At 39.6% G+C, this 72,089-nt stretch overlaps 2 protein-coding genes across 3 annotated transcripts in view; one reads left to right on the forward strand and one right to left on the reverse strand.

Annotated features, from left to right (window-relative positions):
* Positions 1-10,379, reverse strand: part of prkaa2 (protein kinase, AMP-activated, alpha 2 catalytic subunit) — a 20,781-nt gene extending 10,402 nt beyond the window's left edge. Inside the window, exons 1-5 of the mRNA XM_039692936.2 lie at positions 10,172-10,379; positions 5,638-5,779; positions 3,145-3,238; positions 1,227-1,371; positions 773-860 (exon numbers count right to left, since the gene is read on the reverse strand). Of these exons, the coding sequence (XP_039548870.1) occupies positions 773-860; positions 1,227-1,371; positions 3,145-3,238; positions 5,638-5,779; positions 10,172-10,265 (563 nt within the window). The 5' untranslated portion in view covers positions 10,266-10,379. The remainder of the gene's footprint in view (positions 1-772; positions 861-1,226; positions 1,372-3,144; positions 3,239-5,637; positions 5,780-10,171) is intronic.
* Positions 10,380-13,546: 3,167 nt separating this feature from the next.
* plpp3 (phospholipid phosphatase 3) lies at positions 13,547-53,646 on the forward strand. 2 transcript variants are annotated; one of them, XM_039692588.2, is made up of 6 exons: positions 13,547-14,081; positions 33,478-33,632; positions 35,976-36,256; positions 36,710-36,767; positions 42,735-42,911; positions 51,762-53,646. In XM_039692588.2, the coding sequence occupies exons 1-6, from the start codon at positions 13,946-13,948 to the stop codon at positions 51,888-51,890; spliced, it is 936 nt and encodes a 311-aa protein (XP_039548522.2). In that variant the 5' UTR covers positions 13,547-13,945; the 3' UTR covers positions 51,891-53,646. The 2 variants fall into 2 exon arrangements, with proteins under 2 accessions (XP_039548522.2, XP_039548521.1); XM_039692587.2 differs by lacking the exon at positions 33,478-33,632 and adding an exon at positions 34,014-34,171.
* The last annotated feature ends 18,443 nt before the right edge of the window (positions 53,647-72,089 follow it).

The raw sequence follows: 72,089 nt of genomic DNA on the forward strand, positions 1-72,089 counted from the left end.
TTCGGTTACGACACGCCTCATAATCAAATCCCACTGGAGTAGTTTGGTACTCCAAACTACTCCAAAGTGAGGTACTCCTCACCTCAGAGATTGGAGGTCCTTGCCCACCTGTTTTCTCGCTCCTGGACTTCAGGTGCATAAACATACATACATTTCAGAGAAGTTCCTCCTTCTCACATCAGACTGCAAATGATAAAACCATATGACATTCCTTTGCAATGTCCACTGAAAATCAAAGAAAATCAAAAATTTCCACAACCACGCGTTTGTTCAGTAGGCGGAGAGTAGGACTCTTGTGGTTGTTCGAACACATTCGACCACATGAGCATCTACACTACGAAAGCAATCCAATCGAATGCGTTTTCGACTACCTCTAGAAGTGGTTGAAAGTGGACAAGCTCAAAACGTTTTAGACCCGTTTACACCTGTATTTAGCGTCGTCCACTTCTGATCCGATCGACCAAAGCACATCTTACTACTAGGTGTAAGCAGGGCCTCAGAATGAATGAGAAATATTTCAGAAACAAGCAGAACAAGACGACAATCGGCATTACATAAAAAATGGATGCAGTCCTTATATAATATTTATGTGCAGTGTATCGGTGCAGTCCATACCGCGAAACAAACAGCTAGCCATAGTTTGTTGGACAGCTGGCCTTGCAAGCCAGACCTTTTACTATCGATACATATAATACAGTGTAGCGCATATTGTTCAAGAACTGTACATTCCTTACGTAATCTGGTTGTCATCTGACTACATGACACCTCTCACCTTCCTGAAATGACCTCTGGTGCAGCGTAGTTTGGTGATCCACAGCTTGTTCTCAGGAACTCTCCGTCTGACATCATGTTTGACAGACCTGAGCCACACAAATAACCGTACTTAACAGACGATTTGATTGGTCAAGTGAAACAAAATGCATTTCAGGGCAGATCTAAATACAGTGGGATCCAACTGTATAAATGATTAGAAAATTAGAAAATAAAGCATTTTCACTAGTGCTCTTAGACCACATTTGGACCCCACTGTATATGTGGTGTAGCCGCAGGGAGGATTTATGTGTATTTCTCGTTGCCTCTTCCCTGTCTCCGATCTTCTGTGGATAATCAAACAGCATGCCTGGTATAAACCACACGACTGGACATGCAGCAAAACTGCAGCTGGTTGCTTGGCAACTATTCCTCACTGTCTGCACAACATTAGCTTTCCGTGTGTGTGTGTGTACCAAAGTCAGCGATCTTGGCATTCATGTTGCCATCCAGCAGTACATTTTCTGGCTTGAGGTCTCTGTGCACCACCATGTGTCTGTGGCAGTAATCTACAGCTGAGATGATCTGCTGGAAAAGACGTCTCGCCTCGGTGTCCTCCACCTGCACGTGATAGACGTAAAGAGAGATTACTACATACAACATTATTTATAATAAAAACAAGTATTTGTACTCTTTGGGTTAAAGCTGTCTGCATTGTATTTGATACCCAGTTTGGTAACACTTTACTTTAAGGGGTGTGCATAAGACTAACATGACACCTTCATAACCATGACATGACATATGTTATGAATATGAAGGAAGGTTTTTTGCATGTTTATGACAGCTGTCATTATGTGTCATTTACTCAGTTATGACATTTTTTTAATGCAAATATGACATTGTTTGAGATGTCTTTGTTATGACACCTTGACATAAACCAATACATCATAACCTGTCAGTGTCTTTGTCATGACAACTTAATATTACTAAGACAACACAACCTGTCAAAAACATGACATAGCAGATTAATTATCAAACTTAGGAAACCACCTAGCTTTATTGGTTAACATTACATTAAACTGTCGGGTGGTTGGTTTTGACATTGGCTGTCATTAAGCCATTATAACAATGGCCTCATGACAGCCAATGTCAAAGCCAACCACATGACAGTTTAACTTAATTTTATGTCAAGATCTCATAACAAAGACATCTTAAAAAAAGTCATATTTGCATTTAAAATGTAATTATTGAGGGAAAGACCCTTAATGACAGCTGTCATTAACATGCATAAACCTTACTTCATAATCAAGATATATGTCATGTCATGGTTATGAAGATGTCATGTCAGTCTTATGCACACCCCTTCAAGTAAAGTGTTACATTCAAGTCTAAATCATTACTACTATCCAGATCAAACACTTGTTTTCTTGCTAGGAACATTTTTTTTATTTGTGTAAAGTCAAGAATAACTTTTGTATTGTTAATAATATTTCAAAATGAATATTATGAATTTAAGCAATTTCCTCAATCATTATTTCATTTCTATGATACAGTATATGATACTATACAGTATGATAGATATATTACTTTTAATCATTTAATGCATTTATTTGTATTATGCCCCCAATATAATTAATTTAAATTATTTAAGAAATTAAATTAATTAAAAATGGAAATATTTTACTAAAATATATTTAGAGTGGGACTTTATATTTGTTAAATACGCTGGACGGACGGACAGACAGATAGATAAATATAGATAGTTCAATCCTATCAATAGGGAATATGATTTAAAACTGAATTAATCTTATATCCAACAACATTGTCAAAGTCATTCCAAAACTTGTTCAAGTGTTGACGAATTAAGGCACTAAAAATAAAACGGATCCAATTTCACCATAGTCAGCTGTGTGTTCAAACTAAACATGTCCTGCAACATGAACCGTCAGGCAATGCCATTGTAGGCAACCAAGAAAACACAAAGACTGAGCCCTGTATATATGCATGAACTCCCTGACCCTTCCCACAAACACTTCACTAGATCAGGTGCTGTTTGGATAAGCTAGATCCCCATAACCCCAACAGGTCTGGGAGACTCAAAGGTTAATCCGAGCTCAAATCCAGACCAGAGCCACAAAAGCAAGTTAAGAGTCCTGAGGCTCATAAAGTAGTTTCCAGTTATTAGGTAGGTGACTAACACAAAACATAATTGTGTTGTCCATAATTGTGTGTTATGTTGTGCAGGACTCTATTAATTATAATGTTCAGTCACTTTACAAATTTGGTATGGCATGCAACTTTGGAGAACCATTGAGAGAGCCAACAGCCTTTCCCATGATTCTAAGATCCTGTTAGCCAGCAGCTGACTTTAAGAGCTCTTCAGATGATTCTTACCCTTCCATGCTTACAGATATAGTCAAAGAGTTCCCCTCCGGACACATATTCCATCACCATGAAGAAGTCGGTGGGAGTGCTGATCACCTGATACCTGCAACAGACCAGAGAAAAGAACCACAGGAACTCAACGAGAGGCTTTAATGTAAGTGCTTTCAACATACAGCAAAACAGAGCTCAACAATAAGGATGGCCGAAGGCCCAGGGGATACTGTCTTTATCATGTGCGTACGTTGTTATACCCCGCAAATAGAAACATTTGGATTTCTCTCATATGTGAAACAATATTATTGCAACTACAGCTGATTTGTAATTGCAAGTCAACTATAATTGCATCAACTAAAATAAGATATTTGCCAAAAACTCCTTGCCATTTTTTTCCCAGCAAAAGTGAGTTTATACATTTTATAGTTGTCATGAAGTAGTTATATAATTTCCAACTATAATTGAAAACCATATCAATTATTTGTTAATGTAAAATGTAATTTAATTTAATATTTCATTTTAATTTTGATTTCTTGCTGTCAAAACAAATATGTTCCTTTACATATATTTGACATTTTAAGTTAGAATTTATATAAATTGTTTTTTTTTATTGAGTTGTATTTCTTTCTGACACATAACAAATATGTTGCGCTATATATATATATATATATATATATATATATATATATATATACAACCAGCAGTAGAGAAGGACAAGGCCTGCTGTATTCCTCAGAGGGGCTTAATATAGAATACTGAAAAAGTCTGGGACACCTAATGTGATTTTCAAATAAACATAATGTATCTTTACAGAATCCAATCATTGAAAAAAAAATGATAAAAGGAGAGAACAAAGCATGTTCTCAAAACAGAGCAAATACCCAGAGAAGCACACACAAAAAAAAAAAAAAAAAAAAAAAAAAAACACAGCAGGGGCTTAACATGGTACATGTGCCGAGAATACAATAACACAGCTATTGCATTATGATGAGAAAAGGGGAATAAGTGAGAGTGGAAAAGAAGAAAGTGTGAGATCGGGACGTGAGAGGATAAGAAGATTATGCTGTGTTTTGTCTCCTTAACTTCTGATCAGAACAACCCTGAAATGTGCCATTGAACTGTGAGTGGCAGAACAAGAAACGCACCGCATAAAATGCAGATACGCCGGTACATTTCCTCCCAATTAAAATAATGTATCTGTCAACTTATTCTAATTACCTGAACCCTAACACATAACCTTAACCCAATGCTAACAGTTTACTAATAATCTAAGACTGATAGCTGACATGTAGTTGTAAAGTTGCTTATAGTTGGTAATGTCTAAAGTGGAGCATTGAAATTAAGTGTAACCATGTAATCTATTAAATGGAATCTAGAAATCAAGAAAAGTGTCTGTACAATGTGTTATTTGAATAGAGTTTGTTTTGAAAAACCTGATCTGAGATCAGTATAAAAACCATATGTATATAAACTGGTTTACTGAGCTTAAGATCCCTAAGTGATAAACCATTAAAATTGACAAGATCTGACGTAACTTTGTGACTTGGGCTTTGGGACTTTGGCAGGTTGATACAACTACTGGTTTAAAGTTTCAAAGCTTTAAAATGCAGTTTTTGCAAGTGCACATCACTACTTTTGTGCTGAGATGCAATTATAATGTTAGGAACATTATTGGATGTATATATATTTTATATAAGAACATATATTTAACTTTGTATAGCCATTTTCCACCCTAGCTGTCTTTAAGAGGCATATTTCATTACCAGTGGGCTTTATATATATATATATATATATATATATATATTTGTGTATGTGTATATATACAGTATATGTATGTGTATATATAATATATATATATATATATATATATATATATCTGTGTGTTTAATAAAAAAATTAATATATAGCACTAGAAACCTAAGGATTTCAGAACTAGCTTAACAGCTTAGTTTTAATAAATGTTTGTCTTGAATTGGGGAGCTTATAGGCTTTTCTGGAGAGCATAATTGCTATCCCAGCTTCCAGCGCACACCAAACTAGACCAGCATGGAAATGTAAGCAGATCGAAGGTGTTTTTTTTTTTCAGTTGGACTCATTAAAATCAATTATCCGTACATGTCTAACCACATAGGAAAAACATCTGTTCCGTCACCTTTAATCAAATAATTTGTATTTGAAGTGTTTGCCCACAAAAAATATTCCACATCCTTGTCATTAGTAATGTTAAATCTCACAAAAACTGACAAAGTCAGCATGTATAATGATCCTTGTAATACTCCTAAAGTTTTAAGTGCTCCATATTAAAGTCTCCTGAAATTGCAGTTCAAAGACATAAAGCTTCTTAAAATCTTTAAGAAGCTTAAGCCGTCAGTTAACCCAGAGTAAAAATGATTTTTCTTCCAATCAAGGTTGATAATCTGCCAGTGCACTGCACAGGCATATACTCAATGGAATTTGTTGATGTTGATTGCGTTTTTTTTGTTTTTGTTTTATGTGTGATTCACTCACAGCTTGATGATGTGTGGATGTCTGAAGAGCTTAAGGTTCTGAATCTCTCGTTTGATTTTCCCCACAACATCGAGACTGCGGATCTTCTGTCTGTTGAGGATCTTCACAGCAACTTTGTGTCCTGTTAGCTGGTGCTCTCCAACTGTTGGCCAAACACACACACACACACACACACATCAATGAAGACTCAGCTGAAATACCATCACCAGCAGTTAGGTTATTGTAAACACCACTGATGAAAGATAAGTTTTATTCCAACGAAAGCAAGCAACAGCGCTGCGGGCCGGCGACCTCCAACACAAACCTTCTAAGAAAACAAAGAAAGAGAGGAGACTTTCATTTCAGGTCTGAGCCCTCAATATAAACAAACAAAACCTGATCTACTCTGAGTTTAGACTTTCAAATACTGGCCTTAAGACAATTGCTTATCTAGAATTAGATACTGCTCATTTTTGAGCAAAGTTTACGAAAACGAATACCCACATTGTGTTTGGTTTGATATATTATCAGTCTTGCACATTATAGTAATAACAAGTAAGATTACATATTGCTCGCCCCCAACCTGAACGCACACACATTGAAGTACAGTATACGGTAACACTTTACTTGAAGGGGTGTGCATAAGGCTGACATGACACCTTCATAACCATGACATGACATATGTCTTGAATATGAAGTAAGGTTTATGCATATTTATGACAACTGTCATTAATTGTCTTTCACTCAATAATGGCATTTTGAATGCAAATATGACATTGTTTGTTATGACATCTTGACATAAACCATGTCATGTTTATCACAGGTTGTGTTTTCTTCAAGTTGTCATGACAAAGACCCTGACTGTTATGATGTATTGGTTTATGTCAACGTGTCATAAGAAAGACATCTCAAACAATGTCATATTTGCATTAAAAATGTCAGCAAAGAGTTGTCGCAAACATGCATAAAACTTCCTTCATATTCATAACATATGTCATGTCATGATTATGAAGGTGTCATGTTAGTCTTATGCACACCCCTTCAAGTAAAGTGTTACCATTTCGGTTATTTTTGCATATTCTGAACCTTAAAATAATTTGATTGGTGTAACCTAATCTATTCAGGTTTATTCAGCATTTTTGACTTTATATTTTTAGGTTAGTATTTAGTGTGCATATTGACACTACATTCACTGCCTGAGTTACATAAAGAAATAATGAAAAATTGCTGCAAAAGCAAAGCCTCTATTAATGTCTACTAACAGTTGGAGGGTCACTTGACAACAAAATGTGCTTCCGCTGTGGATATTTACGTCCAATGACATCTTGGGTGTGCAGGACGGAGGACGTTTAAAGGGCTTTATTCATATCAGCAGCACCCTCAAGCAGCTACAGTCTTTGCAGACAAGGAATAAACCATTTCAGTGTTTTCAGTATTATGGTGGATTATGTGTTAGCTTGCATGTGTTTCCCTGAAAAGTTGCATGAGTGTGCAGTCATGGGATCTCATGTGGAGCCTTATAAGGCTGTTAGATTTTCTGCCTTGATAAAGATCTTTAGACTCTCCTCAAGGTCATTTGCTTGACTGGTCATTAGTTTTTTTGTGAAGGCCTCAAGCCTCAAACCTCAAAAAGCGACCTGCCAACCTAGACAGCAAAAACCCTTGGTAGATGTTGTAATTTCATCATCTGACTGCAAGGAGCATCTTTCTCCATAGAGTGCATTATCCCCTTTTTAAGGCCCTGTTTACACAAGAACGCTCGCGGAAGAAAACGTAAAAGTATTTTATCGGATGTGCCTTTCGTTTACACAGCGACGGCGTTTTGGGGGCTTAAAAACGCAAAAAAGTGAAACCACCCTCCAGAGTGGAAATCTTAAAAACGCTCCACTGCCGCGTTCCCGTGTAAATGGTAAAAACAGAAAAGTCTGCTTGACAGTGAAGGTTGTCCGCAGGCACGCGGACTTGGTGTTGTTGTAGTATGCACTCCTAGCCACCTGAAGTGCATACTACATTGAATTTCACACACTTTTGCGTCATCATATGCACGCGGATATCCCACCCAAAACGCTCGTCTGAACGCAGAATAAAAAGTGACAACGCAACGCCACTTTTGCGTTTTCTCTTCAGAATCGTTTCCGTGTAAACATAGCCTAAGCCTCAAAAACGCCGTCGCCGTGTAAACAAAAAGCCACATCCGATAAAATATTTTTACGTTTTCACCCGCGAGCGTTCTCGTGTAAACAGGGCCTTAGGAGCCTATCCTAATTAAACTCACTTGAATCACCTAATCAAGGTTTTCGAGATTGCTAAAGGCAATTCAGGCAATCCAGGCAAATAGCTGGTTGTTTGGAGCTGAACTTTGCCAGACATCATCAGCCCTCCAGGAGCAGGACTGAACACCGCTGAGCTAGAGGTAAAATTTTGTCGTCATTTAATCACCCTCAACACAAAGGAAGATATTTCGAAGAATGTCGGTAACCAAACAGTTGATGGACCCCACTATGGAAGTCAAAGGGAACTTAATTTCTTCAAAATGTGTACATCAGAAGAAGGAAATTCATACAGGTTTGAAACAATTTGAAGTAAATGATGACAGAATTTTCATTTTTAAGTGAACTAGTGCTATTCTTTTAGTAGAGCTACAGGATTCTGGATAAATTGAGAATAACGATTTTTCGTAGAGGGGTACTTGATTTCGTCCATTGTGAATGGATTCGACCATTTTGCAAGATGTAAACAACACTGGTCCAGAAACACTTCCTGTTTCAGTTTGTAACTGTTTTCTTTATTTCACATGTAAAGAAAACATCTTAAAGATGTTTGTTTAACTTTTTGATTCAGTTTTATATGTTCTGTTGGTTGAATTTTATCCCAGCTTTTATGTAGTGTTAAAAAACTGAAACAGGAAGTGCTTCTAGACCAGTGTTGTTTACATCTTGCAAAATGTCATGTGAGTGACATGTTGTCCCGCCCTCGCACAAGTGAACATCATCATAGATGTCAGAGATGTCACTAGAGGGAGGGGGATTGTTATTTTGATTAAAGATTAAGGCCTTGTCCACACGAACATGGGTATTTTTGTAACCGTGACTTTTTACGCGGTTCGGCCGTTTGTCCACATGGAAAAGCAGTATCATGTCACTGAAACCGAACATTTTTGAAAACTCCTGCCAGGATGAGGATTTTCAGAAACACTGGTTACAGTTGTCGTGTAGACAGTAAAACCCGTAGTTTTTGCCTTGCGACGTCAGATTGTGCGCCATTATCCGCCTACCGGAACATGTTATGACTTTTGTTAGGCTTTTGATTGACCTACGTTGCTTTACAGTTAGGGTTATATCGCCACCTACTGCTGTGGCATGCTCTTGACAGTGCTTGATAGCGTGTTTTTGCGTTTTCATGTGGATGGGATTTTTTTTAAACGCAGGAGGAAAAACTCCGGTTGTAAAAACACCTGTGCCCGTGTGGACAAGACCTAAGGGGGCACAGGAATTTTTAAAGAAATCTTCTTTTTTTGTTGTTGTTGTTGCTTCAAAATCAAAGTTTGTAATGTTGTGATTCACCCTGTAGCTTGTTGGTTTAGTTTCCTTTTGGGAAAATGAATGGGGAAAATAGTTCCCCTGGAAAAGTGGGCGGTACTATTGAACCCTATGGTAAGGACAGGCTAAATCTTGTACGCAGCTAAGAAATGGTCATAAGATAAATGGAAATGCTTGTGTGTAGCCAAAAATGCTGTCTAGAAACATTTTTTTTTGTTTCTTTGTTTTTTATGAAATGATGCACTGCCAAATAAGTTCGTTTATTAAGGATTTGTGTGCACCGACAGACATTAATAATTGAGAGCATTTCTTTTAATGCAACATAGACCGTGTAATATAATAAGATTTGACTTTAATAAATGTGGAGCAAAGCTCAAACACAGGGCTACCCGTGCGAAAGGTCATTCCCAAAATGAGCGGCATTCCCACTCGCGCTTAGAATAGAAAATTACTGCAAGGTCAAAGCAGCTCTGCAGGTGAAATATACCAACTACGACATTTGCTCCCGTGCTACTTTTACAGTGATCATCAGAATACACTTTTGAGACAAACGTTTTAAAGATTCAATAATTTGGGAGCTGGAAATGCAAATAACATGTTTAACAGCGCAGCTCAATGCCTGACAGTCGCGATTCAGGGAGGATGACAGAGCATTAAAATATTTAAAATGCCAAATATTAAGAAGGCGTAAGTAGCCTATGTGAACCCTAAACATTTCTGAAATGCCAGATAGTTGCCCAGATTGTGTGATACTAAACATTTACGCAAACACGACTGCAAGAGCACCGTCTTCTGTGGTGCTGAAAGAATTTCCATCTCTGCGCCGTATTCACCAACAACATACGCACTCTCTGCGCCTGGAGGACGTTAGCGGAGGATCTTACTACGCATTTCATGCTACGTTAATTGCGCACATCGTCCGCCGGCAAGTTCAGCACTAACAACCCCGAAAACATATGTGCGTACTCGCATTCAATGCAACGTCCGAGCACGTATAGTAAATGAATATACTTAACTCTTCACTTTTCCAAATGTTCCGACTCCCAGCGTGTCTCCGAGGATGTAGTGTCCTATCTTTACCCTGCCTTCGTGTTTCTGTTTTTCAGCCATTTTACTATGTGAGGTCCTCGGGCTGCCTTACAGTAGGCGGGATTGAACATAGTAGGTAGACTGAGCCAGACTGAGCTTCACTGAACCCCCCTAAGAGCTGATCTGAATTCAGCTTTAGGAGAAACTGTAAACTCTAACGTAGGCTACACAGACAGCTCTCGGGTCAGCTGATAAGGCGGTGAAGGGGGCGGTCGAGACTGTGTTTAGGTAAAGTATTGCCCTCACTGACTATTGAGCATGATACACCTCACAAAACTCTAACATAACTAGAATCCATTTCGTTTGAATTTACATATTGATATTTTACTCACTATATAGAATCACCAAATACAATTCTTCATAAAAAAATACATTTGGGGATAAAAGGAATGTAAAAATAGCCTACACATATTTTAAGGAAATGTGGGAATTCAAGGGTTCAAGTTCATCATTATCTATCTATCTATCTATCTATCTATCTATCTATCTATCTATCTATCTATCTATCTATCTATCTATCTATCTATCTATCTATCTATCTATCTATCTATCTATCTATCTATCTATCTATCTATCTATCTATCTATCTATCTATCTATCTATCTATCTATCTATCTATCTATCTATCTATCTATCTATCTATAAATGAACCCAAATTCTGCCAGGACTTAGCCTATATATTTATAAATTACCTTATTTTATACAGCAACGTTTCACATCTGTGTATTTAGGCTATTTATCAACAAATGATTATGAAAACTGAAAACATTTCTAAAATCAAGCAAAATCCTAGTCAGTCTTGATTCTGAACTTTTAAAATACAGTTTTTTTATTCGCTTTGGTACTATTTTCACAAGTAAGGTGTATATTTTCAAAACTCTTAGTACAAAAATCCAAACTGATCACACTTGTAACGCAGCAAGTCATTCTTTCAAAACCTGATGTAATGATTTCAGTCAGTTGCACATGTTTTCAGTCCACATAATCATTATTTCAAACACAAGATTATTGTAATATGTAATGAGAACATTTGGTTTAATCACTGAAACACAGCAATATGATCTTCTTTCAGTTTAGTACTTTTAACAATCAGTTCATCCAACAGCAAACAATGCAAGATACATGTTTCAAATCGGCCTTAGAAGTGCTGAAATGAATATGCTACCAGTACTATAAAAGACAGATTACACAGTTTTACTGTAACATTAGGCAATACTTACAGTACCCAACATTTACATAATCTATAATTTCCAAATATCCATCATATATGTAATCAAGTGAAGGATCAATGAAGACATCCTCTACAATCATTTAGGCAAATTACTGTATAGTTTTTATTTTTTCAGATATAATTGTAACATATGTATACTTTCTGTAATCAAATGTAACTAAATGAGAACAAAACATAACATTTAGTGCACACATTACAGTAAATTACTGTAATTTGGATCAATCCTGTCCTGAGCATTTGACCATAGATTCTCGTCCACATCACAATGAATGTTACAGTATAGTGGCCAATTGTGGTTACCACTATATGTGAAATCAGTTAGCTATTACGAGTATTCATCAGGTGTGGTTACATGTCATTTAAATATTCATACAAACACACATTTTATTTCTGTAGTTCTTAAAATCCATATACTGTATATTGCTGAAATGAAAATCTATAGGTTTACCAAATGATTAATTGATTAACCATTAAGATCTGTTGGATTAAATAATAGACACAAGTATTAAACTGAACAAAAAGAGATCCAAATCAAAAGTTTGATAGCAAGAGCTTTATGAAAGGCAGTTACTGTGAATGAAACAATAATGTAGATGACACGCTTATTTTGTGTTGTGAAAAGGATACTTTGCGGTTGTGTGAATTGTACTAACACAGTTGAAAACATGATGAAATGTTTGAAAAAAGTGCACTTTTGATGATCTGTTGTGATATTAGCACTAAGAGTTTTGAAAATGTACACCTTACTTGTGAAAATAGAACCAAAGCGAATAAAAATAACTGTAATAATAATATACAGTAAACACAATAACAATCATAATACTTTTAATAGCGTTTTAATAATTAATAGTAAGTACTGCACTCAAATTTAGTAAATATGTCTCTTTGTGTATCTAATGTGATTTATTTACGTATTAGTCAATGTGCACATCATGTAGTTCATGCAGTCAAAATCACCATGCAGAATTAAATTGATTTAACGGAGTAAATTTCCTAATTTAGTAAAAAGTTTCCTAATTTACCTCCGTGATTTTTATGGATGGCTCTCGTGTAAAGTCCACCATTAGGCCCTACACAACTGCAAAAGGTCATTACTTTTATTATTAATTGCCCCGAGATTAGCCTATAAAAAAAGTGGTAATTTTTGTCGCTAGTCTAGTATGTGTGTTATGTGTGTGTTTTCAAGTGTGTTACATGTGTTTCCCCGCTAGATGGCAATGCTTCATCACTGCTGAGTTGGAGTTGCCAAGACCTGATTTGTTTATAGTGTAGAATTATTATTATTTATTTATTTATTTATTTTTTGATCAGAAAGATGTTAGAAAATAATTATATTACAACAATATAAGAGGTTACAAGTAACTTACAACATAAATGACGTAGTTTGACATACTGTGGCATTATTTATTATTTAGTTTTTTTTTTTTTTTTTGTCAGGTTTCCTGCATCTTAGTCAAATGCTCCTTGTGCACCACACTTTTCTAGTGTCCAAGATCCTCTATTGAATTGGGGTCAGATCTCTGACAGAGCTCATTGTTGACCAGCCATATACCTCTTTGTCCTTGTTGCTAGTCAGATGTTAATCTAACCTTTGTGGGTGGGATCATTGTCCTACAAAAAGATTAACTTCAATCTTCTGTTTTTAAAGAGGAGTTCTTTTCTCTAGGTCTTTTCTGCTCTTTAGATTTACTAGAGTTCGTAATAAACTAAAAATCATTTAACACACAAAATAGTAAGCTGAAACAATCTGAAAATTGGTCACAAAACAAATGTATCCATTTATTTATTATTCGGCCTTTTTTAACTTATATAATAGGAGTTACTCACATGTTTATGAATAAAACATGAAATATCAAGGGATGATTTGCTGAAGAACAAGAGGAAGAAAAACATTCTAACTGGTCAATGTAACCCTCCTCATATGACGTGAATGCGATAACTGGTCTGGTGGTCACGTTGTGTTTCCAGCAGTGGCCGCTAGGGGCAGTGCAGCTCGCTGTGTGTGTTTGTGTGGGTGAGTGGGTGAGTGAATGAGTGTGTTTACTGAAGGGCCGTGGGCTTTCATTCAGCGTGGCTCGGGACAGGAGAAGGGGGCTGAGCGCTTACTGGAGGAAAGGAGGTGGAGACCAAAGGAGGATTCATAAACAGGAGTTCATCTCCTAGTTTTAAAACGCCGCTCTCAGTTCAAACCTTCACGTAGAGTAGAACTAGACCACACTCAGAACTCACTAACCGACCCAACGCGACTGCTCGTTTCACTGGACAAAGTTGAATGGACTTGATTGCACGGACAACTCATTGTTTTCATTAACTTTTCAGGACGTCTTCCCACTTTAGCCGGGACTTTATTTAACTTAAATCCCTCAAACTTTATACGACTCGTCCTTGCTGACAAGACCACTGAAACGAACCGCTGCAGTGAATCTCTGGGATTTTTAAAGGAGAAAGACGACTGGAGGAACTCTCGCAAATGCAAAACTATATGTATGAGAAAGCGATGGCACCCGAAACAAGAAACGGAGGAACATCCACGTTAAACAACAACGGCGTAGACAACAGCAAGAGGAAACTTTTGATAGCACTAGACATCTTCTGCCTTGTCCTGGGTGAGTGTCCCAACACACAAAAAGTTTATATTATCCATATATTATGTCTAAAATCAAAGAACCATATGTAACGTTATATGTTTATGTATATATATATATATATATATATATATATATATATATATATATATATATATGAACCATAAGCTTATCTGTCTGTTTATTAGTCATCTCAAACTTGATCACAAAATGTACAAAAATACAGCATTCTGCAGTAATTGAGATCACAATATTAACCTAAAGGTTAAAAAAATGTTAGGAAAATAAATAAAAATAAAAAGTTTGTACAGTTACGATGCAAAAAATTCATAAAAAAGTACACTGTTTTTGTATAGCATGCATCAGGTGGAATAAATGCTGACAATTGAAGTTAAACTGGTTTAACTGTCAACCTATAGGAGAGTGTGTGAGCTGAATATAATGAACTAGCAGTTACTGTTTATAAAGATAACAATTCAAATAGTTTTTCATAATTGGCATTGGTATCTTAGTAAACAGAAGAATAGCCTAACCGTTGCAGGCTCTTATCACAGCCTGTAGGATGGGCAAAGTTGGCACTGTTGTTGATGTAAAACCACTTGTTTTTTTTCTCCATGGGTTGTGTAAGAACCCTTATTTGGGTTGCTTTAATGAGACCTTTCTCACTCATCAGATGAAGGAGGGAGTTATTGTGGCCCTTTTTGTGCCCTATTGACATCTTTTGAAGTGGCATATGAACATGCTTATTATGGTTAACCGATCACTTACATGTAACAGAATCATCTGTAGTCAAAACAAGTTCTGTAAACATGACTTCACGTTCACAGCTTTTTATAGTTGCGATGCAACCGATTTTTTAGGCAGACCATCACAGCCATGTGCAGTTGATTTGGATATGACGAGTTTATTATGACAGAGTTTATTTAGATTGGAAGTTCAGTACAGTCAATTGACCGTGCCATACTTGCCTTACAGAGGACACACAGTGATATCAGTAAATTGCTCTCAGGCGCATGTCTTTTCTTTCCAATTTTCTTTAACCCTATAAAGCTTACTGTGTCATTATTTGATGCACAAATTTCCAAGGGCTCTAAATTATCCACATATTCAAAACTTTGCTTGAAAACATTGTAATCAATCAATCTACCACATGATCGACAGACCATACTTTTATTGTACAAATACAATTTCAGGTTCTATTACATGTCTTTTTTTTTTTACTGATTTATTATATATTTTATAAATATTTTTAGTAATATTTCAAGATGAACAGTGGACACTTAATCCATACATATTTTTTTTTAAGAAAAATCATGCTAAAATGTGATACATCAGGCTTTTGAGGAACTTTTGTTTTGTATACCTGTTACATTGTATTGCAGTGCATTATGTTTAGAGCCACACAATTTCTTCTTTTTAGCACTGAAAATATCAGAAATTGCACCAAACTGCATATTTCTTTGCTCAATTCAAGACTCTGAATAAAATGTTTTTTTTTCCTCCTCAAGTATGAGCTCTATTCTCATATTCTCCTACATCATACTAAATGGACCATTAATGCTTGATGTATCAAAATATGATATTCAAAATACTTTTTTTGACTAATTCATAAGGCTTTACAGGGTTAAAAGGAAAGCATGCAAGAGTTTTCAATGTGCTGTCATTCACAGCTTTCACCAGCTCAGCGGGACATTGGGAGCTTGATGAAACTGCTGCCTATAGTGGTTAAAGATGTGCACTTGGTAACCTAAAGGTTGTAGGTTCAGACCCACAATAGTCCGACACAATTGTTACCCTTGATAACTCCAGAAGGATTGTACTTGGAATACCTCTACAGTAAGTCAGTATATTCGCTATAGGTGCCCTAGTTCAGATGTCTGGAAACCATCACAGCGTCGGGTTCTCATCTTTCCTCAAAGCCTGTCAGTTCGAACCCTCCTCCTTCAGAATGGAAGGATTAACAAACTTCAGCCCTCATCTTTACACATTCTTCTAGAAGAGACCCTCCAACCCCCCGCCAGCTGGCATATGCCTCATTTAACTCCAGCAACGGCATCATATCAACTTTCTCTCCCGCTTTTAGGGGCAGAACCATTCCCGCTGCTTTTGTTTCCAGGAATGCGAAGTAGAATGGCTTAAACATGTCGCTTTAGAGCAGGTGGAGGCGGGAGAGGAGGAATAGCACTGATCCAACGGCGGTCCTAAATTCGAAGTTTACAGCGAGTTTGGTGACTAATAACTTCCTTTCGTCGCCGTATCGTAAATGAAAACGAAGCCTCAGCTCTTCCTGTGCGTGTTTTACGGCCTCTTTTAAATGCAACCAAAACGACACATGTTCTGTTAAATAGACGCATAAAGGTTTGTAACGAATCGACTAAATTCGCTGTGCTTCAAAAGGAAGACATAAACAAACATGCTCTTTGTCATGTTTAAGATAGTGGGCTTGGCCTGTTTTCGGTGATCGGGGGGGGGGGGGGGGGGGGGGTTATGTGAAAGAGAGGAGACTCATTTGAAAAGGATGGCTGAAGAATGTCTCTCATTGAATGGCCTTTGTTAGCTCTGAAGCTGCTGTTCATCCAACGATCAGGCACTTCAAGATCCATCTGTTGTGGAGATCTGTAGAGATAAGTGTCTTTCCCTCTCCTTGGATTTCTCTCTCGCACACTCGGCCTCCCGCGTCAGATACGGAGCTGATAACCTCCTCGGCTCTCGCTGGTCTGTTTTATTGCATTTGAAACCACTTCAACCATTGGTGTTTACACATGCAGCTCATCCGCACTGAGGCCGATGCTTTTGTTCCTGCTCATTAGTAGTTTATCACTGTGGCCATTGTATCTGCAGTGTGTCTGATGCATTATGAATGTTAATGAACCTTAAGAAAGCAGCCAGATGGATTGTGTGTTTACCGTTACCTCCTGTTGAGATGAGGCAGAGAGGCTGCAGCTCCGCTCATTAGCATACAGTAGTTATAGTAACGAGAAGGAGGCGTGTCTCTGACTGTCACTCCACCCCCCCGAGGGTGTCTGGGGTGGTGGGTTGCACACATTCCTGCCCATGCCACTGATAGCTGAAATAGTTTACATACAGAAACGAACACCCACCCACCCACCCTTTACTGTTCGACATGTCAATGGTTTGCTTGTATAAAAATGGCTGTTAACTTGAATCTTATGAAGAACATTAATCAGGTTTTAATTGACCCCAAATGTTTACAATTACAATTAATGTATACATTATACTATATATAGTAATATATTACATTATATATATTAAATTGGAAAAAATATATATTTTGTTTTATTATTATTTATTTATATTTTATAAATAATAATAATTGTATAGTATATTATTAAATATGTGTTTATTAATATTCTAACAATTTATTCCATTATATTAAATTGTATTAAAAAATGTTTTTGTACTGTATAATACATTATACATACATTATTTTATATATAAATAACATATTGTTCTTAAATATATAGATGTGTGTGTGTGTGTGTGCATATAGTGTATATATATATATATATATATATATATATATATATACTGTATATTAGGGCTGTCAAACGATTAATCGCATCCAAAATAAAAGTTTGTGTTTACATAATATATGTGGCTGTACTGTGTATAATTATTTTGTATATATATATATATATAAATACACACACATGCATGTATATATTTAAGAAAAAAATATTACTTTTATATATAATTTATATTATAAACATTTTTATATATCTATATACAGTATATACATGGAAATATTTCTTAAATACAAGCATGTGTGTGTATTTATATATAGAAAATAATTATACACAGTGCACCCACATATATTATGCAAACACAAACTTTTTTTGGATGTGATGAATCGCGATTAATCTTTTCCCAGCACTATTTATTTTACATTACAATAATGGCTAATTGGAATAGAAATTAGTCTTGTAAAATAGTGCCTAAAAATGTGTTAATCTGATTTTTTTTTTTTTTTTTTCAGTCTTGGACATCCTAATATGCAACACATAACATTGATACTTTCTGCTTGGTTAGCGACGGATTAGTGGAAATTGTTGTTTGTGCGCTCATTGTTCATATCCCACAGATGCAAAGCATACTTGACTTACCAGTGACATTTAATCCGGTTTGCCGGTCTGAAAGGTTTGACCAAGCTGTTTCCTGGTACCTCTCTGGGGAGGCATCAATTCTAAAAGAGTTTTCTTGTTTACTTGTTGGAATGGAAATAAGAATTCAATTTAAAAAAAACTTCAAGATATCACCACCGTTAACGATAACCCTGAATTAAAACAATGTGTGAACGACTTGACCCCAAGTCGTTTAACCTTGCGAGGAGATCAAAGTGAAGGAAAAAGTTTCGGTCTCATGATTTCTGGTCAATTTTAGCTGCTGCTTTTAACTTCTCCTTTATCCGTGGCATTCCAGGAGGGCGATGGTAGAGTTATGGAGTGCCAGAGAACCCTTTGGGAGTCTCTCTCATTTAGGTCTGACTACATTAACCTCCACCTCTTAAGCTGAGAAGGTCTGGTCCACCTCTATAAATATTTTCCAGAATTTCTCAAATTCTTCATCGCAGACCAAGGGCGGCTTCCACTCTTGAAGTGACATCTGGTATAATTTTCGGTCGGTGTATGCAGGGGCAAACTCAGGAAAGGGAGGGAAGAGGAAAAGGTAGTCTCGCTAGGCCGCTCTCCTGTTTTCCCTCCCTCGCTCTGACTCTTTGCCCTAGGTGTGGCCAGCTGTGCTGTGAAATGTAATCCCCCAAGTGTTTTTTCTAGATCGTTTCCCTGAGCCCCAAAGCCTCTCTTTTTCTCTCATTCGCAGGGTGTAATTGCAGGAGACTGTCTAAAGCTGCCACATGGCGTTCAGGAAAGACTTTGACCTGCCGTAGCTGTCAGTCAGATGGACTGATGGAGTCCTCGTGCAGTAGTGCTCCATCAACTTCTTCTGTTGCAATGTTTCCCCATCCCGTTTATAATAGTTTACATGTGTTTTGCACGTCTTTTCAGCAACTCTATTTAGTCCTCTTGGAACGGTCGCTCATCTTTACATGTTTATTCCGATACTTTAGTTACATTGGTCTGTGAGCACATAATGTATTTCTTATCATCTCAATACAAGACCTTGACCAAAAATTGATGCACCTCTTGATGGGAATAAATGTTTGTTATTTCCATCAAGAGGCGCATCAATGTTGTCAATGATCTTGACAATGCAAGAGTCCAGCACTCTGTTAAGTCTCCTCCAGCACATCCCAAGGACTTTCAATGAATTTAAGGTCTGGACTCAGTGGTGCAGATTCATGTGTGAAAATTACTCTTCATGCTCCCACCCAACCATTCTTTCACAATTTGAGCCTGATGAACCTTGACACTTGTCCATGGAAGATGTGTCTTCCTACATGGTTGATTAAGAAATGAAATGCTACACATTCAAAGAGAAGAAATTTCTTATAAAGTAGAAAGAAATCTTGCTTGGTGGTCCCTGGTTTCCCAGAGACTCGGAAATTCGGGGCAGCAGTGGCTCAGTGGTTCATGTAGGTTGTCTACAAACCAGAAGGTTGGTGGTTCAATCCCTGGTTCCACCTGACCAAGTGTCGAGGTGTCCATGAGCAAGACACCTAACCTTAGCTTCTCCTGACGAGCTGGGTGTCGCCTTGCATGGCTGATACCGCCGTCGGTGAATGGGTGAATGTGAGGCAAATATAAAGCACTTTGTTGGCCATTGGGTCTGTGAAAGCGCTATATAAATGCAGTTCATTTACCATTTACCAATTTACGCAACTCAAGTTGTTTGAAAGAGCACCACAGCTCAACATACTGGACCATATATGCTGACTGACTGCAATGATAACCCGTAGCATAAAGCCGTAAGATTAGAGCTGGATAGAAAGTCGACATTTAGTGAGACTTGTTTCAGACAACCTTCCTGCAGATCGGTCCTCTGTGGCTTTTTCCAGCCACTTTACGTCAAGAAAATGACAAAAGAAATGCCACTTTCTGCATGTTACGTAATGAGGTGACGTATTCGATTACAAAATAACACTTCTGCCATAACTAAAAATCAAGCTGGCTCCAATTGATGCGTAAAACAGGATTTCATAAGTCATTCTTCTGAATGAGAAGCTGCCAGGGATCTTTTGGAAAGTGATATTAGGAGTCTCTTGGCTCCTGAGGGAGCTATATTTTGTAATAGTCAGCATATTAAGGCTGGAGCGTTACATTGTGATGTAGGAATGGTTTCCATATGAGTGCTCTTGGAGTACAGTAGTCATCTGGGCCTCAGATGGAGTCACAGACTGCCTCGGCTTCACCGCTAGTAATGACGCTGTCAAAACATAGTGCCCACGCTCTGTATTTGTGTATGTCTAAGTGCACATGTGCAGTGCAATGTGTTTGACTATTTGTTCAAGAACCTGCGAGGGTGTTTGTGTATGTCTAAGTGTGTGCGTGTTTAAGTAAGAGAGACTGGTTTTTGAGGTCGATGCCATGTGATGTAATGATAGGCTTGTAGAGTTTATGTGACGAAGTGGGTTGCCGTAGGTAGCAATTAGACAGGCAGACATGAGCACGAGTGACCGTCAGCTGGCTGTTTAGACTGTGTGTGTATGTGTGTAGACTGTCGGATATAACTTTATTACATCCAGAGGGTCTCTTGGAGTGTGTGCTCATGATAACACACTCTTCTGTTTCGTTACGGTCACTAAATTCCTCCGAGTATAGACGCTGTTCTCTGTGATCAGCAGCCGCATATCTCTATCAGTTTACGGCACTCTGTTTGCGCTCAGAACAATAGCGTAAGATCTTGAGAGGTGTGGAATCAAGTATGAGAGGAACCCCTGCTGGTTTGTAAGCCTCTCTATGAGTAAACACACAAACAATTTGTTTATTTATTCTCCGTGTAATTCTAGTCTATTTCCTTTCGCTAGTCTATATTGTATCCTGTTAGCTATTGTTTCAGCAAATGAGGCATTTTTGTGTGTAGGAGTCTGTGGGACGCATCAGCTGTAGCTGTCACAGCTGAACAATCATCCTCAGTTCGCTTAGCTTGATTATAATTCCAGGGTGTTTGCAGGATTTTTTTTCTGGAGCGCGAGCATGTTTTCTGCAACGGGATTTCTTTCAATCCAGCGTGGGCATCTCGTCTAGCAACGAAAGGCCAAGGGTGACTTCAGCCACCCTCACATGACAAGCGCTCTTTCACTTTTTCTGGGTCATATGGATTAAGTCCAGGGTGCTTGGCATTCCTGAGTGTAAGCCTAGCTGGCCCCTAAAGGGCAGTCACCCTTCGCGCATTCTTATGCTAATGAGACCTGTGTCACCAAAACTAATTCTAATGTGATGGATAATACTTGATATAGCTCTAATGTGGTTTTTGGTTTTAGTTTGGAGCCCCTATAGAGAAGGAATTTTGAAACAAGGGATTGATGTAAATCAAATTAGCATATTAATAAAAAAATAATTTTGGAAATGCATATGCTGTTTAAGCAGATGACTTATTTCAGTGCATTTAAATAGAGCAAAAAAAAAATCAGTTGCAATTGGGTTAAATGCTGTTAAAATTAGTCCATGGTGATGTTGGATCTGTGGAGCTCATATGGGAAATTTTAGCTTGAGTCTGGCTTGCAACATTTCCCAATCACATTCCCCATAATTTCCTTTCTCTGCTAGTAAAACACTTGATACATGAATGAACACGTACGTATCACTGTGTCAGTGTGTCTGTACGTTTATAGAGCTGTTTTGTCTTTCTTTCACTCCGGGATGTTTCCTAGTGGGTGGAGTAGGAGCAGAACAATGCTGTGATCGTTTACACCTTCACTGTTATTGCTACCATTTCATTGCAGAAGCACACACCCACAGTAAGATACGTAGCTTACACAAACGTGTCTATATATTCACCCATAGACTACACAATAATAAACACATTTAGACAGTTTTAGTGATCTTATGCTCTTACACACCACACCAAAAGCCTAAGTTTAAAGCCTAAATTGCTATTTTCAGACACTTTGGTTGTAGTGTTAAGTCCATGGTGGGTCTTTCTCTTGAGCTCCAGGGCAGGGTGGGAGATGGGAGCAGTTCCTGGGCTCTACCCCAATGAAGATGCTCACGGCAAGCTGTGGTGGCCTAGGTTAACCAGGATCGTGACACACCACTGACTTTAGGATTGATGGAGGGAAAATGAATACTCCTCCAGTCCTAAGAAGCCTCTTCTCCTGAGCTATAGGGGTTTATTATGTTTTATTGGCCTTGTTAAAGAAATGCCAAAAGACAGTTGATGTTCGTTTGTGTAATTGCGCTCTACTGTGAGAAGAAAAAAAGCTGGGTTTGACCTGTGACCTAAGGACACTGGCTAGCAGTTGTGCACCTAAAGGCAAAGTAAACAGACCTACCAAAGTACGTGACACACTTGGCAGAGTTGCCGTTTTTTTGGGGGCTCTTTGCTGCTTGATTTAGTGGTATCTCCAGACATTTATTTTGACATGCTAGGCTTTTTTATTACATGATATAAATAAACACAGAAACACTTATTTTCTTAGAAGAAACCACTGTAAATTCAGTGTCCTCATGTCTTCTTTTAGTGAAATATATTGTTTGTCGGCCTCCTCAAGGGGCTGTTTGTGCGTGGGGAAGAGATTAAAAAGGTTAAATTACAGAGTAGCTTTGACACGTTTTCATTACGCCACTGTGATTTTACTCTTGATGGGTGATATGTTTATATATTTATAATTTTAATAAACGTCTCTTTCAGGAATGTTTGTTAAACACATAGACAGTTTGAGTTGAAGCTCTGTTAATAATTTTTCTTAAGCAAACACTTTTGACGTGTTTGAAACTTGGAGGACTTTTGTATCATTGCAGTTCATCCTAAATAGTATGCAAGATAAGAATTACTGCATCCTAAATCAGTATTTTTGAAGTTAGTAAGCTAAAGTGGCCTGGATAATATACTTTTTCAGTGTATTTTCTTTTTCAGCTATTTTACTCACAACCCTTTGCGTAAATGGATTTCTCATTTTAGATTTTCAGTTTAATGAAAAGTCCAGAGGAATGCAAAGTTGAAGCTGGCACATCATTTTCAATATGCATTCACCTGAAAGTGATGATACTGTAAACAAGTATGCATACTGAAACAAAGCATATAGGCTGATTTTTTAAATAGTAATTCCCCTGTATGCACTCTTTATATATATATATAAGATAGGAACGAATTGATGGTTCCATGAAGAACCTCACCCACAATATATATATATATATATATATATATATATATATATATATATATGAGTGTAATTTAGTCCACTTGAAAGAGTGAATGGAAACAAGTGAACGAGTTTAAACTCTGAGTGGACCAGAAAGGTTCTGGACGCCATAAGGTTTTTCTGAGCCGTTAAGTGTACATTGGTTGCACACTTAATTTTTTGGGGCATTATGGGATTGAATGAGTGCACTTGATAATGTCCACTATGATTTCAGACACCATTACAAATGGCACCTCAAAATTGTGCATTATGTAAGAGTATAGGGGCGATTTTAGACATAGTTCTAGTGTTTTGCATACAGTGCTATCAGACCCCCAAAAGGCTGCCCATTCGGATGCCCATGTCAAAAGGCATGACCCTGGCGTTGATTTTTGTGAGTAAAAATTGCTGTGCGTAAGCACATGTTTTGAACTGGGGCCCTGCCCCAGAGCCTATCTAATGTATTGAGAGAGTGAGAAAGGTAGGATTGCCAATGAGCACAGCTTTGCTGACCCCAGCAGCTTGCATAGACAAAGCTAACGGAGCGGCACCGGTGTGTGAGATAGCAGAGAACACAGTGACAGCAGTGGTCCCTCGCACATACAGTAATGAAAAACACAGTGAAGTCTCTGTCATAAACAAAATAAACATTCACATGTCGGTTTTTCTTCCAAATTTGTCCTAACCAGGCATGATATAGTAAAGAATGCTCCTGCAACAAGTGGCAAACAATTGTTTTTTTTAAACCTCTGTACCTCTGGCCAAGGTGAAATGTCATTGGTCCCAAATTTCACTTCATATAAAAGAATGATTAATAATATTCAGATTAGCTGCAATTTTGTTACTTTGCACCTGCTTTTTGGAGACAACATAATACATGCTGCACAAAAAGTGGGCAGTGCATAGTGTGTGCGAACTGATAGAAACAGGTATTATTAGTATTGATTGATTTAACCGGGTTGGTCAGATGGAAATGGGGTTAGTAGGTCTGGGTTGAACTACATCGATCTGTATCGGACTGTGTTATTCTGTTTATAGTTTCTTTCTGACATGAATATATGTAAGTTATGGGTCATGGGTATAGGTTTAGTGTGCGGGTCACTGCTTCTGTACCACTGTGGGGGCAAAAGAGAGGCAACGTGCAGGGTGCTACTGAGGCCAGACCACACATTCCAGAGGTCAGGGCTCATGGGTCAAAGGTGACAGAGAACGTTAATCTCCCTGTGTGTACTTTTGTGTGTTTAGTGTTTAGTCTGGGTGGGTTTTGTGGTATATGTGTCTGGGAGCCAGAATGGATGTATGCGTGTGTGTTTCGGAAATGTCAATCAGGTTTGAAATGCATCTCTGACTTCTGAAGAATCCCACACAGGGCGTTCTCATTCCAGTGAGCAAGTGCAGAACATTTTATAAAAGGCATGTCCTCACCAAGGGGTCAAGGTCTGACCGGTTAGGATGGCTTCAGGATGTACTAAATACAAACCAAGTTATGCTAAGGCCCTGTCCCAAATGGCACGCTTGATCATTCTTGCGGACTTGCATTGCTTGAAATGCCATAAAGTCCACAAAGCTGTAGGGTGTCCCATTTGTTGCTTTGTGCATCGATGCATTTTTGCAAATGTAGACTCAGAGGAGCACTGCAAAGGGTTAGTGTGCCATTTAGATCAGTGCTGAACTTAGGGAAAGTCTCTAGTGAAATGTTTAGCTGCGTGCACATTCACGTGGTGTAGTAAGGCACCACATCCGATTTGGCATGACGCAATATCCTGCTGATCTAGAGTAAGTGTTCATACGGGTCAGGTGTTTGGTTCATAAGTAATTGAAATGGTCACTCCAGAACTGAGCATCTGTGAGCAAAATTGGCAAATTTCAAATCAACTACTTCCAGAGGGTCCAGAGCCAGCTGAGCAACTGCTGGTGAAGCTTTCTCCAGGTATTATAGACTTTTGTCCAAACACACACTCTGATCTAAATATAAAACATGCTTCATGCATTTCAATGGCCACCCTCACTTCCTCTTGCCCCGTCTCCCTCCCTCATTTACCTTTCTCCTAGTAATTAATAAAGCCCTCCTCTTACATTTCCCTTGTTCCCAGCAGGGGTGGATTTCTCTTTTGTGTTCGGCTTCAGTCTTTCAGCCAGTGAGAGTCTCATGAGAGCTGGCAGTGAGCCACTCGTTCTCAACAGATTCCCACAGGGGTTACCGTGCCCGTTCTCTCTCACTCTGCATCCTCCACAGACTCTCGCATTGTGTGAAGGCCGTGGACACAATCCCTTTGCAGATCACCAATGATATAGCCATCAATGGAGCTGAGAACCAAACAACAAACCCTCACATCACCCGTAGTGGCCTCAGGGGATATGCTTGTATCTAAAATGATTCTTTTTTTGCATACTGTCATGTGTGCATTGTTACTTCAAGGTGTAGTCCTGATTGTTGCCATTGTAGTTTTAAAACCTTTGGAAAGGTCTTTCCTCATATCAGGTTTGTTCTGAATCAAGTTCACCCCAGACTCAGTGTGTCTAATTGGGACTCAGGTTGCACTTTCAAGGGTGTATTGACCAACTTGTTCTCCAGCCAAGAGTTACAAAACAACCTGAAGTGCTGAGAACAACGTTCTGACCAAGGAAGTCTATAATACCTGGAGAAAGATCTGTTAGCATTCCCATTCATCTCAAAGACAGTTGAGTTGGCTAATGATGTTAGCAATGCTTGCCACCCAAACCTTGACATCTTAGTTCTGCCACACGTTTCACAAGATGCTACCAATTAGTAAATTAAAACTCCAGAAGTTGCCATTCATGGATCAACTTCCTGCACAATCTATCTAAAACCTTCATCCTTTTATATAACATATATTTATGTAATTGAAGCCTGGTGTCGTTTGATTCAAGGGGTCAATGAGCAATTTGGCAGATAAGCTCATACAGACTTTGCTAAAGATCATGCAAAACACCATTGCTTATCTTTCATCATATGACTAACCCTTTCCCTTTGCATCCTTTAAGCGTGTCTTTGATTCGTGACATTTGTTTGTGGTATCTCTGCACACTACAGGATGCGCATGACGGGCTCACAAAATAGACTTGGCTAGAATGTATTGTGGTTATTTTGGTCTCTATTTCAGAGTATCTCGGTGTATTCTTTCCACCACACTCATACTTCTTGTTAGCTTACGTCAGGCCTCCATCACACATGCCAGTCACGCTACACCTCCTGTTTTACTGCTGATCTAACTTGGTCCTGCTTTGTGTATCTAGTGGACTTAAACGTGTATATGTGTTGTATTATGCTTTTGCACGTCAATTCAAAAGAGAGTTTTAACAGAGTTAGGACCTCCGAGTGCACTCCTTGTTGGAGGCCAGACGGCCCCTGTCAGGAGAAGGCCTTTCCTGGATACGCATTTCTTCACAAAGCTTTATTCCTATTCACCAATGAATCTTTGTCCCAACAATGACAGATCGGCCTTTAATAGTCATTCACGGATTCTGCTTCACAATGCAGTTCACTTTCACCCCATCATGCAGTCATTACCACTACTTCCTTTCGAGCAAGAAGCTTTGTAGAAGCTTTGAAAGAAAGGTCAAACATTTTTAGATATTTTAGATATTTCCTACTGCAGTCCTAATGGCTTAAGGATCCGCAACAGATAGTTTACCTAGGTAGAAGTCTAGTTATACTTTTTTTTTTTTTGAAAACCAGCCAGATGGGTCAATGTCACAATGGGTCAACCAGTGGCGTTAGATTGGGGTGTGACTTGCTTTTTCACATACCCAATGGCATACGGGGGATATATATATATATATATATATATATATTAATGCCATTAGTGACAGAAATTACTCACTTCATCTTTGATAAGTTGTTTAACAAGTAACTTCTGTCAGACTGCATTACTTCCAGTGAAAAGTAACTGCATTACTTTTTTCTAGTGGCCGTGACCCAGAAAAATAATAAGCAATCAAAGCTGTAAGCATTATGCCATAACAGAAGACACGCAAACACGTTTTTCTTCTAGGGTTTATGACTGTGTAACCAGCCACCAATAGTCAATTGTCTCCAATAAGAATAATTACATTTCTTATATAAACATAGATTTCTTCAAATGATTTCCATTCTGGCCTATCAGCAGCTGTGGTTGGCTCAGTGAAGAGCTGGTTCAGTGGTTGCTAGTAGCGACTGACTGGTGTCTAGCTTTTCCCTTCAGCAGAAAAGCTGCATGCCCACATCTGATAATGCAAATAGAAAAATTTCCCCCACAATGCACCACTCTACTACCACCCACTCATAATTGTTTTGTGAGTGTGTCTGGTGTATGTCTGGCGCTCAAGGTCTTGTTTTTCATTACACTCATATTGAGCATTAAGTCAGAGAGTTAATGGAGAGTTCATACGCACTGAACCCAGTTGCAAAGAGCCATATGACAAACTCTCTGAGGGGCGAGGGGGGTCTAATTATACCGTTGTTTAATATAGGGAAGTAATATGTTAAAATTGTCAAAATATTAACTTTTTTCCTGAAAATTGAACAATACTGATATAAATAACAGTGAAAAACACAGTTAATTTACAATTTAGACATTTGTGAGACAAACCCATTAACAGTAAGTTTATAACATAGTCTGAATAATAACATGATCTGATTAATCACCTCAAAAGTCATTGTATAATTTGCACATTGACTTTCACAATTGAAATTTGGTGATATCCGACACTGAGTAAGTTTCTCTTGATAAGGACACTGGTCTTTTTGGCAAAAGTTAAGCTTTTAATTTTTTTTCACATGGCTTCCCTGACATTTGATAAGAGCTGTTTAATATAGACAGCTACAGTACTTCTTTGTCTCTGTAGGTCACCACTCTTTAACTGTGGCCATGGGTCCATTGTGAATAAGACTGAATTTATTTCCATTTAATTAACTACGCACAGAACACAGACTGGTGGTTTCCTCCCTTCCCTCTTTCTTTCAGTCTCTCATACTGTTGTACCAGGAAGTTTAAGTAGAGCGAGTTACTAACATATCACTTCTAGTCCCAGCCTCAGTTTGTCAGGATTCAGAGTTTTGTTTGAAGCACTTCAAAACAAGTTAGCAGTCTTTTAAAATGGTCTGTAATGTGTGCCTTTTGATCAGAAACTTGTATGTATGCACTTTCCAGAGATGAGATGAGATCTGGACCACATTCAAACCTGTGTCTCTTACCTAAGCACCACGGCTCAACACTACCTTCAAGTTTTTTGAGTGTGTTGAGTAAAGATGTTTTGACCGATTGAGTCTCTTGGAATGAAGATTGTCCTTTATTGCTGAAGAGTGAGAGAGTAAGTGAGTCTCAGCCTACCAGGCCTCTCTCGTGGTGATGACATGGGCTGTAGAACAACAGCGTGCTGGCATGATGCGGGCTCTCTGCCAACATCATTGGGCACAGAAAGAAGGCTTCTCACATGGAATTAAAGTGGAGGTCTTTACACGAACACACACATTTCAGAACTATTTAGCTAGTACAAAACCTATTTAACTACAAAACTTTTTACTGATTTGTAAATCATAGTTTTTGTCTACTTTTCCGTTGAGAAAAACATTCTTTCAGTATAAAAGTAACAAAATCTCATACAAAACATGAAGCAATTTTTTAACCGTCTGCATACTTATGCAGACATACACACACCCGGGCAGAAATAGAAACAGTATACGTTGTCTGTATGTTAACATGCGTGCGCATATGATGAAATATGATCGCCAGCACTTGGCTTTTTCCAGACATTCTAAGTGTGTTTGGCCTTGTGGTCAGAGCAGATCTGAAAACATCACAAGCAGTGCCAAAGAGGAATGTGTTTCTGCATATGTACCTTAGCTCGACCCGGTCTCAAACCCTTGGTATCGAATTGGCTAAGCAAGTTTCTTTGACTGTCCCCAACTCAAGCACCTGTGTGAGAACCCTAAAAACTCCCAAAGCCCTTTATTTATGCAGGTGTTAAAAGTGTCTACAGCCTTTAATTCCAGTATTGCTTATTCGTCTGAAAGTAGAAAAAGGACAGAGGTGCATGTAAATGAAGTAGCTTATGTTGTACACAACCTTATGTCTAAAAACCACACCAACATGATGTTCCTTTGAACATGTATTTCACTCTGCACTTAAAGGGCATATTGCAGGTTAGAGGACCCAACGAGTCAATGCATAGAAAAACAATGTAGGAACTAGATTTTCTTTAAAATATACGTATAAACACGCCACAGAAGCTTCTGCAGTCGTTTTTGTGAGAAAATTTTACTTCCGCGTCTGAAAATGGGCGTGGCGGGCGTGACGCAATGAGCGGGAGAGCGGTCGATTCACACAACAGGAAAACAATGAATCGCAATGACATTTCGGACGCTGAGGAAATACTCGTATGACGGATCAAGCCATAAAGTTATGAGCCTGCTATGCTAAAGAGATCAGGGACAGGCCAGGATAATGTCAGACAGAATGGTCAGAGAAAAATTGAGCTGTGATGTGAGGAGAACCAGTGGAGAACAGGACAGGTGCCTTTTAGGTGAGAGACGTGCTTATAGTATACACGTTCGCTAACGATATACACTGTGCTCACAATATTGTACAGATTATTATGATCCTATAACAGGCCAGCAGACATTAGTATGTTTAGGGTAGATTTATATACTATTAAATGTATAAAAACTTTACTTGAGTATATTTCTATAGGCTACTAAAAGCATATAGGCTATACTCGGGTACATTTTTAATACATATTTTTCACCTTGGTTATAACATAAACAGAACATTAAAGGTTTGAGTATTTAAACAACCAATTTTGTTTTTCAATTACAAGTTTTATTTAGGGCATGACATGACTAAGTTACCTTTATAACACTATTTGATGCCATTGGTAGTATACGACGATCAATATGCTTCGGCATACCATGTTGAACTCCATCATATTGCCGGGATGCTAATCATTTGATCTGAAGTGAACGCTACACACGACCGCGTTTCCCGAGCCGATGCAGAGGAGAAATCCCGTCTCTTCACCTGCTCAAACCGCACCAGGAACGAAAGATAGGCTATATAGCACAGTCACTTTTATTGTAATGGAAACTTGTGGACTCGATCTTGAAGTCCTGACAGGCTGGAGTTTTTGCAATCTCCACAAACACAATATTTACCATGACGATGATAAATTAAAATGCAAAAACTAACGAAAGCACACTGACTGACGAGCGCTCTCACTGAACACCAGCCTGCTCTCACTGAGCCGAGGCTGCGGCTCCCTGCTATGACGTCAAATGACGCGACGTTGAAAAAAAAGCCGTTTTTACTAGCAGTCCAAGAAACGCTCACTTTATCTTCTAAATTAGTGTCCTTATGTTGTTTTAAAACATTTTAAATCCTGCATTAACTTTTCATATGGTATTTTCATACAAGGTTATCTATAAATTTCGATTTTTTTTTTACCTGCAATATGCTCTTTAAGTATTTGGAGGTTGAGGAATAAGTTGATTTTCTGTCAAAGAAAAGCAAAGAGGCCCTGGGGGAAGATCGAGGAACGTTGTTTTTCAAAACGTGCTTGTTCCCAGTGGTATGATCTTGCATATTAAAGGTTTGGTTTATTGTATGAATGTGTGTGTGTGAGTATGTGTGTGTTAGAACGAATCAGTCACCGCGGCTGCAGTCTCCTCTCTCGCCAACCACAAAAAAACCCATACGCCCCCTTCTCTCTTTTGCTCCAAACACCATTCCAGACATTTGGGTGGTCGGCGTAAGCTTAGCTTTGTTTTTCTTGCTATTCACACATTTTACAATCCTTCAAGGGGAACTTTTCAAAGCTCCCACCACAACTTTGAGTCTGATGTTTAGTTTGCTTTGATTTGAAAATACGTATTTATTTTCCTCGCTATTGGCTAGATGATGACAGCTGACATGTGTTTTGCAGGACGTGTGACATTTTAATGAGTCGGCCATTTTGGGCTGTGTTCCCAGCCTGGCATCTTTGCCGTTCCTTAAAGAAAAAAATACACTGGTTTAGATGCATACCAAACAATTTGTTGTCCATGCCAAGGGAAACCCTCTTCAGTACAAGTCTTCAGTCTTTTGATTTCAACCACAAAAAGTGTCTCCATTAAAGTTCACTCGTGAAGCAAAAAGACATGAACCAAACTGTTATGAAAATGTTTTAGCAAAACCACAAGTGAACCTGAAAAAATCCATATAATCTGTCTCCAAAATGTCCACATACTATCTCTGTTCCAAACCCTAGTGAGCCGCCTACCTAGAAAGCATCATAGTCTCAATCCCTATGTAAGTTCTTCCAGATAGGCAACAACATTATGGTACCTCCTAAGATAATTTGTTTTGTCCCAATCGTTAAACCCAAACTATACTTTTTTTTTCATATTTTATGGTTTGTAAATTTACAATTGTCGAAGTATTGTTGTTAGCTTAGCAACATGCTAACATCAAACTCTATTTGAATTGAGTGTTATTTGCTTGTTGTTGCCTATGTAGATAGTTCCAATTAATAAAAATGAACTTTAAATGTTTGTGCTGCCTTAAAAATGTACGTTTAGGTAACTTAAATATCCAAGTTGTAACTTAGTACACCTCCAGATTTCACGTTGGCTAAACATGCAGCGCTAACACTTGCATTTTTTTTAATTGAAACAATTACATATTTTTTATATATATTTTTTTATTTTTTTATTATATATTTTTTTACAGTGAAGGTTTCATGATTGTTAAGATGTAAATGCAAATTTAGGAAGCAAGACGGCTCGCTAGGTTTTGAGAAGGACTTTAACAAATCACACTGATCCCGAATTTCCAAAGTTCTCAATGTAAAGGCACCCATCACCCTTGTTCTTGTTAAAACCCAACATTACCCTTTACAATTTGAACCCCTCAATAAAACTAGCCTATAAAACCAAAGAGACATGGAATGCTAGACTTTGATTGGTTTGGTGTTCATTGTAAAGTCTTATCTGTAATGAATTAGTTCTCTGAAGCTCTACATACAGTATTGTTTGCGTTAAAGCTTTGCTTAATGGCGTTAGGCTGCATTGTCTTTAGCTGTTAAGCTACTTTGCACTGACAATAGCACTGAACCCAAGCAAAAGGGAAGGGAATCTTCTCTTGCTTTTGTGCTGCTTGGCAAATTACTTAATTAGCAAACACGCAAACTGTCACTTCAAGACAATGTGTATTGGATACACAGTACATTATGTGTGCTCTGTGAGGTTCTGTGTACACTTCTCTTGTAGTAGCAGCACTTTAAGCTAATGCTTTGTTTAGAAGATTAGATAAAGGCTAGAAGAACTTCCTAGTTTGCCTGTTGGTGTCGATTTTAGTTAACTGTTAATTTCATCAGTTCTTCAGTTCCTTTAACATCTAATGCTATTTTGCTTAGTTTTAAGGCTTTTTGCACTTTGTTTTCAAGCTTTTTACACTGCAATCAGTATATACATAATTTTTTTACAGTAAAAACTTGGGTTGTCAAACGATGAATCGCATCCAAAATAAAAGTTTGTGTTTACATAATATATGTGCACTGTGTAATTATTTTGTATATATATATATAAATACACACACATGCATGTATATTTAATAAAAAATATTATTTATAAATAAAATATTTATAAAATATAAATATATTTTTAAATATATTTTTATAAAATAAAATATAAGATATAATAAATATATATATATATATATATATATATATATATATATATATATATATATATATATATATATATATATATATATATATATATTATAATTATACACAGTGCACATATATTATGTAAACACAAACTTTTATTTTGGATGCGATTAATCGTTTGACAGCCCTAATAAAATACATCTAAAAAAAATCACTTGAACAAGATCAGTTTACTTGAGATGCAATATTTAGTTTCAAAGAATATATCTTGAATTAAGTTTATTTTTCCAACTCCACTGGCATTTTCTTTTCTTTTTTTCAGAAGTATGCTTCAAAATAAGAAAAGTAAATTGCCAGTGGGCAAAAAAACCAAAAAACCAATCTGATTTTGCAGTGTATTTTTCACTATATATTACGCTTTATGTGTCGCAAGTCATGTGAAACATCCCTGCCCTCTCAGGTAAGTGTGTATCATGACACGCCCTATGGGGTCTGTGTGTGTTTTGTGCGTAGTCATGCTGCCTTCGATGGTGTTGCATAAATCGACTGTGCAGCCGTACCAGCGAGGGTTCTACTGCGCGGACGACAGTATCCGCTACGCCTATAAAAACAGCACTGTGCCTTCTTCTGTGCTGACTGCCGTGGGCCTCCTCCTGCCCATTGCCAGCGTAAGTGCCCCACAGAGGGGCCTCAGACAGGGGACATGGGGCCAGGCGAGTGGGGCGACTGCATGGGAAATCAAGTCTTTTGAGAGAGTCGTTCTATTTTATAGCTGTTATGTAGCAGAAACTGCTAGTGCATTGTACCAATCAAAGGTAGACATCAAGTATATTTAGCCGTGCACTCTCTCAGAAACCGAGCTACCATGTCAGACCCCCCTCCCCTGCCTGGTTTTTCCCATAATCCTCGGTTGCCGTGTGCTGTGCTATGCTGTGCTGTGCCGCTACCTGCGTGTGTCTTTCTGTGACTGACCTGAAATCTCTCTCTTTCTCTCTCTCCCTTCTTCTCTCTCTCTCTCTCCGTGTGTGTGTGTGTGTGTTTCGCTGTAGCTGTCCTGCCTTTCCTGATAATTGAAACTAGCACAATCAAGCCGTACCATCGCGGGTTTTACTGCAGTGACCAGTCCATCCAGTACCCGTATAAAAACGGGGACACCATAAGCGATGCCGTGCTCTCTGCCGCTGGCATTCTAATTGTCATCCTCTCTGTAAGTTATTCTCTTATATATATATTCATATAAATCTACCACTGATTCATATAAACTTCCCATCTACATCCCTCATCCCCTATTAGATCAGTGTAGAAATAAATAACTTTATAGTAAAGAATCCTACCCATAATCCTCTTTAAATCCATTAACCAGCCAACCCCATCCCATCTATTAATTTATTATATTTGAATTACTCAACATCAAGGGATTTATCATGGTCAGGGCTATCTCTATCTCTCTTCCCCAGTCTCGTTCTCTTTGTTCTGATCCGTCTTCTTTTGTCTGCATGTTTTGTGATGCATTGTTCTTTTTGTGTTTGACTTTTTTTTTTCTTTCTCAAAAAAGTGATTCTCAAAAACAGCAATGCAAAGTTACTGTTAAAAACTAAAGCTAAATAAAATGAAAAACTGTGACTGCTGGCGAAGGGTTAACCTCTCACAAATTAACCTAATCACCTGCAGGACACATGTAGGACGAAGAACAAGAAAGAGTGCAATGTCAAACCAGATTATTTTAACTTCAAAACAAAAATTCAACATCCCAGACAAGCCTTTTGTGGAATAAAGTGGTGAAGACGAGGAAGTGGTCTTGAAGTACGAGCCCCTGAAAACGGGCATATAACCAAACCATGACTTCATGGGGATCCTATGGAGACATGCGTGTCTCACTGTCTGGAGTAGACATGTTCCTATGCTCAGCAATTCTCATGATTAAAACAAGGGGTGTGTTGGCACCCCTCACACAGCTGTAGTTAATTAGCAGTGTCTCCAGTCCTAGTTTGGTTAGGCCTCAGGGAAGGCAGCCCCACTCTTCACTACCAACACAACAGCGTTCCACTTCAGTTTAAAGAGGGGAAAAAAAGAGATGCAGAGTGTATATCTCATTAAGGCATGGTTTGTGTACTTCATAGCCCACCGCTCTCTTCTCTAATTTATGTCCTTTTGGTTTCAAATGGTGCAGACCTCTGTTTTAAAATCTGCTCATATGAAAGACATAACCTTTAGAAACATATGTTCCATATCATTAAAATATCACCAGCAATAGGCAGGCCATGCTCAGTCATAACTCACATTACTATTTCTCTCATTTCTTTCACTCATTCTTCTTCTTGCTTTTTTGATTAGTGTGCTTTCCTAACTGCAAACTAACTTGCATGTCCATGACCTGACCACTGAAATCTTGTGATATGCAGTGACATGTTAATGTTTATGGTGACTTCACAAATTTACCCTACTTTTATGTTGTTACTGGCCTTTTAGCTCTGTTCCAAAACCTAGTGAACTGCCTTGCTTGTTAGTGTCTATATAGGTATCCTAACCATCATGGAACCTGATAAGTGAACGATTTGGAGCACTTTACGTATGCAACAACTCGCCAAGCATCACACAAATTGGATCAACTCTGTCAATTTCAATAAAGTTTATTGTTAGCATGTTGCTAAGCTAAAAGTGTTTATGCTCTAATAAGAATAAAAATACATAAAACTATCAATACATTTTTTTTTCAGTGCAATTATAAAAAGACAGAGTTTGAGTATTGATAAAATATTTATATAATCGTGCAATTATAAAAAGACAGAGTTTGAGTATTGATAAAATATTTATATAATCAGCATCTCTGCTCATCTACCATCTTGGAGATAGATCTTTGCACAATCCGTTGTTGGATTGGCTTTTTTCGCAAAGGATATACGTATATGATGCTCTCTTAGAGTTTCGCTAGGTTTTGGAACAGAACCTGCATGTAGTATTAATCTTAGCCGTCAGTAATCTTTTGTCTTTGAAAATGAACCGTTCTCTAGATCGTGATTGGGGAATGCTACAGGATCCATTACCTGAACCAGGGCTCCAAATCTTTCGTGGGAAACCCATATGTCTCCGCCCTTTACAGACAAGTGGGCGTGTTTATCTTCGGCTGCGCCGTCAGCCAATCATTCACAGACATCGCCAAGGTCTCGGTTGGTCGGATGAGGCCGCACTTCCTAAGTGTTTGTGATCTTGACTACTCTACCATCAACTGCTCTCTGGGATATATTACTCAATACACATGCCGTGGAGATTACAGCAAAGTACAAGAAGCCAGGTGAGATAATTAGGACTCACATGCACATGGGTTCCCTTGTTTTGGTTGCACGATGCATCACTTTTACATAACGAAATGTGCATAAATCTATTGATTTTAATAGGCTACTTCATATTGCAGATACCAGAGAATATACAGGGCACGTGACTGTTACTTACATGTTAAATAGAGTTATTACTCTCTGTTCAGTTCAATTCAGTTCTCTGTCTCGGCTAATTGCACTTGAATGGTCAAATACATACATAGTTATGTCAAAACTCCCATTTTGGCGAGTATTCATGTTAACAAGTCGGTTTGTGCTTACTCAAGTATGTAAACTTTAGAGAATTTTGCGTATGTATTTATTTGCAAAATCGACTAAATGGCGGAAACTTCCCGAGTAAATAAATGCGATGTGTTTATTTTAAAATTCAAATGAACATTTTGATTAAATGCTCATTCATTTCTTTACAGGAAATCCTTCTTTTCTGGACATGCTTCATTTTCAATGTACACCATGCTGTACCTGGCTGTAAGTACATGCACTGCCATAGTTTTGTTGATTTACTAAAAAGCCATCCATTCATGACTGTTATGTCTAGTATGAGAAGGGGACCCTCTGTCGCCCCTCACCCTCCTCTGAGGGTGACTGTGTGGGTCACTGTTATTTTCCTTGTTCATCCCCCAGATGGACACACTCCACCTGTTTTTATTTGTGCAGCTGTATAGACGTCCTTTCTCTCTGAAAACTTTTTCCTTCATTTCTCCTTTATTCCTAATGCTTTATTTTTGTTCTCTTTTTGAATGGGTCACACTCTTCTTCTTCTTTTTTTTTTTTTTTATTCTAATTATGCAGAATCCCCAATATAGCTTTACATACACACAAAGCCAGCTTTCGCTCAGCCTCCCTGGAGTCTCCCACTGTATGTAAAACCTCTTTCAAAGGCTTCAAACTTTCTCCCTTTCACACACAATGCCCTACACTCCTCCCTATTATCTCCTCCTTTCTTCCTGCATCTAAATCATCAGCATCTCCATGGGCCCCTCCACCTTTCACTCTTTCAGACGGACGGAGGTGGAGCCGCTCTGCTAATGGAGGTGGCCAGATGTTCACTCTCAGTGTTTTGAGAGATTATTTGAGAGTACGCAAAGTTGGAATTTAGGAGAGGGATAGAGAATATGTGTGTGAGGCCACAAGTCTGTTAAAACTCATGCAGGGTTCGTTCTAATGCCCTCAAAACAGCCGTTAAATTAATGTGTGATTTTGACAGCTTGGCCTGACGCCCAAAACACTGACCTGAACACTTCCTATACAAGAGGAAACCGTACGTTAAGAACCAGACCCCAGGCAGGTACTGTTGAGTGTTTTGTGACTAAAGCAATCGGTTTTTACACGTAAACCTGCTGTATTTTAAACTATCACGATTAGCAAGGTAGGAGAGATGTCAGTTAGTGTTGCATGGCGTTAGTCATTAGTCATGGCGAAAAGCTAGCATCCAGAAAAACAGGATCCGAAAAAGCTGAATTTCCAGCTTCAAAACAGATTTCAACATGTCTTATTGCATGTAGTCACTTGGCAATTTTCATCTTGATTTTAAACCCTGGATTTGGGGCAAATTGTTCCAATGTTATTAAAAAAAAACAACCTCGGCTAGATTTTTCAAAGCCAAAGTTTAGTCAGACTCCATTATAACGTGAATAGACTGTTATGGTAAGATACAGAGTGACTCTGAGATTGTTGTACCGTCTGCTTTTGGCCTTCAGAGTTAAAAACAAGAGAATAATGCTCTGAGATATCAAAGAACAAAGCATGATAAGCAGAATTACAGAGCTGAAATAAACTAAAGAGCAAGAGTGAAGGAGTTTTCCCTGAGTAGGCATATTGAGCGATACCGTCTTATTGACTGGAGCGTTCTCCTTCCTGGCCTCGCTCCCTGTAATTATCTCAGTCTAGCTGTCATGCTTCATGGGTCAGACGCTAAGGTCATAATGAGAGCTCACACCGGTCTTGTGATCCCCTTTTATTTGCACACACACGTAACCCAGGTCAAAGCTAGACCGTCTTTGTTCTCACCAAATTGGCGAATGAGTCATTATGGCACAGTACCTCAAGACACAACTCACACCTGTTCCATCAATGACACCTTCTCAATTTTTTCGATGTCCTGATTAATATACCACCATACACACCATAATCGTTACATAGTAACCGAGATAAATTTGCATTATGTCTAATTTATTTTCCCCTGTAGTTTTAAAGTTTGCATTTTTAAGGCAAGTTGAAAACTTCTACCAAGTTGTAAAACGTTCACCAGTGCAGCAGGTAAATGTCAGTTTTAATATACAAATTAAAACCATAATTGATTTCTCATTATCATTGTTAGATCAAAATTATTCAATTTTCTATTAAACTTCCTGTGGTAATTCTTTATGAAGCAGCAGACAAAACTTATTAAGAAACTAAAAAAATAAGTATTAAAAAAAAATGACAAAACATTTTTTTGGTAATTGTTATAAATTTAACTCAAGTTATAACATTCAAAGGTTTTTTTTTTTTTTTTTTCAAAGTAATTAATACTTTTGTTTAGGAAGAATGCATTAAATTGATTAAAAGTGACAGTAGTTTATAATAATTTTGCAAAAGATTTCTATTTCAAATAAATGCTGTTCTTTTAAACTTAATATTCACCATATTCAGAATCCTAAAAAAATAACTCAAAAAAATATTAAGCAGCATAATTGTTTTTAACGCCAACTATTGGCGGATCAGGGTAGTGCAGGACACATTATACAGACTTTTCCTGTATCTTCTTGCAGAGAAGCCAGTGAGGGAGATTAAGGTGAACGAGTGGAGCTCACATGGTTATGCAGTCGAATGGTGTATTCAGGGGTCTAAGTGCACCACAATATCCATTTAGCTCAATAGCAGAGTGGCTGGTCAACCTCATGTGGTTATTGAGTTGTATCAGCATATCAGTTTGTTCTGGAGAGCAAGTATGTGTGAATTTTTTTTTTTTTTTTTTTTTTTGTGGGCAGGAAACTGGTTATTTCCTAGCCTCTCAGTATGACCTCCACACTCATACTCCATGAGTTATGGTTTGGCTATGGTGTCACTGAACTTCTCAGAAATGACAGAAGAAGCTCAAGTTTGCCATAGAGACCAAAAGAAGAGGCTTTGAATGATAAAAGATCACAGGAAGAGTTGAAACAAGCACAAAGCCATTTAGACAAGCCAGTCTTCTACCTGTTGTTTTTCAAAGGCTTATTTCTCTGCACGTCGTGGTCATTACCATGTGGTGAAGCTGTTTTGGCTTCGCTGTAATATTTTTGGACCTGAGATCAGGATAGAGAAGGTTTCAGTGGTAAAGTTTGACTGTTTTCTACTAGAACTGTGCAAAAACACTTCAGAATGACCTCAAACCATGCACAGCAGCATGATCAAAATGTTGCACACTCACCTTTTTGGTTAAGGAACATGATTTGTTATACCACATCTGGTACCTCTTGCTTTTTTCTGTTTCCCATCCAAAGTTGGATGGAACTTGCAATTTTTGGCTGCTTCTATGACCTGAAGAAGTCAGACAAGAAGTCGAACAATTTAACATTCGCATATAAACAAAGCTATCACTTCTGAATTTCTTGTACTTTTTAATAGAATGAATAGTACAGTCTTCAGAATTTATCCTTATCCTTTTTTGAACAACATGAATGTAAGTAAAATGACAGAATTTTTCTAGATCTAATCCTTTAATAGCCCACCAGGATCTTTTCCATTGTCCCATTTGATGCCTCTGCATCAGATCTGATGATAAGACCCAGATTGCCTTCAGGGAAGAGACTGAATGGAGACTGTCAGCAGGGACAGAGCATCTTATCTGCAAAAGGCTGTGTTACTACTCATGTGGGCACAGGGCGTGTGTATGTGTTTGTGTTTTGGGTTTGGATGTCGCTGAGGAATCCAAGACCACACCGTCTGCCAATCCTGCTGCCACCACCTCACAAAGCACTGAGATGAGATAGCCATATACACAACACCGTCTCTGATCGCAACGTCTGTGGCACGTTTGGCTTATCTAAACTGATAGCAAGACGCTAAGAGGCAGATTTGATGGGCTGTATCTGAGCCTTGATGGTCCTCAGGCTTTGCTGCTCTTATCAGCTCTTGGATGCCTACGTGTGGAGCGGGACCCCACTCTTGCCCTGAGGAAAAGAGCCACTTTAAGAGTTTGGAGAAGTCACAGAGCTCATCTCTACATCTCCATACTCAGACATGCTGGCGTACAGCTTTAGAGATCAGCGTCAGCCGGACTCCCTGTGTGTCGAACATCACCCCTCCATGACCTCTTACATCCCAACATATACCAGGGCTCTCTCTTTGCTCTTTTAGTGTAGAAAAGTTTTATATTAGGGATATCGCAAATGCTGATGCAAAGAAAAAATACTTAATGCTAATGATGTGTATAACTGTGAATTCTTTTCTGAAACTGAATTCTTTTACACCCCTAATTTGTGTGTAAATGAGCATATGGCGGATGCCATCCAGAGGCCCTAGTTGCCTTGTTTCTGTTGTGGCCACTTTTTAAAGTGAAACGACAATGACATTCCGTGCTTTGTGCTGCATTGCAACATTTGCTGTTGGAGCGAAGGAGAGCATGAGAATGTCATTGTTGTCATTTGGAGAACCAACTGCTATTTTATCTATTTATAGCTTTTATTTGTTGGGTTCATTTCTGGAAGCCTTCAGAAATAAATCAAACAGTAAACAAAGTTATGTTCTCAATTTTTCATCCGTGACGTGTGATGAAACATCTTAAATCTCAAGCCAAAGAACATTTGATAAAAACACAGAGATTGCTCATGCAGATGGATGTTCTTCATTTTAACAATCCTAATTTATTGAGTCACTTTTGTAATTTATTTGTAGTGAGTGAGTCTCTGACAGACATAGGCAGACACTGGCCTCTATCTCTGTGAGCCACATATCTGTGGTTGAAGAACATCCAATTGCATTTAAATGGCCTTATCAAAGACTTTATTGACACGTTTGTGAATTGTAAGTTCTCTGCAGGAACTTAATACCAAGTGTATGAAAGTCCGTGGTTGAAATAGCTACAGCTCCTTGGTTAGAAATTCTCTCATTGCTGCCAACATTGAGGCCAAGCTGGACCAAAATGAGCGCGAGTATGAATTGATTTATTTGTGTTTGGCCAAAGATGAACTTTAGCCGTATAATCAAGCAAGTATCTACATTTCATCTGTGACATCTAACTCTTCTATTTAACCACCTATAAACCCAACAGCTCATAAACAGTAGCGTGAGAGAAAGAAATGATCGCTGAATCAGGCAAAATGGCTGAAAGTTTTGTTTCAGTATATTTCTGAAGACTTCCTGCTTTGGGCCATATGTGGATTCCAGTTGATTTGAGGCACAAACGCACAGGCACACATAAACACACAGATGGTTATCGCTCGACCATCCTTCCTTTCTGAGGGATGTTTTTACGAGATAAGATCAATTTACAATGATTGAAGAGGCCTCTATTTACCCAGTCTTACTGCCTATGAGGTGAGTTGAACATATGGTGCTTGTAATCTTTGGCTTTGTTAAATACACTGGACATCCAATCGACGTCAACTTTGGTGTCTGTGAATAACTCCAATCATTTATCAAAAGTTAATTTGCGAAGATTCGTTCAGGCACACCCATTCTCACGTCGTCTGAGAACTTCATTTAGTAAGGAAACTCCAACTCCCTAACATCCTCAGGGAGGGATTCCTTCCTTTGTATGAACACAATGCTTTCAGATTGAGGAGAGAGCTGTTCAGGAAAGCAGACATGACCTTGTACACACCTTCGTTTGGAAGCTCAAAGCGCAAGATGGCTATTGTTTGTTTTGTCTAACAGATCGTGACGGGCCTTCTCTGAGTGTGTGCATGTGTGTTTATCTGTTAATGTCTGTGAGTGAGGGTGTTTTCAGAGATTTCTGTTGTCTGCTGTGGTTCGTAACACAACGGAAGTTTTCCTTCTCGTGTGGTGATTGATGATTAAAAGAGGGTGATGAGTACAGGGTCCTTGACTGACCCAATTTGAAGGGTTTCAGGACTGATGGGCCGCCAGAGCGTCGTCAACAGTTTGTCCTCCTGACCTCCATCCTCCCCTTGTCTTTATAACCCTCAATTCATTTGTTTTCTTACCCTAATGAGTCTTCCTGTTCCCAGAAAGCAAACTCTATAAGAGGTCCTTGGATTTTGGTGACTAGAGAAAGAGAGACCACATCCCTAGTTTGTTGGGGTTTTTTTTCAATGTCAGTTTTTTCAGTTAAGTTTTCATTTTTCTCATTCTCTGCTCAACCCCTCAAATACTGTATTTTTCTTCACCTGCCTTTGGTTTTCTCTCATTTCTCTACCTTTTTTACATTTCTCAGCTGTTTTGTAATATAAACACATGTTCTACACATATTGCCATTGTTAAAATGCCTTTCCATCTCTTTTTCTTTAGTTCTACCTGCAGTCTCGGTTCACGTGGCGAGGAGCCCGTCTCCTAAGGCCCCTTCTCCAGTTCACCTTGCTAATGATGGCCTTCTACACCGGCTTATCACGTGTCTCTGATCACAAGCACCACCCCACTGATGTCTTGGCTGGCTTTGTCCAGGGAGCCCTGGTGGCCTACTGCATAGTGAGTACAGATTTGCATTTTTATTCATTAGATATGCTTCAGGTTTCCAAATAAGGAGAAAAGAGTCTGTTGTGGAGTCAATCTTGAATTTGTGTCTTTTGGTCGGAAAGTGTAACAATCTGAAAATTCCTACTTGTGACATTTGATAACCACTGGCCTCGATCTTCTTGTCTTCATAACATCTGGATTTTTTTAATGAAAGTGGTGAACAAACACTTTTTACACAGTGTTAACGCCAGAAGAACTAATTAAACTTTCCTTTCGTAAATGTGCTGGCAATTATCAGCCCGACAAGTTTGACATTATAGCATGTTTTCCTGTTTTAATCTGTCACTTTGAAACATGAAAATATTTTTTCTTTCACTGTAAATATAGTTTGTGAGAGTACATTATTATGTTTGAACTCAACTAGAGACAGATTTATCTGATTAAGAACCACTAAGAACAGACTTTATCTGGTGTCATCTGGTAGTGAAGACAGAAGAAGACCATCCAGAGTTTGAGGTCGGAAGGGGATCTGGAATATCTAGAACTAGACCACAACATTCCCCAGAACCCACCCTCTCTCTTTTTCACCCCTATCCACAAAATTACTCAACCATCACAGTGAAGCATAAACTTTTTCTTAGTAATGCAGAGCATATTGCCTCAATTGCACCATTACCAGCTCTCAAATGAAGGGGGGTTGTGGAAAAAGGAATTTTACACTTCATAATTGTGGCACATGTCACACTCGTTAGTGCCAAACTTTCCCTGCAGTAAGCAAAACTTCACTTTACTGGATTGTGTTTGGTATTTCTCTCTATTAGAGAAATTACAATGTTAATTATCTATTTTGATAAACAGGATGTTTTGTGTACCGTAAAGGAGGTGGCGAACGTTTTTTAGGCCCGCAAGTTTAGGTGGGGGTAGGGGGTTGTGGGGTATTCAAGAGACCAAGACCTCTTCCCACAGATATCACCCCATCTTAATTATTACAACAACTGAGGGGAAAATAACTAAATTGTTAGTGTTAGAATTGAAATATTGAGTTGTGTTTCTCATACATCAAAATACAATTCCCAGAATTTCTTAGGAGTGTCTTTCTTCAATTTAATTGGTTGTGACAGAGCACAGTTTTTATGGTGCACGGATGTTGGCCAAACATCTTTCTACTGGTATCGTGAACCTACAAAACATTTAATCGTAAGTCCTTGAATTTGCTTAACCTGTGGCGTTCACTTTTCAGTTGGCTCTAGTCTTTATTTATTGGCATTTCGATTTTTCCAAGAGTAGTTTTAGGCATTTGCCAACCCTTTAAGAACCTCATTAAAAAGATTTTTTTTTTTTTTTTTTTTTTTTTTTTTAGTGAAATTCTTGTTTTGCTTGAATTAATTATCAGCTTCTGATGAACATGATTTTCTTTAAACCCCTCAGGTTTAAGGTGTAGGATACAGTCTTTGAAACTTGGAGAAATGTCTTCCCTGTGTGGAAAAAGAAAAAAATGGCAGACAAGTTAAAATAGGAGAGAGCAGAAATGAGATCCTTTTCACTACAGATCAAGGCGCCCCGTCTGTATACTTGTTTTTAATGAGCCTACATTTGGAATCTGTTCCACTCCTCATCTGTGAACACTTTAGAGGCCCAATTAGATTATCACTAATAATCAAAGCTCTGATGGAGCCTATAGAGGTAAAGTAAGGTGCATGTCTTTAGAAGAAACTGACACATGGTAACATGCCAAAGTTATATCCCCAAACATCACAGATTGGTTTTTCACCCGAGGCTGCAGTGTACCTTATCCAAACTTCTCAGGTAGTAGTCTCCGAAAGTTCATGATTGAGAGGTGAAACATATATTTTAAGCTTGACTATAGGTGCTGATTACTGCTTAAAGTGATACTCCACGTTTTTTGGAAATAGGCTCATTTTACAACTCCCCCAGAGTTAAACAGTTGAGTTTTGCCGTTTTCGAATCCATTCAGCCGATTTTCTGATATTTAGAAGAATTTCAATAACCAGACAGTTTCTGGTCTCATTGACTTCCATAGTACTTTTTTTTTTTCCTACTACCGAAGTCAATGAGACCAGAAACTGTCTGGTTACTGATATTCTTCTAAATATCAGAAAATCGGCTGAATGGATTTGAAAACGGTGAAGCCCAACTGTTTAACTCTGGGGGAGTTGTAAAATGAGCCTATTTCCAAAAAAAGTGGAGTATCACTTTAAGCAGTAATCAGCACCTATAGTCAAGCTTAAAATATATGTTTCACCTCTCAAAAAAAATTGGAGTATCCCTTTAAGGGGGTTGTGTTTAAAGATGCTTAAAGGTTGTAAGTGTGGGTTGGTATCCAACTGGCTGGCTTCAAAGAAAAGGTGCAAAGTTACAGGTCTTGGTGAGTTATGGCCATATTACAATTTGACTTCAGACTTCTTTGATTTCAGACTTACCGCATGTTCCATACTAAGGATCAGGTCTCAAGGTGCTGTTAGACTGTGATGCCCACAGATAACTGATCGCACAACAGCAATTAACGCCAGTCTGCCTATGTTTCATGCAAGGGAAACTCGAAATGTCAAGCATCACAATGCTTACTTGGCCATCAGTATTTCGTTTAATCTCAAAAAATTGTAATTCGTTATACTCAGACCTGGTTTGTATCAGAGATTTTGTCAAGATTCCCTCCCTGTTACAATTGCTAAAATCAAGCATCTTGGCATATATTTAACTGTGTTACTTAACTAAAATTCAGACTTAAATCCACTTTTTCCTTCTTTGTCTTTTGGACTGTTGACCGCTGCCACATCCTCCAGTTCTTCCTGTTGGAGAGTGGCGTGAGCGTTTTGTTCATGTGATGAAACACGGCCTACTTTCTAAGCTGCTGACATGGATGGAGAGAGTGTGAGAGGTTGGCTCGGTTGCAGAGGTGTTTCCTGCAGGACTAGACAAGGGTGGAAACAGCTGGAGGCCAGCGCTCAAACAGCCTTTTCCCCTTTCCACTCTCTCTCCATATCCACAGCGCCCTTTGAGTTCTCACACCACAACAGATCCTGGTCAGCAGTATCCCACCATTCCTCAAGAGCAATGGTCAATATTCTGGACTCCAATTCCTCCAACAATAATAGTCCATAGCTAAGCGCTTCTCGTCTGGCTTGGGTGGTAACATGGTTGTCCTGATATCACTCTTTCCCAAATGTCAGGCCTGAGCTTCACTCTTCTTCATTTTTTTCTCCATTGGCCGCCACAACACTCTTGTAGTAGCCATGGTAACGGAGACCATCTCAAACCGAAAATAGTGTGGTTGTGTGTAAGAAGAGCGGAAATTTTAACAGTGTTATTAAACCTTACTAATGTTATGCAGGAGAGCGAGCAGCCAAAACGCAACTTGGTCTCCACAATTATTATCCAGATCGTGGCTCAGTGCCTGAAGCTACAATTTAAGACACATGCATAACATAAGCAACACACTCTCACACATAATCATGTGCTGTGTTTGGCGCTTTTAGGATCAGGCACACCCAAACCAATGGAGGACCACACACAAGTGTACACACCCATGACATCTATGAACCTGTTCACAGTTCAGTTGAATCCCATAGAGCCAGTCAGTGCCATCAGTGAAAAGCGACAGAAGTTCAGTGAGGTTCGTTTGAGACTAGATTGGATTGAGTTGGCGGTAAGCCCTCACAGCTCTGGGATCCAAAATGAGTGTATACACCATGCTGATGTTTTCAGACTCTGGCAAATGTTGGATGATGACAAATTGTTTGGTGTCATTTCCTGTCTGATTAAGTGATTGTCTGTGAGAGTGCCGGGGTGGAGCAGTTAGCTTGCCATGTAGATGATGTCAACCACTTTAATAAGATATAATACAGAGATGGAGACTAAAATAGTACATTTGGCAACTGGATGCCCTAGTGTTTTCACTTACGTTACACTTTAAAGAGAAAGCGTCATAGAAAACACGATTTTGATACCCTTGGGCGGCAAGCACAGCCGATTCAGCCAAAGCCGTTGCATAGCGTGTACGTTACTGTGGGGGAGGCATCAAGATAGGGGCGTGTTTGTTTTGTTTATTTCCTCTATCAACAGTGTTTACCAGAAATGTATTACATCACCTAAAAGGTGAATTTTAATTCTTCCTTTATATGCAGTAAGTGGTACCACAATAAGGTCAACGCACATCCACAGGCTTAGACAAACAAGAAAAACAGCTTCCTGGTGCTGACTGAGCATTTGAGCACAATGGAGTGAGTTGCTGTGGAAGAACACTTTCAGACAGAGGGCTGTAACACAGGAAGCACTCACCCCATGACACAGGTTCATTTGCTGCCTGTGATTATTGTGAGAGACGACTCGTCATGTTGGACTGTACCGCTGAATGCCAGATTTCAGCCGATGGCAAATGTGATAACACTTAATTCAAAGCGTTATCATCTTAGGGCGTCATATAGTGACTCTTTTGAAAATTTGTCTAAATCCAACGCACATGGCACCCTTTAGCGTCAATATAACACGCACAAAGCTTTGTTCGGTTATGGCTAGGTTTAGGGTTAGACCACTAGGAGGCGCCTTTTGGTCCACATATATCTGCATCTCATATTGACGCTAAAGGGTGCCATGTGCGTTGGATGTAGACGAAATGTCAAAAGCGTCAGTATATGACGCCTTGGGATGAGAACGGGCTGCATAATTACATACATCTAATTCCAGATTTGGAGATATCGACAGAAGCCTTGTCAACCCTGTGTAACATAAATTGTTCAAAAATTCTCAAAAAAACATGAATTTTGAGAATTACAACACATATGGTACTAAAAGAACCATATCATTCAAATTGTATTAGTCTTACTCGCATACATTGGCTGCAAAAAGTATTTTACACTTATAATGTTGATTGGAATTGAAAAAAATGGCATAAAAAATGCAGCTAGGATTTCCTGAAATGAATGTAAAGTATACAGTGACAATTTTCAGGTGTTAAAGGATTGCATAATGGTGCCTGAGAATTTTACAACTTGAACATTTTACTTTAAAATGTACTGATAACCAACATAATAATAAAACAGATGGTAACCTGTGTTCATCGTAAGTGTTCTGCCCATAAATCATGGCCAATGCTCATATATAGACGGTGCACTGAGTCATGCACACAAAGACTAATGAACAACAACAAAAAACATAAATGAGAGGAAAAAGGTATTTATATAGAATATGTGATGCCACGCTGGGAATGCCCTTTTATTGGTCATAGTTTTTACTTACAAAACCACAAATTTGTAAAATGGCATATAATGTGAAATTTGTTCTGTATATTCTTAAGTTTTTTTACTGTAGCATTTTCAGTTTTTCCTTTAAAAATTACAATTTAGGGCATTCATTTTGCTTTACAAATGAATATTCACTTGCCATTTAAAAGCCCATATCAGACATCCTTCCTCTTACGTTGAAATCCTTCGTAATAGCAAACAAGCAGAGATTCTAGATCCAGTTTCCTGATGTCATTCCAGTGTGATGTAAAGGTCACTCTGGAAATGTCATGATCTTTCTGGCATGCTTTCACTCATATGGGCAGGAGACCCTCACAGGAGGCCCTATAGGATGAACTCGTCCACTGTAACCTTTGGATAAAGCGCTCTTTGTATGCGAGGATGGAGTCTTTCACTGAGAGGATATCTAAGGAACAGCTGCGGGAAAGATGATTCCAGAACTCCGATGGCCTCTCTAAGGCTTTCTGTTCACTTTCTATCTCTTTCCACGCACACGCTTACAAACCTGTTGATAGTCATAGTTTGCTTACTCAGGCCTGTCACTCACATAACCAAATAGGAAATCCCTTCTCTTTTTTTTTAACTCTGTGTGCAAGTCTATGTGTGCTTTTTCTTACCCCTTGGCATCGTCCAAGGGCAGTGCATCACTGCGGCCGGGCTGACAGCAAGACCTGAAGCGTGTCAGGACAATTTAGCTGACCTCTTTTCCTGTCATACACTGGCCCCATACTCTTCACACACTCATAAAGAGCATGTGTTTACGCATTGGCAGGCTTTCTGGAATCGGTGATTCCACGTTGCTGTGGTCCAGCTCAGCTGTTCTGCATGCTTCAGTAACATTCATGGTGTGTAGACGGCTAAATATCCCGTAGGCCTCTCTTATGCCTGCATAACTGTGAAAGCATCCCGTCTTTGGCATGAAAAGCCCGTGGTTCAGACTTGTATATTTTCAGCTCTTTGTAAATCCGTTGGGTGCAAACCTAGTATAATGCCAAGGGCACACTTCCTTTCTTCCCCTCCCCGGTTTCCTGTTTTGCCAGTGATGTCATTAGAATGTAAAGAGAGGTTTGTCGGGCATCTCTCCTTGACAGCAAAGTTCTTCCCACGCCAAGTGAGACCATTAATCCTGACCTCACTCCCCACGCCCTCATAGTCGAAGGCTGAAACAAAAGAACTGAGGGGTTTCCTCTTTATCTTTACTACTGACTCAAGGCATTGGCCGCTCTTATCAGCGTGTGACCTCATATCCGTGTCACACGGGCGATGAAATGCCAGCCTTTATATCATCTGACATTTCAAAAGCCATATTGCTCATATGTGGCCATTGGAAATTCCAACAATGCTTCCAAAATATGTGTCTGAATAGGGGTAACTGAGATGTTTAATAATATGCTGGTTAAAGGGATACACATGTGTCTGTGAATGGCTATAATGATCGACACTTCAAAAACATGTAGTCTTCACCGAGTGCTTACACAGAGACACAGCGGAGCGTCTATCAGTGGATTTGTTTTTCTTTGGTTCCCCCTTTAGTGATCACTATAACCCCTTAATTTTGTCACATTAGAATCTATGTTAGTTACTTAGTTATGGTCGTGTTATGTAGGGAGCTGTTCATGAAAACAGTGTTTGTTTTTCTGGGATGTAAGGGATGACTTTGCAATCGAAGGAGTAGATGAGTTAAATTAAAGGGATACTCCACCATTTTTTTCATATTAAACGATGTCATTCCCTTAATTAAGACGAGTTGATGCATTCCTCTCTCGTCTCAGTGTGTGCACTCAATCGCTCTGGCGCGCGAGAAACTTTGATAGCACTTAACTAGCCCAGTTCATTCATTAGGATCCAAGCAGAGAAGCGACCAAACGGCGGAATACCACAGCAAGTGCTTGGGAGCATATGGACTCGGCGCACTAATATCATCACTCCGGAGAGGGAGAGAATTTTTCACGAGTGATGATATTACTGCGCTGAGTCAAAGTGCTTCCAAGCATTTCCTGTGGTATTCCGCCATGCATTATAGTTATCCACTTTACACGCTTAGAAAAGTGCAACGTTTTATTTTGTGTCGCCATTCTTGGTTTAGTTACACTGCTTGTGTAACTGTATTTAAATAGGGGAAACGTGGAGGTGTTTGGCTTCTCTGCTTGGATCCTAATGAATGAACCTGGCTAGTTAAGTGCTATCGAAGTTTCTCGCGCACCAGAGCGATTGAGTGCACGCACTGAGACGAGAGAGGTATGCATCAACTCGTCTTACTGTAATTAAGGGAATGATATAGTTTAAAGGGTTAGTTCACCCAAAAATGAAAATTCTGTCAGTATTTACTCACCCTCATGTTGTACCAATCCCCGTAAGACCCCGTAAGATATTTTTGATGAAATCTGAGAGCTGGATCACTCCTGCATACTAGTCCATAGGCTTCTTGAGGAATTGAAACTTGCCGGCCTCGAAAAGTTATTAAAGACATCGTTAAAATAGTCCAAGTGACTACAGGGGCTCAATCTTAAGTTTATCAAACGTCGAGAATACTTTTTGTGCGCAAAAACATAAAATAACGACTTTATTTCAACTATTCATTTACTTCTCTCTCTGCCTTGAGTCAGGTTACTAGTTTAACAGCGTAAGCTTCTGTTGTTGTACGTCACACGCATCACACACATGACCAGCGTCGGCCAATAGTGAGTCTACGTGTGACGTAGCTCTACGCAATCACACTACGTTAACTGACTACAGGCCCATAGAGAAGGAAGTGAATAGTTGAAATAAAGTTGTTATTTTTGTTTGTTTTTGGGCACAAAAAGTATTCTCGTCGTTTGATAAACTTAAGATTGAGCCACTGAAGTCACTTGGAGTATTTTAACGATGTCTTTAATAACTTTTCGAGGCCGGCAAGTTTCAATTCCTCAAGAAGCCTATGGAATAGTATGCAGGAGTGATCCAGCTCTCAGATTTCATCAAAAATATCTCAATTTGTGTTCTGAAGATGAATAAAGGTCTTACAGGGTTGGAACAACATGAGGGTTGACAGAATTTTCATTTTTGGGTGAACTAACCCTTTAATATGAAAACAAACGGTGGAGTATCCCTTTAATTTAACTCCTCTACTCCTTCGATTGCAAAGTCATCCCATCCATCCCAGAAAAACAAACACTGTTTTCATGAACAGCTCCCCTACATAACATAACCATAACCAAGTAACTAATATAGATCTAATGTGACAAAATTAAGGGGTTATAGTGATCACTAAAGGGGGAACCAAAGGAAAAAAATATCCACTGATAGACTGATAGAATAAGCACTCGGGGAAGACTACATGTTTTTGAAGTGTTGATTATTATAGCCAATCACAGACACATGTGTTGAGCGCATGAACTTAATGGCCAATCAGAGGTCTTAAAGAATCCGTTCAACAGCATTCAAAATGCCAAAGGCTTTTTATATATTTTTAACACCACCACATCACTGACAGCCATTTGTTATTTGTGTATTACAATCACATTCTGTGGATAACGTGATTTAATTTGCATCCTTTGTTTTCTGGGAAGACATTGGTTCTCAAATAAATGATCTATTTCTGTTTTTCTATCTCTTCTTCCAGGCCTTTTATGTATCGGACCTCTTCAAACCCAAAGCCAAGGCTGCCACTCCACCTCCCTCGCCAATCAAGAAAGAGCTCCTCCCCTCTTCTGACATCATAGAGAGGAACAACCATCACAACATGGTGTAGGAGTGAGGGAACGGGAGGATCCGTCTGTTATCTCCCCGTCCCTCACCCCCTCCCCCCCATCCCCTGAAGAAACCAGAACAACCACCTGTGACAGAGGAGCTACGGCCTAGCTGACACCTCCTCTCTCTCATCTGACAGTAGAATGTAGGGACAGGACAGAGACAATCCTATTGACTCTTATTAAGACTTTATAAAGACCTCACTATCCTAGAGCCCAATCTGGAAGGCAAAACCGACACAAAACTAACAGAAAAAAGTGATTTCTCTCTCGAAATGTTGCGTAATTTGTTGCGGAGAATGAATTCAGCTCGGGCAAACCGGCCCTTTGACGAAAATAATACACAGAAATGTAAGAATGCGTTAACGAGCGACAACGAAAGGAAGGAGAGGGTGAATGTGAGGCTGGTCATGTGACCAGCGCTTCACTCTTTCTGACCGTCTCTTTCCATTGTCTCTGTGGCCTTTCAGTAACCGCATAGGACAACAAATTCCTTATTAATAGGAACGATTCGTTTTACCTGCGATGTAATTAGCACAGATGTATTAACAATATAAAGAAGAATAACTTATAGCACTATATCCAAGTTCATTGTTAAATGTCACCACTCGCTATCTGAGAAGTGTAGCTTTGAGAAGCTTGATGAAGGTGTGTACACGAGATCAACACCCATCAAAGCTGATCTTGTTACCCGAACAGTGGCCTAACTGCATTTTAACGGGTTTTAAATGGCGGGTGGGTGGGTACGGGACTTTTTTTTATATATAGATAAAGACTGATTTCAAATAGATTTTTATTTTAGTAAATGATTTCACGATGCCCGAACTCTGGGGGCGTGGCTGAGCCGTGCCGCCTCGCTGTCATCTGATTGGTCAGAGCTAACACAGGGGGCGGAGTTAGAAGTTGGGGAGGATGGTGTAGAGTTGTGTCTCGCCACCACGGTCGCTGGGATTGATTCTCACTGACTGCACTGGCACATAATTTTTTTTATTTTTTTTTTTTTGGAACTGGGAACGAGCATCTTCCGCTGGCTGGTTTGAACTCTTTCCCTTCCGACTACATAATCACTCAACTCTAGTTGTGTGTTTTTTACCCTTAATGCCACCTGTGCCCTCTGCCTGTCCTGGCAAGAGTCAAACTACCCCAAACCCTGACGGGGTTAAGGGGATGTGGGGTCCTTCAGCAGGACTCTCCGTCTCACGTTTGTGTGTGTTTATATGTGTCGCGTGTGTTTCTGCAGCCAGTCCTGGTGCAGTTTGCCGTTACCATGTGAAGAAACTTAAGAAAACTGTGGACTTTTTTTTTTTTTATATATATATATATATGCCTTTTCTTAGCCTTTGTGATCCTATCGTGATGATGTCTACTGTCCCCACTAACAGCTGTACAATAATGCCTGACTATTACAGAGAACACATCCATACAACACAACTCAAGCTCTAAATGTGTTGCACATCCCTCCCATTGTATAGTCCGTCCTATCATTTCAACAGACCGTTTTATTTCTCTCTCAGAAGTATATAAATAATGTATAGATCACTAAAATTAACTATGTAAGATATTATTTCTGAACGTGTTTAGATATATCCACTATGAATCTAAAAGGCAATGTGTCATGACCTGTGTTATTTACAAAGTGCTGCTTTTATGAGCATTGATTGACAGATTTTTGTATTTAGGTAACTAAACTATTGTAGATTTGTAATAGTACGTTTTTAATAAGCGTTGAATAAAACACATTCAATTGTATCAAATTCACTTTTAGTATTTTTGTATTGTCTCATTTTGTACAAAATAAATAATAGCAAAATGTGTTGTTTTTTTTCTGCTAAATGTACTTAGCTCTAATACATGTGCTTTTAAATAAAAGCTCATTATAAACAACAAAAAAGTGTTTGGTTTCTTATTAAAGCTACACTGTGTGATTTTTACCCCCATCTAGCGGTGAAAAGGTATATGACCATCCAGTGAATATTAGTTTCTGTTCCTCTCAGTTCCGATTTCGTTTTAACTCCTACGGTGGCCAATGCAGTCCAAGATTAACATGGCTTCCAGTTCGACCTCGTCCATTAGTGTTAACTCAAACGTAAACGCGAAAGGCGAAGCTTTAATTAATGGCTAATGTGCTTTCAAGATGGAGGGGCAACATGGCGACCGACATTAGAACCCTTTACCCGTATGTATTTTCAATGGTATATTATACACTCACAAGAATACTTTATTACTTGAACAAAGTAAATATACATTAATGTGCACATATATTTTTGAAAGAACTAAGTGTTTTTAGCTAAGAATAAACTAAAAGAATTGCACAGTGTAGCTTTAAGCGAAATTGTCCTGTTTTCAATGAGTAAAACCCATTAAAATGTCAAACAGAACATTGTTTCTTTTTAAAACTGAGTTTTCAGCATCATTCCACCAGTCTTCAGTGTCACATGATCCTTCAGAAATCACTCGCTGATTGGCTGCTCAAGACACATTGCATAGTATATTTTTGTAGAAACCATGATACTTTTTTCAGGATACAAAGTTTTTTTTTTATTTTTTTTTTAAAGTGTTCAATGAGCAAATCACTATAGTTTCGAAAAGAACATTTTTATGGCGTATTGCGTGTGTTGCTTAACAACCCGTCATAAAAAAGTTTGAGAAAGAAGCTAAATGAATTGTCTTGGAATGAAATAATAAGATTTTAGTACCATCAGCATGTTTCAATCAGGGCTGGGCGTATTTGTTTTCCTAGGACTAAGACTGACTTCATATTTTGGCTGTGTTGAGGAGCCATGATCGTATTTTCTAATGTTAGGCTCCCTGACGGTGGGACGCTGTCATTTTCACCTGTTATGAAGTCTTGAAACATCACTCATAGCTGAAACATCTCTACAAAATGCAACTAACCAATCAAATTGAACAGTTTAATGAGGGAAAATGAATGCTGCCAAAGGCTGGTGCTTTGAATTGTGGGTACGTTACATCAGTGGGTTGGGTTCGGGCCACGCTTTTGAGGTCTTTCTGATGGATCGAGGCGATGGCACTGAGAGCAGTTCTGGTTCTGTGGTCATGTTTGGCTGAGGGAAGGGAGCCGGGGAGGCCTGTAGGCAGGACTGATGCCAGTACCGAAAGAACACGAGGGAGGTTCTGTTACTCCTACAGCCTTGAGCCTCAGCACAGGCTTTTTTTCTAAGTTGCAAAGGCTGGGCTATTTTACTGGTTTTGCACTGACATCTACTCTAAGCCTTTTAAATGGGCCTTCAGGCTGAAACTTTCCACCTTAATTCGCCTGTTTTGAAGCCAGATTATAATGCAACAACAAGGGTTGGGGTCTTTGATCAATATTTCTATGTGAATAAATTCATATGGAATAGTTTTACAGTTTCTTTATGAACTTTTTGACGCGTCAAAGTGGTAGTTGCTTAGCTGTCAATGGAGGAACAGAAAGTGCCCCAGTAGTCAATCATTTTAGCCCTTTAAATTCACGTTTGATCACCAAAATGACATATGTAAAGGGGACATATCATGCTAAATCCACTTTTTTAGCCCTTAAACCACAAAAGCAGATGTGATGAAACCAGCCCCAATGCTGAGTAGATAAACTTCCGAATTACATCCGCCGTCACTGTTTGAGTTTTATGACCATATTGGTTTATGCAGGGTGGTGTATGTGACCTCCAGCATACAGTACGGTCTTATTATACATCACTCCTGTAACAAGAAAAGCACTGTAACCAACGGAGGAGCTGTCCAGCTGGAGCTGCCATGGTGGGGTTTGGGAATCGGACCGGATCGAGGGCAGACCCAGCAGGAAGGACGTCCAGGGTCTCTGAGGGTCTTTTCACTCTACGGCCCGCCGTGAGGAGGGGCGACAGGGCTGGGCTCCGCTATCCACTTCCTTTAGGGAAATGGAGCACATTCCTGAATCCAAGCTAGAAATGCAAGAATAGGCACAAAGAGGACAGAGAGAGAGAGAGAGAAAGAGAGGTGGGCATCATCTGCACAACCAATTAAAGTTGAATGGAAAGGTCAAAGGTGACGGTATACAGTAACTACATATTCAGACATGAGGGGCAACCCGGTCTCATCCCAAGACGTCATATAACTGACGTTTTGGGACGTCTTTTGACCATACGTCAATATTCGCCTTTTTAGGGCCCCCTTAAACGTCGGTAGATGAGGTTATGGGATCCTAACTCTACCCCATACCTAAACCTAACCCGTCACCTAACTGACGTTAAAGGTAAAGCGTCAGTTGTATGACGGCCCGGGATCGCCATCTACCGACGTTTAAGGGGGCCCTAAAAAGGCGGATATTGACGAATGGTCAAAATACGTCCCAAAACGTCAGTTATATGACGTCTTGGGATAAGACTGTGTTATGAGGGGCATTTTAGAGATTTTTTCCCCCCATAAATATCAAGTTGGGGGAAGTTGTCACCGGCGTTATTCTTGTGTTATTTATACCTTTTATAGTGTTTATTTTGAATTAGCTTTTATTTTAATATTTTCAAATTTAATTGAAAATTTTTATGTAATTTTAGGGTCAGGGTTAGAGTTACCGTAAAAATACACCATAATAACACTGTTTGTTATAAATATCATAAATACATACTTTTTTTTTTTTTTTAAATCTGTGTTCAGTGAACTGCACCTTTTTCCCCCTGGACATAAAAATTTAAGTTGAAATGACTTAAACATCCAAGTCGATTGTAGTTATATGCACAAACTAACTTTCAACATAAACCTATAGCCTGAAAAACATTCACTGGAGTAAAAAGTGTAACAACAATCTTCCTAAAAGATGAAAGGGTTATTTATGGAGAGAAAAATGAGTTATTGGGGTTTGACACACAGCACAATTTTCATGGTAAATCCATTATGAATGGTGGCAACATTTCCAGACACTAATCCACACACACACACACACACACAAGCATTTACGGTTATCCCCCCCCCACCCCCCCCCCACCCCCTCTTCTTAGGAAGGCACATGTGTAGGCAGCTCTCAGAGGAATTAATCAAACTCTGATTTCTAAGGGATTATCCTGCAGCTCAATTACATTTTCTCAGATTTACAGTTTTAAAACAATATCCCAGAATTTCCGGTTGGCTTTAAACATAATAAAGCAATCCAAAGAACATCCTTATGATTGTCAAAGACAGGATTGGCCCACTTTAGGCTGCTCTCATTTTTGTCATACAGAGTCGAGAATTTTGCCAGGAAATTTGGTATCCTTATCAGATTTACTATTAAAATAAACATCTGCAGATGATGAGGATCATGTTGCTCATTTACTGTAAATGACGAGGGTTATTTTGAAATTAAAGTTTTGTTTTGATTTAATTAGACGTGGATTATACAGTTTATCATTACACCTGAAAATGCTCATGAAGTTTTTCTTTTCTGACTGTTTGAACTATAGGCAAGGTTGTATGTAATGTAATGGTTCATATCATATCTATTCAAAAAGATGTTCTATAAACATACAGTGGAGTATGTTCAGGTTCAAGCGGAAACTCATGTGGTATCAGGTTGTGTTTTGCACTTTCGTTGCAGAGGTCTTTCACACAGAATGCATTTTTATATTTCACTGTTCTGCTTTTCCATGTTTTCCAGGTTAAACAGCTTGTTTCCGTCTCTGTACAGACTTTCAGAAGGATCTCAGCATCATAAACAAGTGGATGGTTCATTTTAAAGGCATCCCGGATCGTGTCAGAGGATTGCATTTTTTTTCTGAGCATTTTGTTTCATACAGTAAATGAGGCAGGTGGTGTAATGGTGTGGGGGATGTTTTCTTGGCACACTTTAGGCCCCTTAGTGCCAATTGGGCCTCGTTTAAATGCCACGGCCTACCTGAGCATTGTTTCTGACCATGTCCATCCCTTTATGGCCACCATGTACGCATCCATGATGGCTACTTCCAGTTAGCCATGTTAGATGACTTTCAAATTGGTTTCTTGAACATGACAATGAGTTCACTGTACTAAAATGGCCCCCACAGTCACCAGATCTCAACCCAATTGAGCATCTTTGGGATGTGGTGGAACGGGAGCTCCGTGCCCTGGATGTGCATCCCACAAATCCCAAAAATTAATTTAGCACTCGTGTATAATTGTAAAGGTGGTATGTAATGAATTTAACATTAATTGAAGGTCTCTGTCTGTGTGTATACATCAATTTGAAACACATCCCCAAAAAACAGACATATCCTCACATTGTAAAGAATATGCTTTAGTGACTGGCAGGACATGAAGGAAAAATCATAAAATACATATTCAAACCCAAAGCTACACAAACAACAACATCAAAAATCTCTTTTTTATTTTATTTTTTTATCAAATCTGATAAGCAACAAGAAAACATTCAACCTTTAATACTGTACGATTTTATATATCGTTCATAAAGAGATTGGTACGTTTTTTTTGTTTGTTTGTTTGTTTTGTTTTTTTGAAAGAATTCTCAAATTATCACCCAGGCTGCATTTAATTGATCAAAATACAGTAAAATCATATTTTTTTTAAATTTTCTTTTCATTTAAAATTACTGTTTTCATTTTAGGTATAATTTTGAATGTAATTTATTCCTGTGATGCAAAGCTGAACTTTTAGCATCATCACTCCAGTCTGTCACATCACATGTGTTAGATATAAAATCCAAGATGGCTGCCGCAGCATGTGGAGTTGCTACAGGCAGGAGCAAAATTTGAACAAAACCTGAAATCTACCGCACAGATACAGGGCAAGTGATTGTGGAAGATGAGTTTTTGAACTTCTTGTATGCCAAGCTCAAAACTATGAAGCAAGATGAGAATGTTTTGATCACTGGGGACTATTTTGGATCAGAATGGATTGTAAACTCCACTAAACTGCTGTATGAACTGTGTCCAGGCTCTACTCGCAAGCTTGTGGCTCACACTGGGCCTTAAAAAGACTTAAAGAACATCAGGAGTTGCCTTCAGCTCCTTAATGAAGCTGGTGAAAATGTTCCTCGGTTTGTTTCTCACTATCTTGATGAACTTCCACCTGTGAATTTCGACAGCCTTGATGTTTCTTAGATCGAACTACTAAGTGTGGATATTACAACTATGAAACAGGCTGGTTCTTTGCAGGCAAACACCTGTAACGATCTGTGGATTATCAATGCGGACATAAACCAACTCTTGAGTGCTATTGAGCAGCCTAGAACCAGGCTGGCGAGAGGGCCTGTTCTCCAAACTAGCAAACAGGCAATGACTCAGAGAGTGGCCACTCCTCAAGTCTGGGAGAAGACCCTAGATGACATGGAGGGTCAGACCAGCGAAGGAGATTCAAGCCAGGTGGAGAATTCTGCTGTATGCCTGGGCAGGCTAACCAGTGCTGCAAAAGAAGACTCTCATTGAAGTGGAGTGACGTGGTAGCTAACTCACCCTGGAACTTGGTCCAGGTCAAGAGGAGCAACAACTGCAGGAAACAGGTCCTTGAACTTCGCCTGAATCCTCATAAAGGTAAGAAAACTGAAACACGACATCTTGCCTGGATCATGTAATCTGTACAGCTCATGAAAGTCTGGAAAAAGTTGAAATTTTGTATGACTTGATTACAACTGATCACCTACCTGTCTCTATGATTATAAATGTTGATAACTTACCTGACCATAGTAGTTTGACAGGAGAGGGGGCCAATATGGTCAAAGTGGATTTGGGATAAACTAAATAGAGAGGATGTATTGTACTACTGCGGGAGGTCGGATGCTCTTCCAAGGGAAGTACAGCTACCCATGGGTGCTATTTTATGTTCAAATATTAATTGTGATGATGTCACTCACTAATGACGTAAATGTGAAATGTACAATGGTATAGTGATGGCTATGGATGATGCTAGTCGGCTTTTACACACACACACACACACACACACACACTAGAAAGGTTAAGAATATCAAACCTGGCTGGAATAAGTATGTAGTTGACCACCATGAAGCTGCTAAGATGGCTTATAGGTCTTGGGTTATAGCTGGTAAACCCAAACAGGGGCCAGAGTTAGAACACACACACACAAAAAAAACTAACCAGGGCTAGATATAAATATGCAGTGTGCTTTGTTGGAAAGCATGAGGAAGCCTTAAGAGCTCACTCTATGGCTGGAAACTTGATTGGCAACACTGTCACTGAGTTCTGGAAGGAGGTGAAAGTTACAAATAGGGCCAAGAGAATATCGCCTTGCCACATTGAAGAGGTATCTGGTGCAGAAAATATAGCAGAGCTGTGGAGGCAGCACTAGCTCTGTTCAATTGCATTAAAAGTAAGCCCTATTGTGTGGTGGAGTTAAGGGAGGATGTTACCTGACCAATGAGGTTTATAATGCTATAGATCAGTGTCTCCGGCACTGTTTAACTTGTATATGGATAACCTCTCAAAGCAGTTGGGGATATGGAAGACAGGATGTGTAATAGGGAACACTCTGTTAAACCACCTGATGTACGCAGATGATTTAGTTGTTATGTCCCCCAGTACTGTTGGGTTCCAGCAGTTGTTGGATATAGGCTTCAAGTATGGGGGTCAGTTTGATGTACAGTACAATGCAAGGAAGAGTGTTGTGTTGGTTTGTAGGACTAAGGAAGATCAGAAGCTGCACTTCTCTATGTTTTACCTGTCTGGTCAATGTATCTGTGTATCTAACTGTGCAAAATATCTTGGGCATATCATTACTGACAAGATGGAAGATGATGCTGACAGGAATAGGCAAAGACGAATGTTGTATGTGCAAGCGAATATGTTACTGCTGAAGAAGCCCAGGAGCAGCAGTGCAAGTAAGCTTTTTTGTGACTTGAGGGTAAGCTGTTTACAGGCCCTCTTGAGGAACCCCATGCATTTCTATTTAATGAATAGAAAGTTCAAAAGAACATAATTTATTTGAAATATAGATATTTCAATTGTGCATTCAGCAATGCATACTGTTGATTGGGGCACTTTAATTTTTTTAAACATTGTCATTGCTGAATCAACATGATAGAATAAGCAGAGTATAAGACTTCAGTTCGGTGACAGACATCGACTGACTGGCTTTTAGCGGTCTCGCTGTTTACTCTATACCATTAGCGATGACAAGATTGACCATAACTCTCTGGATATTACTGCCAATGGCATAACAACGACGCTAGTTCTCCTCCAATAAATGTAAACTGAGTTCAATTAGTTGCAGTTGTTGTGTGTTCATGTCTCCCTTGGTTCTCCGCCAGAGGCAGGGTTCACATGAGGAGTGCAGTTTGAGGCTTTTGAAGCGAGTTTTCCTGTTCTGTCTGATCTGGTTTATCAGATCATGCTGAAAGATGGTCACACATAGCAGAGCTCCAACTCTAATCAAACACACGTGAAACAGCTAATCAAGGGCTGCCTCTGAAATCTTAGGGGCCGTTTACATGACAGTTTTCAGCTAAAAGCTGAAAACTTGTTATGCATTTTGGCTATAAGAACATTTTGAGGGCCTGAAACTTTTTAAAACGGGTTTCAAAGTGCAAGTTTGAAAACAATACCATTATCTTTTTCGTGTAAACTACAAAAACGCAAACTTGTGAAAACGTCATGCGCATGTGTATTGCATGTTCAGTCTATATGGACGTAGTGTGTGAGATCGCCAACTACTGGCCTGGCAGCATAATATAGCGCTTTTAATCGTTTCCGCGAACGGGGACCGTTGACAACGTTGTCATCTGTATGTGCAACACGCACATCGTTGATGTGTAAATGTGGCAGACAGTCGAGATATGCAGCCTTATTAGGATACAGTCTTCTGATTGAGAAACACCTATAGCTATGCTTCCTTCAAAAAACGATCAGATGAAGGTATCTCAGTATTCTCAGACAAGGGCATTGAATTTGGATGTACTATGTTGCCTTCCTACCTCTGTATCCTGCAGCATTGTTTCAGCTTTCGAACGCAGCCCAGTAGGTTTACTTGAAAATTGTAGGGTTACTTGAAAGGTACTTGAATAATTATTGTGAACCGCAACTTTATTTTTAAAATGTTGACTTTATATCTCAAAATTATGACTCTGCTTTTCATAATTGCTCTTTTCACATTGTGAATTTTCATAATTGCAAATTTATATCTCATAATTGCAACTTCATTTTTCATAATTTCATTATTATATCTCACAATTTTTTTTCATTATTATATCTCACAAGTTTTTAGAATATTTTTCAACATTATTTTTTCGTAATTGAGACTTTTTCACTGGTTTTGATAACTTTACATCTTAAAGTTAAATTTTTATTGGTCAGAACTGCATCTTTATTTTCCAGAACTGTGACTATATATATATATACATATATATATATATATATGTGTATATATATATATATATATGTGTGTATATATATATATATATATATATATATATATATATATATATATATATATATATATATGTATATATGTATATATATACACATCTCTGTTGCAACTTTATTTATCATCGTGTTTTGGTTTTATGCTGCACGATATAACTTTGTGACACGAATGTTTTAGTATTATTATTATTATCATTTTGTAGAAAAAAAGACAAAAGGGACAATACATATTAATGAACATTTTTCACAAATGTAAATATGTCAGATTATAGCCATAGGATAATTTCCATCTGCAGACCACCAAACGGGTAGATGACATAAATACATACAGACACACTATGAACAGGTTATATAAAGAGAAGCAACAAGCAAGGACATAGTGATCACAAAATTAGGACAAGTCATATTACACTGACACCTTTTACGCAACCCATGCTATTAACTCATTTTACACAATGTGGTTCAATGTAACAGTTTTAATGTGTATCTCACAATAAAGATGACTGGAAATAAACAATAAAAAAAAAATTGTTTGGGTGAACTATCCCTTTAAATATTCTAAGCTCCGCAAGAGCAGGCTGTTAGCACAATAACGTTTTCCATTAGACCTAACTTTAGTCATAAACTAAAGTGTGGTTGGATGAAGAAGTTATTTTAAACTAACTCAGTTGTTAGTCCAGGTGCAACAATCTACTTGGCAAAATCAAGGTAAGCATCATGATTTCATATCATGAAACATTCTAAGCACAATAAACAGCAACAATTATGGATCTTTGCTAATGCTAACAATCAGACATCATGGAGGCCTCCTGCAAATGTAAGATGAAAGCAGCTTGAGTTTGATACTTCTTGCCAACTTGAAATAAGCTACTGTCTCATTACTAGACAGTATATTGTAATACTATGTTTAACCTTGAATGCCATTAGTATAAATTAGTCAAAACTATGTCAAGCACATATGGTTTGTTTTTGCCAGGAGGTTTTTAAATTTTGTCGGTGCTCAGCTGTTTTTCAATATTCCTTCAGCTTGCTTTGTTTGTTACTAATGTCAGTCAGTAGAATTTGCTTCCATGTGAGGACTGATATTGCCTTTATCCAGCTGGTCAGAGTCCTCATTCATGCTGCATTAGTGGTAAATGTGTGGAGGTCCAAATCTCTATACTGTCTGTGTCTCTTACTTTCCGGTAATGAGATGAAGCATGTTTGGAATCTGTGAGTAATGATGGCGTAAGGATGAGTCTTTGCTTGATATGCACAACTTAACACACATAGATTCACACTGGTAGACTCCTGTGTCCTGTCTCATGTAGTCAAAATTAAACAGAAATGATCTGGAACACGTCAACGGCAGACGATTAGGGAGGTTTTCTCTCCCCTTCTCTGTGTCTCTTGCGTTTTTCCCAAAACAACATATTTTAAAGTCTACAGAGACAGACAAATGGTCTGCCTATATCTAGCCATCACTAGTAAATTAAATCAAGATGAGGTCATACATATGTGTGTTTTGTGTGTGCTTTTGTGCCAGATATCTACATTTATAAATTCTTATGTTCTTCTACTGTGGGATTAAAAAAATCTGCATTTTTTTTTCTAATTTAATACACTACATATTAAAGTTTTGCATATGAATAAATATGCATATTGAAGTTTTGCATATGATTTGTTCCTTGTTTGAGACCAATTTGGCAAATTACATGTAATTTAAGTGTACTTAAAAATATTAATTTATAGGGCTGTGAAACGATTAATCGCATCCAAAATAAAAGTTTGTGTTTATATAATATGAATGTGTAGTGTGTATAATTATTTGTATATATAAAAACACACACATGCATGTATATATTTAAGAAAGATTTGCATGTATATACTTTATATATATTTGTACAAAATTAATTTTATGCATAAATATAAATATTTGATATATTAAAAACACATTTTTCTTAAATATATACATTGCATATATGTGTATTTATATATACATTTATATGTTATATTTGTATTTATATATTATGTAAACAAAAACTTTTATTTTGGATGCGATGAATCGCGATTAATCGTTTCACAGCCCTATTAATTTAATTGAAATTAAACAATATAATTATTATTTATTTTGGTAATCTCCAATTTTCATTAAGGGCATTCTCCACAGTATGTGCATGTTAGAAGAAATATGAGCATATACTTATGATTGCATTGGTGAGTAATGCAATGGAAACTGTCCATGCAGAACTCCTCCGCATTAATCAAACCGTTAGTAAGTGATATGAACACATGTTGATGTTATTACAGGTCAGAAGGCATCAGGGGAGCTGGACTCCTCCACACTGCCACTCACATTCATTCTCTTCCCTCCTTCCTCATCTGCTGTTATTCTCTGTCACTCCCCATTTGTTCTTCCGCTAGCCTCTGAGACCTGCAGCATTGCTCTACTGGCCTCCCTGGCGCATTATCTCTTGTAAACTCACTCCCCTTGATTTCAGTCACCTTTTTCATCATCATGCTATCTTTCACTGTAAAAATTGAATTGCAACAACAAATCAAGGCAGAATTGAGATATGAGTTTACACTTAGTTTAGCCAATTTGAATTACATTTTTCATTAAATATGTCAAAATCTCATTTAAATCCTCAACAAGTACATGCTGAGACCTCATGAACTTGTAAAACTGAGATTGTTCAGATCAGTTGTGCTGGCTGGGATGACATTCAAGGGAATTATTATTTGTGTATTATGTTCATGTTTGCATCCATGAAACCTTGCATGCCACTAACAGTTCTTCAGATGTTTACTCTTAACATGTTCATTCTTTTAAGAACTGATAATTGAAATATTGTTTAGGGAACCAGAATGATTCTTTTATGAATTAGGCCTACTGCAAACCCCCTGTTAACCATTCCTGCTTCTGTCTCCTAATCCTGATTGGAAGACACAGGGGAGATTCATCTTCTCCAGGGCCGGAACTTCTCTTCCCGGGGTTAACCCCCAAAACTTCACAATTCACGCTGTGTAGTGTGTTGGTAGCATAAAGAAAACAAAGAGGCCGTCTTGCCGAAGACCTTAGGTGCTTTATTTTACTGGCTGCACTGAAATACACTATAAAATATAAGAAATAAAAAATAAAATATAAGAGTACATTAACTTTCAAATCCTATTCTTCGGTGATCAGTGCTAATACTGTCTGACTAATCTGGTAATAGTCAAAAGATACATTAGATGCAATAAGTGCAAGCATGTAAAAGCTCCTCAGTTTTTTTTTTTTTAAGAACATGAACAACAAAAATATATTTACCTAGAACAAACTAGACTAGAGTCCAAAAACGTAAGCTGTAAAGTCTCTAGTGCAAATATGAACTGTCGTAGGTGACTCACTCAGTAACCCAGTCCCCGTACCGGAGAGGTCCCCGGCGCTGACGTTGGGGCCGAGGTTCGCGCGGAGACTGGCGTTGTGGCTCTCCCACCGCACCCCCACCATGGTCAAGTATCACATGGGAAGGAGTGGGTGGAAGAGACCCGGCAATGCGAGAATTAGTAGCAGGTGGAGCAGACAGCCAGGAGTCGCTGGAACCATCACCCGAGGCAGTAGAGTAGAGGCTGTGTAGACCAAGATCCTCCTGGTCTGCGGGGTGCCCGTCCACAGCTGGTGGCAGGATCTCAGAAGGCGTCCAGTTCTTGGATTGGTCCAGGACCCAAGTGTTGTCCAGGGGCTCACGGCTGCGGTAAGCCTTAAGTTGATCATGGTGGACGACTTTGACCTTAGCTCTGGGGCTCTTCTGAATCCGGTAAACTAGATCATCCAAATGTCCCATAACAAAGTAAGGTCCTTCGTAGGAGGGGAGAAACTTTTTGACTTTGTTTCTTACATGACGTGTTCCTTTGATAAGATACCACACCGCATCGCCGACTTTGTACTGTGTGTGGCAAGCATTTTTGTCGTATTGTCTTTTCGCACGCATAACTGACTCACAGAGGGCTTCTCGGGTGATGTTATGGGCCAGTTCCAACCGCTCGCGCATTTGTTGCACATACTCGGGGGCTGAAGTGGCATGGTCAGAGTCTGGGGGCAAACCAGCCACAAGGTCCACTGGCTCACTTATTTCACGGCCGAACATCATGAAGTTGGGGGTGAAACCAGTAGCGCTGTGCTTGGTCGCTCTGTAGGCCATAACTGCATATGGAATCATCAGATCCCAATCCCAGTGACAGTGTTCGGCAGTGGAGGCCAGGATCTTTTGTAGTGTGGCGTTAAAGCGCTCCACTTGGCCGTCGGACTGTGGTCTGAATGGTACAGTGTGGGTTTTGTCGATGCCAAACAAACGGCACATTTCTTGGAATACCTCTGATTCAAAATTGCGCCCTTGATCACTGTGCAAAGAGTGAGGCATTCCAAAGCGGCACACCCATTCAGTTGCAACAACGTTTGCCACTGTTACAGCCTTTTCGTCAGGGATTGCGAACGCTTCAGTCCATTTGGTGAAATACTCCTGTATTACGAGTATATAACTGTTTTTGCGTTCTGTCTCATTGAGTGGGCCCATAATGTCCAGTGCAATGCGCTCCATGGGAGCTCCAACTCTGACAGTTCCCATGGGTGCTTGTGGAGTCTTGTGGGGCCTGGCTCTGCATGCGCAGTCTGTGCAAGTTCGGCACCAGAGGGCCACATCTTCTCTCATGTGGTACCAGTAGTATCTGGTTTGAAGTCTGGCCACAGTCCTTTCAATACCAAAATGTCCACCTATTGGCCCTTCATGCATTTGTCGCATAACATCGGGTTGCATCTTGCGTGGGAGAACAATTTGAGGATAGAACTGTGTATCGTCTAGACAGTAAAAACGGCGGACCAGCACTCCATCTTTGAAGTACAGTCTTCTCCATTGACTCCAGTACGTTTTGGTGGCTGGGCTGCATGGAGAGACTGCGACCCACGAAGGCCGCTCACTACTGACCTCTAACCAAGCTCTGATTGGTGCAATGTCTGTATCAGCAGTTTGAGCCTGGCGCAACTCCTCCATAGTCCAGCCAGGAAACAGTCTGGTCTCATTCGTGTTCATCACATAAATATCCTCTGTTTGTTTTAAACTGTCTGTGTTGATAACATTTCCAGCGCTTACCCCCACCGGACTCAGCAATAGGAAACTGGTGTCAGAGTCCAAATCACACTGAATTGCTTGGTGACTTATGGTTCTCAGCTCCAAAGAAGGGTCCTGCAGATTACAAGGACAGGACTGGCGGCAGGGCCTGCGGGAGAGGCTGTCAGCATTAGTGTGGACGCGACCTGGGCGATGGACGATTTCGAACTCGTACTCCGCTAGCTTCTCAAGCCACCGGGCTAACTGACCTTCCGGCTCTTTCATTCGTGTGAGCCAGCGCAGGCTACTGTGGTCAGTTCGTACCTGGAAAGGCCTCCCAAGTAGGTACTGCCGAAAGTGCGATGTGAAATCGACAATGGCTAGCAACTCCCGTCTCGTAGTGCAATAGTTCTGTTCCGCTTTAGTTAGTTTGCGGCTGCCGTAAGCCAACACACGTTCTGTGCCACCCTGCATTTGTGACAAGACCGCTCCAATACCGGTGTCGCTGGCATCGGTGTCCAGGATCATTTCACCATGGTCCAGTGGATAGCCTAAGACAGGGGCTGTGGTAAGGTGGTGCTTGAGCGTGTCAAAGGCAGCTTGGTGTTCAGCGTGCCATTGGAAGTGGGCATTCTTCTTAGTCAGATTATGTAATGGCTCAGCAATGGAGGCAAAGTCTTTAACAAATCTGCGATAGTACGAAGCGAGACCAATGAAACGTCTGACCTCTTGGACTGATGTGGGAGTGGGCCAGGCCTGGACTTTGCTGACTTTATTGGGGTCAGTGGCCACCCCGTGCTCAGACACAATATGACCCAGATAGACAACTTGACGGCGGAACAGGCAGCATTTGGCGGGTTTCAGTTTGAGATTTGCCTGTTTAAGTCTCTGGAACACTTGGCTTAGCCGCTGCAGCATCTCGGGCACATCCTTGGCCAGCACGATGATGTCGTCCAGGTAGACGAGGCAGGTCTCCCACTGCAGGCCAGCAAGGACACGGTCCATAAGACGTTGGAACGTCGCCGGCGCGTTACATAACCCGAACGGCATAACGTTCCATTCAAATAGTCCGTTACAAGTGCAAAAGGCAGCTGCGCGGCGGGCCCTTGGTGTTAGCTCAACTTGCCAGTAACCTGCAGCAAGATCCAGGGTACTGAACCATTTGGCAGTGGCGAGGGTGTCCAGCGTATCTTGGATGCGAGGTAATGGATACGCGTCAGTGATGGTGAGGTTGTTGAGAGCCCTATAGTCTATACAAAGGCGATAGGTGCCATCCTTTTTACGCACCATAACGATCGGCGAGGCCCAACTGCTGTGGCTGCGTGTGGCAATGCCGCTCTGAAGGCCCTCACTGATCTGCTGTTCCGCGCTTCGCTGTTTTTCCCCAGCCATTCGACGAGGAGACTGCTTCACTGGAGGTCCCGGCCGGGTTATGATGTCATGCTGCACAAGACTGGTCCGGCCCAGATCACCAGGTCCCTTGGAAAAGACACTTTCATAGGCACACAACAGATTCGATAATTCAAGCCTTTCCCTGCCATTAAGACCCGTGGAACTCTGGGCATAGAGCTCCTGGAGGTGCTCTGGAACTGCAGGGGGGCTGACTGGAAAGTCTGCCGCGATGGGGACACTGGACGGAGACAGGGCTTCCGCTGGCTGGAGGAGGCCTGCAATGGCACCTTCTTTAATAGTCACAGCCTTGTTGCCAGGATTAAAAAAACGTAATGGAATGATGTTGGTGGCCTGTGCGTTGACTAGGGCTCTGGCAATGAGTACTCTGTGCTTTTCAACAAAGCCTTTAGTGGGGCTAAGCATCATGTCTCCCTGAGCTTCTCTGCAAAAATACACATTGCCCTTGGCTAAGTACTCTTGTCCCGCTTCAACCACAACAGTTCTGGCTACTCTTACAGCGTGTGACTTCGGAACAGTCTCTGGGTGGAAGTAGGGCACTTCTTCTCCGAACAGAATTATGCGGTGCTTACCGAAATCCAGGCGGGCCTCAGCTTGGGTGAGGAAAGGATGGCCAAGCAGCACTTCATTGCCCTCTATGTCCGCTACTAGGAAGTCTACTTCAACTTGACGGTTGTTAATACTGACTGGTACCTTGGCCTCACCAAGCACTGGCACTTCTCCTGGCCCCACCCCGAGCAAAGTCTCTACAATGGATGACTGGAGTGGTGGTCTCACGTCTTGGTGAATGGCGTTATATTGGTGAAGGGGCAGCACGCTCCTCCGCGCTCCACTGTCTAGGACTGCACATACCTCCAGCTCAGATATGCGCATGTGAATGTTCATTTCACGACTCTGGCTTTTAAGGTGGAACACGGTGGTCAACGGGCTTTCTTTGGCGGCTTTTGAAAAGAAAGTCTCTGTGTTTCTCTGCGGGGACGAGCACTGGCTTTGTTTGTGACCCCAACCATTACAGTTATAGCAGCGAATGTCACCCCTATTAAAGTTCTTGTGCTGCTTTAGTGCTTTTGCAGGTGTGCGTGGGACAAAGTGATTGGGGAATGGGCTAACCGCAGAGGAGGTAGTGGTAATTACAGTCTCATTTTTGTCCCTTTCTCTGACAACAGCGGCACGGGGTCTGCGTTCAATGAAGTTGCGTGCCCCTGGCTGCATAATGCTGGTGACATAAGAAGCAGCTCGCTTGGTAGTGTCATGACGGTGGGCTATCTCGTAAGCTTTAGCTAGTGTAGCTGGACGTTGTTCTAAAAGTCTCTGGACTAGCTCTGCATCACCCAGGCCGTTTGTGAAAACTTCAACTGCTATAGCGTCTTGCTCAGCCTCTTGCCAATCACCGTAAGCTATTGAAACTTTTTCATAAATGTCATCTCTAAACACATGAAGAGCTTCACCAGATTTACGCACTCTTTGCCTCAGCTCTACTGCTACAACCGCTGCATGATCTGAAGAAGGGCCATAAGCAGTTTCGAGTTCCTCCAGCAGGCGGCGGTAGTCCCATTTGAATGAACGAGGATTTCTATGGACGATGGCACCCGCAGCCCCGGTGAGGCAGAATTTCAGCTGAATGGCCATTGTTTTGACTGACCAGTGATTTGCCTCGGCGCAACTCTCAAACCTGTGCAGAAACTCTCGCCACGGTGTGCTGCCGTCGTATTGGCCGGGACGCAGAGTGGGGACTCTCTCTTTGGAGTTATAATCCTCATCACTGTCCGACAGAGGAGGCTGCCGGGCCGCAGAGTGGCTCTTATGTTTTGGAGATGAGGGGCTGGGCCGGCCAAATGGGAAATGTCCATGTTTTACAGTCATATCTGGATTAATAGAAGAATAGGGCATGGGAAATGTACTGGCTTCAGGTTTGGATATAGCTGGTGTGCTGTGTACAAAATTTCCCCTGTGAACATTAGCAAAGGGATTTGTGACTTCGTAGTTCCCCTTAAATGGCATTTCTGGAGCGGGATATGTGAGAATGTGCATATCTGGACTTTTCACGGGGCCTTGGCTTTGACTATTGCCTCTACAAAAAGGATTTGTGGGCGAAAGATGGGCGGGGCTGTCGAACGGCGCGAACAGATCTTCTCCATTAGCAAGTGTAATAGTGCAACTTTCATCACACAGGAATGGGTTATAATGTTCACATTTTCCTTCAGCCTTACATTCGTGAGCTTTCACAGTACCTTCATTGTTGTCCTCAGCATTAGTTAACGACATGAACGGGTTTGAATAGGTGGTATCATGTCCGTAAACATCGGAGAGATAGCGCGCGGCCGCCATATTAATTAGTTCAGCCACGCAGCTTCAACAGTGCTCTTAACAGTCACTCTTTATTGTCCTTTTTGATGCTCACCAGTCTCTTAGCAACGTGAAGGTCCCTTCGTGGTCGCCAGTGTTAACCATTCCTGCTTCTGTCTCCTAATCCTGATTGGAAGACACAGGGGAGATTCATCTTCTCCAGGGCCGGAACTTCTCTTCCCGGGGTTAACCCCCAAAACTTCACAATTCACGCTGTGTAGTGTGTTGGTAGCATAAAGAAAACAAAGAGGCCGTCTTGCCGAAGACCTTAGGTGCTTTATTTTACTGGCTGCACTGAAATACACTGCACATAACTAACTATCTGCACCGATCACCGCATCACTCTCTCGCACACACTCTTCCCCGCTCCTTCACGCGCGGGAGTCCCAAAGGTGAAAGTAAAAGGGGCGCGCCTCGGACATGCGCACTCTCTCAATCTCATTCACACACACACTGAGCTATGATGAACTAAACACATAGGAGACACATCCCACAACACCCCATTTTGGAACCTTATTTTGAAGAGCCTACACAGTGAAGTTTTTTTATTTATTATATTGTTATTTAAAGGTACAATATGAAAGAACTTTGAAAAAAAAATCCACAAATCGCGTGCGCGGTGTGATGCATTACCTGCAGTTGTGTACATTATCCCAAAAGTGTCCAAAGATTTTTTTATTTTATTTCAGAGAAATAGAGTGCCGAAGTTACGACGTCACTATGTAGGCCAAAACGCGGAAGTGAGTTAGCATTTAGCACTCCCGGTTCCCTCGCTCTAAAGTCTTATGGGATTTTTGAATGGGTTTTTGCTAAATTGCCTGAAATAAGGTCTGTGGTGAACAAAACCTCTAAATATTTTTACGTTTTGAACTATGACATAGAACACACAGTTTTAAACTGTATTGTGTCTGCTTGTGTTTTTAAAAAAAACTTTATATAGGCTTCAAAATGTATAAATCTTGGATTAACTTGGAAAGATTATCTTGATAGACAAAAGCATAAGGGTCACTATGGGGAAAATGCATTGCTTTTCGATCAAGGGAACCCATGCGCCGCTAGTTTC

This window comes from Pimephales promelas, chromosome 13 (genome assembly GCF_988280905.1).
Source record: "Pimephales promelas chromosome 13, fPimPro1.hap1.1, whole genome shotgun sequence".
Taxonomy (NCBI): domain Eukaryota; kingdom Metazoa; phylum Chordata; class Actinopteri; order Cypriniformes; family Leuciscidae; genus Pimephales; species Pimephales promelas.

What these genes read in the sequence shown, in the direction of transcription:
- plpp3 (XM_039692587.2), top strand. Translation starts at nt 13,946, where the DNA reads ATGCAAAACTATATGTATGAGAAAGCGATGGCACCCGAAACAAGAAAC. An exon ending in AGCAAAGTACAAGAAGCCAG is followed by an intron (nt 36,257 to 36,709) that starts GTGAGATAATTA and finishes ATTTCTTTACAG; the next exon opens with GAAATCCTTCTTTTCTGGAC. An exon ending in CCCTGGTGGCCTACTGCATA is followed by an intron (nt 42,912 to 51,761) that starts GTGAGTACAGAT and finishes CTCTTCTTCCAG; the next exon opens with GCCTTTTATGTATCGGACCT.